The sequence below is a fragment of the Natator depressus genome, chromosome 27 (genome assembly GCF_965152275.1).
Source record: "Natator depressus isolate rNatDep1 chromosome 27, rNatDep2.hap1, whole genome shotgun sequence".
NCBI classification, from domain to species: domain Eukaryota; kingdom Metazoa; phylum Chordata; order Testudines; family Cheloniidae; genus Natator; species Natator depressus.
The window spans coordinates 6,272,696-6,344,291 of NC_134260.1; the positions used below are offsets into that span (position 1 = coordinate 6,272,696).

The 71,596-nt window shown below is 44.3% G+C and overlaps 1 protein-coding gene and 1 long non-coding RNA gene across 6 annotated transcripts in view; both read left to right on the plus strand.

The window, feature by feature from the left end:
- LOC141978530 (uncharacterized) overlaps positions 1-672 on the plus strand; it is a 3,280-nt gene extending 2,608 nt beyond the window's left edge. The window contains exon 3 of the long non-coding RNA XR_012636393.1: positions 55-672. This is a non-coding gene — a long non-coding RNA (uncharacterized LOC141978530). The remainder of the gene's footprint in view (positions 1-54) is intronic.
- Positions 673-6,342: 5,670 nt separating this feature from the next.
- Positions 6,343-59,349, plus strand: TLK2 (tousled like kinase 2). Of its 5 annotated transcripts, none has more exons than XM_074940692.1 (22): positions 6,343-6,466; positions 8,406-8,494; positions 18,691-18,762; positions 21,178-21,247; positions 22,416-22,459; positions 23,780-23,875; positions 27,539-27,706; positions 30,376-30,471; positions 31,986-32,078; positions 33,760-33,870; positions 34,860-34,996; positions 37,209-37,361; positions 43,622-43,688; positions 45,048-45,145; positions 45,542-45,623; positions 47,098-47,189; positions 48,702-48,791; positions 49,819-49,988; positions 51,558-51,696; positions 53,745-53,856; positions 54,887-54,994; positions 56,670-59,349. In XM_074940692.1, exons 2-22 carry the CDS (start codon positions 8,414-8,416, stop codon positions 56,841-56,843), a joined length of 2,253 nt encoding a protein of 750 aa, XP_074796793.1. In that variant the 5' UTR covers positions 6,343-6,466; positions 8,406-8,413; the 3' UTR covers positions 56,844-59,349. The 5 variants fall into 5 exon arrangements, with proteins under 5 accessions (XP_074796793.1, XP_074796789.1, XP_074796791.1 ...); XM_074940688.1 differs by having other exon boundaries at positions 6,448-6,466; positions 8,409-8,494; XM_074940690.1 differs by lacking the exons at positions 6,343-6,466; positions 27,539-27,706 and having other exon boundaries at positions 8,409-8,494.
- The last annotated feature ends 12,247 nt before the right edge of the window (positions 59,350-71,596 follow it).

The window sequence follows — 71,596 nt, forward strand, 5'->3', positions numbered from 1 at the left end:
TTCTCTAAAATGTATCTTTTAAAATACTACTCTCCCTTTTTTTCCCTCCTGCAGCTGCAAATGTTTCTACACTCCCCCTATCATCTCCGTCCCAGAGGCTAGCGCAGATTAGAAGGCGAAAAAAACGCACTCGTGATGAAATGTTCTCAGAGCTCATGCAGTCCTCCCACACTGAAAGAGCTCAGCAGAATGCATGGAAGCAAATAATGGCAGAGACCAGGAAAGCGTTAAATGAACGCGATGAGAGGAGGGAGGAGCGCGATGAAAGGAGAGAGGATGCAATGCTGAGTCTAATGGGGGAGCAAACTGACATGCTCAGTCGTCTGGTGGAGCTGCAGGAAAGGCAGCAGGAGCACAGACCGCCGCTGCAGCCCCTGTATAACTGCCTGCCCTCCTCCCCAAGTTCCATGTCCTCCTCACCCAGACGACCAAAAACGTGGGGCGGGGAGGCTAGGACCACCCAGCCACTCCACCCCAGAGGATTGCCCAAGCAGCAGAAGGGTGGCATTCAATAAGTTTTGAACTGTAGTGTGGCCTTGTCCTTCCCTCCTCCCCTCATCCACCACCCCACCCGGTGCTTCCCTCCTCTCCCATCTCTCCCAGGTTACCTTGTGAGTTTTCCCCCTATTTGTGTGATGAATTAATAAAGAATACACGATTTTGAAACAATAATGACATTATTGCCTCTGAAAGTGGTGATCAAAGGGGGAGGTCGGTTGGCTTACAGGGAAGTAGAGTCAACCAAGGGGGCGGGATTTCATCAAGGAGAAACAAAGAGAACTGTCATACCGTATCCTGGCCAGTCATGAAACTGGTTTTCAAAGGTTCTCTGATGCGCAGGGCACCCAGCTGTGCTCTTCTAATCGCCCTGGTGTCTGGCTGTGCGTAATCGGCCGCCAGGCAATATGCCTCAACCTCCCACCCCACCATAAACATCTCCCCCTTACTCTCACGGATATTGTGGAGTGCACAGCAAGCAGCAATAACAATGGGAATATTGGTTTCACTGAGGTCTAACCTAGTCAGTAAACTGCGCAAGCGAGCTTTTAAACATCCAAATGCACATTCTACCACCATTCTGCACTTGCTCAGCCTATAGTTGAACTGCTCCTTACTACTGTCCAGGGTACCTGTGTATAACTTCATGAGCCATGGCATGAAGGGTAGGCTGGGTCCCCAAGGATAACTATAGGCTTTTCAACATCCCCAATGGTAATTTTCTGGTCTGGGAAGTAAGTCCCTTCCTGCAGCTGTTCAAACAGACCAGAGTTTCTGAAGATGTTAGCGTCATGCACCTTTCCCGGCCATCCCACGTTGATGTCGGTGAAACGTGCCTTGTGATCCACCAGTGCTTGCAGCACCATTGAAAAGTACCCCTTGCACTTTACGTACTGGCTGCCAAGGTGGTCTGGTCCCAGGAGAGGGATATGCATTCCGTCTATTGCCCCACCACAGTTAGGGAACCCCATTGCAGCAAAGCCATCCACTATGACCTGCACATTTCCCAGAGACACTACCCTTGATAGCAGCAGCTCAGTGATTGCGTTGGCTACTTAGATCACAGCAGCCCCCACAGTAGATTTGCCCATTCCAAATTGATTCCCGACTGACTGGTAGCTGTCTGGCGTTGCAAGCTTCCAGAGGGCTATCACCACTCGCTTATCAACTGTGAGGGCTGCTGTCATCTTGGTATTCTTGTGCTTCAGGGCAGGGGAAAGCAAGTCACAAAGTTCCATGAAAGTGCCCTTACACATGTGAAAGTTTTGCAGCCACTGGGAATCATCCCAGACCTGCAACACTATGTGGTCCCACCAGTCTGTGCTTGTTTCCCAGGCCCAGAATCGGCGTTCCATGGCATGAACCTGCCCAATTACCACCATGATATCCAAATTGCCAGGGTCCATGCTTTGAGAGAAGTCTGTGTCCATGTCCTCATCACTATCGTGATCGCACTGTCGTCGCCTCCTTGCCTGCTTTTGCAGGTTCTGCACATACTGCAAGATAATGCGTGAGGTGTTTGCAGTGCTCGCAACAGCAGCAGTGAGCTGAGCGGGCTACATGCTTGCCGTGGTATGGCATTTGCAGGAGAGCAGAGTTGCAGCGGAAGCGGTAGATGACGATGAATGCCACGAGAATAGATATTTATACAGAACGACGAGAGGACCTGTGAGGTGGATTCGTGGCACCAGGAGAGCAGAGTTGCAGCGGAAGCGGTGGAGGACAACGGTTAGCACCGCGCACATTTCCCGAGGAAGAACACAAGTACCCGGGAGCACATGACAGAAAACATGGAGAAATTCGCTATTGAGACAAGAGCAGCAGAGCAGAGTTGCAGTGGAAGCGGTGAATGATGACGATGATGGTTAGCAGTCCTATTGCACTCTCTGCTGACAGCAGTATGGCATCTGCATAGAAAAAAGGTGCGAAACGATTGTTTGCCGTTGCTTTCATGGAGGGAGGGGCAACTGACAACATGTACCCAAAACCACCCGCGACAATGTTTTTGCCCCATCAGGCATTGGGATTTCTACCCAGAATTCAAATGGGCGGCGGAGACTGCGGTAACTGTGGGATAGCTACCCACAGTGCAACGCTCCAAAAGTCGACGGTAGCCACAGTACTATGGACACACTCTGCCAACTTAATGCGCTTAGTGTGGACATATGCAATTGACTGTATAAAATCGATTTCTAAAAATTGACTTCTGTAAGATTGACCTAATTTCGTAGTGTAGACATACTCTTAAACTGTGAGCCACAAGCCAGCATGTTATACAGGGAGATACCTAAGCTAGCCAACGGGAGATGCTGACCAGAAGGGGATGTGCTAAGCCATGCCCCCTCTCAGAGGTAGATACAAAACTAGGAGGGAGTCCTTGCCTTATAACCCTTAGCCTGTGGCTAGGGTACCCCCCTTTCTTCTGAGGGGGAGAAGGAATTTGAACAGGGCTTTGCCACTTCTCAGATGAGTGCCCTAACTGCCAGGCAATGGGATATTCTGATGTGAGGTTTCCTCAATCCCTCCTCCTATTGAAATTGTTCCCGTTTAATGAAAAATTGAATAATTAAATATTAATTGGGGCTGAGAAATAGTTAGAATGACTCTACAGTCTAGCAGTTGGAGCACTCACCTGAGAGGGGCTGCAGACTGTTCAAATTCCTTCTCCCTCTCAGGAGGAGCGAGGACTTGAACCAGGGGTCTCCCACCTACAAGGTGAGTACACTAGGCTAAAGGTTAGAAAGGAGCTCCTTCCTCTTGTTTTGTGTGAGCTCACCTGAGGTAGCTTCTGGGCACACCTACCACATTGGGTCCCTGCATATGACTTAGATGGCAAAATGCCTATCTTCCCTGCTTTGTGAATTGCACTGGGGCTTAAGCAGGAGATAGCCGTCTGGGTAACTAGCGTGAAGCAGGAGTGCACATGCCCAGAGCCAGAAACATGAGCGCCTAGGTTCCTTTTACTGCAAAAACTTAGGGGCTGAGTAAGTTTAGGCGCCTACAGGTTTAGGACAACAGCCAAGCAGGAGTTTTGTGGATCACAGTGGTGCCTAACGGAACTAAGTACCTTTGTGGATCACACCCACAGAGCTAAGTACTCTTAGTATAAAACGAAAGTGCAGCTTGTCGCATCCCTCACTCTTCCCCCAGGGGCTCCACATGTTGAACAAGTAATATGAAGACACTGAACCCTAAGAGGCTCCACAACTGAGGAAAAGCAGCACGTGGAAGAAGAGCAAAACCCTAAATCTCATCAAAGGAACAAGCAAAACCATACTGAAGTGACCACATCCATCCCACTACATGACTCAAGGCTGCTGGTATAACTAAATAGCTTTATAGAGAGGTTATTGGATCCTGCTGGAGTTGGCCTGCTTATTGATACAATTCTCTCTTGCTGATTTTAACTTTTCAAATGAAGTTTACTTATATAACTGAATGTTAACTCCAAATGTCACTAAACTGTGGTCATTAGTTCCAATAATGTGGATGGCTTGAGAAACATAAGTACTACAGAAGTCTCTTTTTAGAAAAGAACTTTCAAAATAGTTTTTAGAGATCCCTGTCACTGTTTATGTCCCCATGGTGCATCTCTTGGTGGGAGGTGAAATTTTGCTGCTACTTCCTCAGATTGGATCTCCTGCTGCAAAATAGGTTAAAGCACAGGAAATGCAGTTTACGAGAAAAGCCAGACATTTTCAAAGTGATTTGCAGAGCAAGTTTCCCCCCTCCCTTCCTCAACTTACCGATTTTAACCTCTGTTAAATTAACCATTTTAAAATAAAATATTAGAAATTTCTTTACAGTGCTGCAGGTCCCTGCCTTTTCTTGTGCGTTCAAATGGGATCTATCATGCCCTTAGTCCTACTCTATATCGTCAGATTTGCCAAACTGGCAGAGATTCCTGTTTGACTGTACATTTCTCTTTACTCTATTTGCAGTAAAACAAGTCTGACTTCAGTGACTGATTCTCCTTTGACATGCAGACATACTGACTAGAATACCTTTTCCATTACATTATGATTTTGGAAGGCAAATCTTTTATCCAAAGCCCCAGCAACTTCCTTTCCCGTCTTTAATCCACGCCTGCCTCCACTTGGACAGGCATGGCCACTTCCTTTCTGAAACCTCCCCCCCCCCCCCCCAATTTGTTTGCTTTTCAGAAAGCTGATTCAGCCTTAAAGCAGAGAGTTGCTATGCCTTTCAGTGGCACTTTACATTCTCTCTGACGATGCCCCCAGGATTTGGAAGAAAAGGGAATAAAAACAAACTACAAGGTAACCCACCACAGTAACCAGCCTAGTCCTTGTAATGTTGGCGTTTAGCAAGAGGCAATTGCAAGAGCAAGCCCCTGGCTTTAACAGCGCAAGGGAAGACGACAGTTAACATAAAGTAACTTTGTTTTCTTCGACTGCCCAGTGTGCTTTTTTATGTGCAATATCCCATATTTAATCAGAAGCTTGTCAAAAAGATTTAAGAATCTTTTTGGCTCCTTGGGGTGGGGGCATGCTTGTTTTCTGCTGTCTTTTTCTCAATTCCCCAGAGGCACAATGATTGGGAGGTTAGGGATGTTCTGTATATAAACCCTTCCCAACAGGCCCCTTTGCTCCTCACCGGGAGGGAGTCATTCCGTGGGGAAGAGAAGACTGTCTTTGCAAACAAGGTCCCTTGTTGCTCAGGAAGAGGGAGGAATTCCCTCTGGGTGGAGATGGAGAGGAATTTTCCCTTCACGCCACAGGGAGTCAAGAGGAAAGCAGGGAAAGTGGATTCGTGCTGATCATCCTTATGCATCAGCTCGTCTCCTCCCTCTGTGCCTGGTCTGTTGCTGCCAGTGCTCATTGAAAGCCCCCTCTTGGCTGGGGGAGCAAAGCACCCTACCCCTGAGTGTTAAGCATATCAGCCACCTGCTTTGCCCCCCAGCAGCAGTCTTGCAGTTCATTGGAAGGTGAAACACCCTGGGTGGGTGTAAATCTCCACCAATCCCCTCCCTTCTGCACTAATCCAATTCTGCTGACCCCCAGCCCCAACACTCCCCATGCAGGCGGGTCCCCTTCCTCACAGCATCCAGAGACCCCCATCCCAGACACTAGCTCCTTCACTTGGGGCAGGCACTAACCTCTCACTCTACCGAACCCCTCCTCCATGATGTAGCCCCTCCCCTCTACACTTGACCCCACTTCTCCTATCAGGTGCCCTGGCCCCCCATGCACACTCCTCTCCACCTGCACAAACTCCTACCCCCTCTCAGCCCCATGCACGGCCCCTCCCAGCCCCCATTAGCCCCTCCCCTTCCTGCATTCACCCCCCACCCCATGCACTCGCCCCTCCCAGCACTGACCTCCCCTCCCCCCCTCCCGGCACTGACCTCCCCTCCCCCCCCAGCCGTGCAAATCTCGCGAGAGAACACGCGCTTTCACTAGTGTGTCTTTGCACCAATCGATCCCTATCGGGCCGGGCCGAGTCGGACCAGGGGGCGGACCCGGCCGCACCGACACCCGCCCCACCCCCACTAATCGCCGACTAGTCGGGCTGACCGTGCAGGGAGGGGGGTGCCCCGGATTCTCGTGCCCCCACCTGCGGCTCATCGGAGCCGCCCCCCCCCCTTCCCCGGGGCCTTTGTCCTCTGAGACCGTCGCCGCCCCCCTCCCCGGTCTTCGCGCACCTTAGCCGGGAGGGGAGTCTACGCGAGGCCGGGGATCCGCGGCCTCCCCGGCGCGGGCGAGGGGTTCGCCCCGCTTCCCTCCGCTCGGAGCCGCCGAGCTCGCGTGGAGCCCGCTGCCCACAGCGGCGGGGCGCCTGGCTCAGGAGAGGCCGCGGAGCCGCTCCGGGCCTCCCCCTCCCGCCCGGGTGGCCGCAGCAGGTTCCCCCCGCCCTCCTCCTGCCCCCGGCGGCGGCGGGATCCGAGCGGGGCCCGGGGAGCTGCTGGGCCGGGCCGGAGGGGAGAGGAGCGGCGGGGGAGCAGCGCCAGGTGAGAGCCGTGGGGGGCTAAGCCCCGGGGAGGGGAGGGGGGGCGGGGAGACGCCGCTGGAGGGGCCCCGGGGCGCGGCCCCTGCCCCGGGGGACCGGGGTCAGCGTGGCCTGAGGGCGGCCGGGCGGAGGCCTGTGTCCCGGGCGGGCGGGCGGGGAGCGGCCTGGGCCCTGACGGTTGCTAGGGCGCTGCTGGGATGGGGGAGCGCAGGCCCGGCCCCGGGGGGGACGGGGGTAAGCGCCAGGCCAAGGGGCCGGCGAGGGCGGGCCGGGGCCGGGCCCGGCCTGTGGATCCCCGGCCTGGCAGTTGAGGTGGTAGCTGGCTCGGGTGAGAGGGAGGCCGGGAGGTGCAGGAGCCGCCGCCGCCGCAGCAGCTGGGATCTGGGGGTGGGGGGGAGGCTAAACTCATCCTTGTAAAAACATGGTCCCCAATGCCAGGCAGGGCCCCCCAGCTCCTGGGAAACACTGAGAGTCTGGGCTGCCAGCAGCTCTCACCCAGGGGCATCCCCGAGCCCTGGGAGGCCGATAAACCCATGGTGTCAAACCCCTATAATACTCAGTACCCCTCTGTCCCAGCCCATGGGCACTATGGGGCTGGGACCCCCTGTCCAGACGGTCCCCAGGCCACTCTGCACCCTTATTTCAGATGATTGAAGTATCTGCATCTTTGTGGGCTTGCTTCGCTGTCATCCCACTTCTCCCATCTCTAGCTTTTCTAATTTCCAAACGAAAAGAGACCACTGACAGCTTCGTTAAATGCAGACCAGAGGATTTGATTAACTAGACGTCTCAATTTGTTCGGGGGTTTTATGGCTTGTTCAGGGTCTGAGTGTGTGCGTGGAAAATGCCCCCCCCCCCCCCCCATGGATTCGCTCAGCGCCTTGGAACTTAGATCTGCAGCATTTAGAGGAAATGAGATTTATGGGGACAAAATGGACAGTAAATTGAAGGAACAATTGTATGGTGGCTTTTCTAGAGGGCACTTGCTGCCCTTCAAGAACTTTCCATGGAGCATATGATCTTTATACAGCAAATCTATATTCTCTCATTTTTTTCTGTCTTTAGCTTATGCGGAGAAATGAAACTGGAACAGATATTTCTGGAACTTACCAACTTGCTCAAAATGCACTTGGCAAGATGTGAATCACAGTTCTAATAAATTCTGCAGTTCCTCCCTTTTTTCCCCCCCAATTAACTCTCAAATTGTACATTTCAGGAATTAACCCAAACTACCCAAGGATGTGGTTTTTTTAAACCTTTCATATAATGGCACCAATTTTAATGGATCACCTGGAAGTACCCAGAAGCATCCAGCTATATGGGAGGAACTTGCGTGCTAGAAGTATCTGGTACATTGCCCAGTAAAGGGAGAGGTTTTAAAAAAAAGTGTCCTTCTCTCCCTCCCATCCCTTTCCTGGAAGAACCCAGGTTTTGTGTCTGAGGTTGTTATCCCCAAACGCCATACAGCTACCTTTTTGCTTTTTTGATGTCTAGTGCTTTAGGGAGTGGCAGAAATAGAGAATTGCAGAGGGTGAAGGGTGTCTTAGCCCTCCGGTAGTCAGAAAACTCTAAAGACTTCAGCCATGAACCCTCCCTCTTCTCTGTTTCCTCTGCAACAAATTTAACAATCTACCCAATAGGAGAGGGTGGAATCATTGTTAGCAATAGAACTGGGATTATTCAAATTAAGAAATTTCCAATAGCTGGTAATAGTGGCAAAAGATGGAGCTCTCCAGAATAGGCCCTTATTAAAATAATAACAACTTGATGGCAAGTCCCATTTTACTGCATGACCATTTTAAATCTATATTGCATGACAGAAATTATTTGTATACAGTCACTTGGTACTACAACTATTTTTGTGCATCATCAGTGCCACGGAAAATACGTTCTTTCCCTTTTCCTTACGTTGCGTAATATGGCATAATTTTCTCTCATAGCAGCAGAAATGATGGAAGAGTTGCATAGCCTGGACCCACGACGGCAGGAACTGTTGGAGGCCAGGTTCACTGGAGTAGGTGTTGCCAAAGTGAGTAAAAGTACCTGTGATAGCAGGCACAAATCTTGACCTATTTTGCACACCGCAATTTTTTTTTTTTTTACATAAGTAGTGCTGTTCCACTAAGGGAAAGTTGTTCATTATTAGTTTTGTTTTGTCCACTAACTTATTTTAAAGAGTGTGTAAAGAGGAATGTACAATACTAAAAATAGTATGAGGCATTTGCCTCTGTGTGCATAGACACTACAGTGTGTGTGTGTTTGATTTGTAATGAAGGGTTAGTTTTTAAGGTTAGCTCAATTTTTTTCAGTATAACAAAGGTCATGCACCACATCATCACTTCTTTTGGAGGAGGCAGTGTAGCTCACCTCTTTCCTATCTCAAGGGCTTGTTTGGGAACCGAATATGAGTAGCTTAGGTGGACACAGTTATGATGAACTTACGTGTAACCAGGGTTAAGGCCATTCAATTCTTCTTTGAGAACCACTGAACTTATGTGAGCTCAGTTATATTCAACTAAAATTTGCTTATTCAGCGGTAAGCTTGCATACTCTTGGGTTTGCAACCTACTAGCAAAATCCTACCCTTCTTTTAATGTATGACTTTGTACCTGATCAGTAGATGCATTTCTTGAGTCAGGCATTCAGTAATAAGTTGTGTAACTCTCATCCTTTTGTGTGTATAGTGTGTTAGCTCCTGTAGTATTGTCTCTCCATTTCTCCCACCATTCTAGTTCTTAAGATGACAGTGGAACAGTGATAACGTTCCAGTTTGCACACTTTACACACACTGAGTTTCAGACCGTATCAAGCTAGAAAGGAAATATAACTAGATAACCTGTTGCTATAAAAGGTTTAGCCACCTGTTAGAATCATATTGGGAAGAGGGAACTCAGTAGCTGATTTACCTTTCTCTTATGAAAAGTACAAAATAAATACATCAAAGCTTGGAATGGTGCTATCCAAGTATATATTTTGTTTCTGAACTAATTTATGCAGCAGTTGTATTATGAAGCCCTGGAAACAGATCAGTAAGTAAACAGTTTGCAACTTAAAAGACGCTTACTAAGGCCTGGTCCAAACTTAAGTTTTACTTTCAGTTAGGTATGTGATTATTTTTTTTTTTTTTTAAACTGAAATAGTAATATAAGTAAAAACCCTAATGGGATGCAGTTTTTCTGGTATGAAGATGACTTGTACTGGTATAGTTATTCCCCTTCTTGCATGGGGTGAGCTATGCTGATACATTGTGCCCATGCTTGAGCGGTGGTGGTGTTGGTGTTGGACCTCTTTAACTATACAAGTATACAAATATAGTTAAAGCAGTGCAAATTTCTAGTATAGACATACCCTTAGATTGTAGGCTTCTTGAGGGCAGGACCCCAGTCTTTTTATATTCTATAGTGCCTAAATACTTTGAGGAGAGTGTTAACTTAGGAAGCCGCTTCTTACAAAGAGATAATTTTAAGGAGATCTAGGAAACTATACATTAGGAGAAAAATGCCCTTCCACTGTTCAGGTTAATATTGAAAGCTACCTTGCTAATTCTCATGCCATTGAACCATAAGTTGATGATCTCTCTAAAGAGAACAGGTTTCAGAGTAGCAGCCGTGTTAGTCTGTATTTGCAAAAAGAAAAAGAGGACTTGTGGCACCTTAGAGACTAACACATTTATTTGAGCATAAGCTTTCGTGATGAAGTGAGCTGTAGCTGTAGTGTTTCAAAGTGAGCGTGTTTGGAAACCCATGATATGGTTTTTAATAGACTTAAGGAAGATTTTCGCTCTCTCCAGTTGGGTGTGGAAGGAAAGCCACTTCAAATGAGTTAGTGCCATCTAGTGGGATTGGCACTGGCCTCTTGGGATGGAAGGTATTCTATTGCTGTTTGTTGCATAAAAGGAAGAAAGTAAATGTAGTCTCAGATGCTTTCCTATTGGGTGAGTAGGCCAGGCAGCTGTAACATTGAATTTCCTGCCTTTTATTAATTTGGCTTATTGCTTGGTATTTATTCATAAATATAAAGCACAAATCAGGCCTGTGCAAAATAAACAAATGCTAGTTTGTATTCTGACTAATAATTACAGCATATATAGGTTTTTTTACTTTTGTTCACTTGCAAAAATTCAAAGGGGAAATAACACCGTTTGTAAGAGTGTTTCTACCTGAAAACCAGTGTGGACTTGCACTGAATTTCCTCAGCCTCGGAAATTAAAGAACATGCCTTTTTAGAAACTCTTGAAATAAGTGAAATCACAGGTGCAAGAAAGCAGTGTTTCTAGGCAGTTGATGGAACTCCATCTACATGAAACAACCATGTAGCTAGACATCTTCAAAGCAATGGTGACTTGTTGGACACCTAGCATTGCTATACAGTTTAAATGTATTCCTTTACCAAATTCATGCCTATGTTGATTCAGGAAGGTCTTGCTTTGTGAATTCCTGACATGAGCTGCTACTTGGTTACTTATTTAATAGCTCACATAGTTTAGGTTTCATTTAGCAAATGAACAGTAAAGTTCAATTGTGAGGCATACTTCTAACTAAACCTCTGTTTTCCACTTTGGGTCAGTCAGTGTTGAAGACAAGCCGTAGTTTGAATTCCTGTGGATAACATTTAGTTCTGTGTCTTCTCTTCTGCATTACCTTCCTTTATCTCACTGTTGGTAAGATGCAAAGTGGGATGGTTCCAAAGGATTTGCACCATTTCAAGGTATTTGTACGAGATATGAAGAGGGATAGCTAGTTGGGGGTGAGAAAGTGAACATACACTCCTGCCTTCATCATTCAGGCTAAATCAGGACGGATCATTACTGTAACATACCTGTCATCCACCAGCCTGCTATTGGGAACCAATGTCCACAAGTTAAACGTGTCCCGGTTCGCTTTGTTGCAGCTGTGCTGATTCACTCGCTGTTAGAAAAAAAAATAGTAAATTTAAAAACTGCAATACTTCAAGACAGCACTGACCCTCTTTATTTGGCTATAGTAATTATCTAGGTCCAAATGTGTACACTAGAATTCAAGAAGCATTGGTCTCTGTCTGTCACTACTGTCTTTGAATTTGCATGTAGGGTACAATAAAGAGGGACATGGAAACAAATACAGCCTGAATAGTGTTTGTGTTGCAGGATATCTAGATAAAAAAAAAAGTATATTTGTTTCCATAAAAACAAAAATATTTTTCAACCTGTTTTTGCTTTGTGAACCCTGTGTCTATCCAGAATTGCGTTTCCTTTATCACCAAAATAAACTAGACCGCTCAGTTTTAGTTGCAAAGTTACCAAGTAGAGGACTGAAAGTTGAATAGCTGCATTTTTTCCTCAGAGGGAAATAATGATATCCCAAAAAGTTATCTACCATGTAATTAATGCAAACATTCATAGAGTAGGAGTTCTGAGTTATATAAATGGATTCATCGGCTAGCAAAGGAAGTGCCTAGGGTACTTTGTCTCCTTTTTATCCTGAAAACTTGATAATTATTTGGATGGATTTGAAATAAATAATAAGTATATATAGCTACTAAAGCACAGAAATGGAAGTCAGATCTGGGTTCTACTTCAGCTCTGTCACTGACTCAGTGTGACCGTTAGGTAAGTCACTTGACCTGTTTCTGCCTCAGTTTTCCCATGCATAAAATGAGAATACAACCTTCATTGCTGGGAGGTAGTGACTGAATTAATCAGTGCTTGTAAAGCACTCTGAAATTTGTAGATGAAAGCTGCCATAAAAGTGTGCAAAGCATTAGCATATGTCTATGCTACGGACACTATACTGAGGTTTTCCTGTCGCAGGAACACCAACAGTGTAGGAACAACGTTAGCTCAGTTGATGGAAGTACTCTTCTGTTGACATAGCTGCGTCTACACCAGTGGTTCTCAACCCGCAGCCCTATCAGCACACAACTGCGGCCCATGTGACATCCTCAGAGCCATACAGGTAGTATACATATTGTGTGGATGTGGCCTGCATAACACAAAGAAAGCTGCATACACGACCCAGAGCGGTAAATAGGTTGAGAACCACTGCTCTACACTGAGGGTTATGTCAGCATAACTATATCAGTCAGGGGTATGGTTTTATCACACCCTCAGCAATGTAGCTATGACAACAGAACTTTCAAGTGTAGACCAAACCTGAGAGATTGAAAACCAGGCAACTAATGAAAAGTGAGTCAAAGTTGTAAACTTACCTACCTCTCAAACGCAGCGGAGGTGACCTATAGAAACTTTGTTGGTAGCATATTTATCTTTTTAACTGGATGTTTGGAAAGGTCCAGATTTAACCAGTATTACAGAAGTTTCAAATATCACTTGTGTGTGAAGGATGTCTTTCTTATATAGAGATAAATAAAGCATGAAATAAGGAAGAATATTTGTGAAACATGTTTCATCTTAGGGCTGGGCTACTTACTAACTAGCACAAAAGTAATTAGATCAGCTGTAATTCACACCTTTTATTAAGCATCAGGGGGTAGCCTTTAGTCTGTATCCACAAAAACAACAAGGAGTCCGGTGGCACCTTAAAGACTAACAGATTTATTTGGGCATAAACCCACTTCATCGGATGCATGGAGTGAAAATTACAGATGCAGGCATTATTATACTGACACATGAAGAGAAGGGAGTTACCTCACAAGTCGCACCTTTTGGTTATCTTGGTTCAAATGTGTGTAAGTGACCCTAACTTGCAATGGAATTGGAAAGGATCAATTGTTTGCATTTAAAACTGAGAGAACAATTTATATAGCCCCTTCGCTTCTCTGTGGACTTGCAGATGTGGAAATTGCACAGGTTTGGGTCACCCGAGAAGGATCATCCTGGTTCGGTCTAATCAAGTGTGCTTCTGCAGTTGAGTTGACAGGAGGTTTTAGCAGAGGTTGCTATTCAGAATTATTCTCTGTGACTCCCTGTAGACTTCATGTTACCTTTCACCATGAGGAATGCATCCACTACATTCAAGCAGATGGTAAATGTAGTACAAATAACTTTGGGCTAGTTCACTGTGGTTGAGATTGATGAGAACCATCTAAACCAAGTTGAGAGGATCACATATAGTGTGTTGCAAATTGTTGTTTGATGTCCACTTGGAGGTGGCTGAGGTAATACATTTATTTCACATTGGGGAATGGATAGACTTAAGCTGGAGCCAGACAAGGTGGATGCTGTTCATAGAATCATAGAATATCAGGGTTGGAAGGGACCCCAGAAGGTCATCTAGTCCAACCCCCTGCTCGAAGCAGGACCAATTCCCAGTTAAATCATCCCAGCCAGGGCTTTGTCAAGCCTGACCTTAAAAACCTCTAAGGAAGGAGATTCTACCACCTCCCTAGGTAACGCATTCCAGTGTTTCACCACCCTCCTAGTGAAAAAGTTTTTCCTAATATCCAATCTAAACCTCCCCCATTGCAACTTGAGACCATTACTCCTCGTTCTGTCATCTGCTACCATTGAGAACAGTCTAGAGCCATCCTCTTTGGAACCCCCTTTCAGGTAGTTGAAAGCAGCTATCAAATCCCCCCCTCATTCTTCTCTTCTGCAGACTAAACAATCCCAGCTCCCTCAGCCTCTCCTCATAAGTCATGTGCTCTAGACCCCTAATCATTTTTGTTGCCCTTCGCTGGACTCTCTCCAATTTATCCACATCCTTCTTGTAGTGTGGGGCCCAAAACTGGACACAGTACTCCAGATGAGGCCTCACCAGTGTCGAATAGAGGGGAACGATCACATCCCTCGATCTGCTCGCTATGCCCCTACTTATACATCCCAAAATGCCATTGGCCTTCTTGGCAACAAGGGCACACTGTTGACTCATATCCAGCTTCTCGTCCACTGTCACCCCTAGGTCCTTTTCCGCAGAACTGCTGCCTAGCCATTCGGTCCCTAGTCTGTAGCGGTGCATTGGATTCTTCCATCCTAAGTGCAGGACCCTGCACTTATCCTTATTGAACCTCATCAGATTTCTTTTGGCCCAATCCTCCAATTTGTCTAGGTCCTTCTGTATCCTATCCCTCCCCTCCAGCGTATCTACCACTCCTCCCAGTTTAGTATCATCTGCAAATTTGCTGAGAGTGCAATCCACACCATCCTCCAGATCATTTATGAAGATATTGAACAAAACCGGCCCCAGGACCGACCCCTGGGGCACTCCACTTGACACTGTTAAGCTAGTCCACTTCACTAAACAATGTCAGATGAGGGCTTTCCTAAGGGGAGTGGGTTACTTCCATCGTAATGTAAGCAAATACAGCTTGACTGCGACCCTTCCCATGGTTCTTACAAAAAAGAAAATGCCTGACAAGCTTGTGTGAGTTGCCAAATGTGAGCAGGCTTTCAAAACCCTTAAGGAAGATTCTTGCAGGTCAGTAGTGCTTTTGCAGCTAAATTACAATATGAAGATTGTGATGTGGGCCTTGGAGCAGCACTGTCGGGTGAATCACAAGTAGGAAAGAACACCCTGCTTTTATATCATCAGGAAATTGCTTCCTCGGGAAGCAATGAATACCATTATGGAGAATTGCCTTGCCATTGGGTAGGCCCTCCAAAAACTCTTTTTATTTAAATGGCGTATACTTCAAGATGGCGACTGACCCCCTATTTCCTTGCACTGGTTACACTAAATGAGTAGACTTAAGGCAAAACTTCTCCAGTGGAGTATTCTCTTGAAACAATACTCTTAAATTAGTCATCTGTAACACAGCCAAAAATGCAGTTCCGTTGGACTTCCTAGTAGCAAGGAAGATCCTGGGCAAACTTCTCCTGATCCAAAAGTGACAGCAAGGAATTGGCAAGTTCCTTCTTGAGGGTTAATTGACTCTACAATACATTGTCACCAGACTTTTATTTTGTTTTATATACTCTGTGCCAAGTGTTGTTTCCCTGCTTTCTTTGATAAGGTCTTCTGTCTTCTTTGGATTAATTCTGTACCTAACTTTAGTATATTTTTTAATTTTAAACAGTCACAGGATGAGTGGAAATTAAGTGCTGTACATTTGCTCTTATGTCAGACACATAGAGCTAAATAGGAAAAAACAGGAATGAATATAGGAGTTGGAACTACATATAGTTAGGATGGGGGGAAAAATCTAATATGTACAGACTCTTACTGTTTATCTAAACCTGTTGCTATAAGTAGTTTTGGTAAGCACTTGATTTCTTGTGTCACCAGGAAGATTAGTGGGTGTCTGATTAGATGACTTGGGGAAACTCAAGTAGCATTGTGAGAAGAGATTTAGCTGAGAACTTCACGATGTTCTTAGGCTTTCTGGGTCATCAGAAATCTTCACCACTCCTGTTTAGCATGTATTCTAGTGGTCAGAAAAGGCAATGTGCTGTAACAGAAGACTGGGAGTCAGGAAACCTGTGTTCTATTCCAGAGTCCTTTGCTGACTTGCCTTGTGATACATAAACCAGTTGTTTAACTTCAGTTCCTTGTCTATAAACTATGGTTAAAGCTTTGCAAAGTATTTTGAGGACCTAAGATAAAAGGTACTATATAAACCACTAGAGGAGGGTTTCACTGAGGAACACTTTTGTAGAGACAGGCTTCGATACATAATCTTGTTCCCTGTTAATCATTGTTCATCTTCTAGGGCTGCATTTTAAATACAGTGTATCTTGCTATTCATGTAGAACTGGAGGCTGAGTGTTCTTTGATTTTGGCCGTGGTATGGGATAGAAGAATGGACTACTTGTTCATTCTCTTTCCCTGGATGATATTGGTGTTGGAGGCATGAGGATATTTGTCTCTTGTGATTTCCAAGAGGAGTGCTGCTTTGAGAGAAGCCTCATAAAGAAATTAAGGTAAAACTAAATTCGGTACCGCATTCTGAATTCTGTCCTTCAAGAAACTGATTAGAATTGAATAACTATTTTGTTGATTTGTGAAGCAGACTCAATTCCAGCTTGCTCTTCCATAGCTGTACCTAGACCTTAATTAGACCTGCCATGTTCAGATGCAGAATACTTATTTCTGGTGATGGTGTCAAAGGTCAGAACAACACTGCATGACTTTCAGATTCCATGTTGAGTTTTCAGGGTGAGCAGTTAGGAAAACAACTTTGTTAACTGAAACTGAATAGGGTTGGTCTATGTACATCATTGAGGATAATTACACATCTGACATTTCTAGAGACCCTTTTTCTGACTGCCCACAGCCTACATCATATTATCCCTCTGGGCTTTCCTAGTATACAAGTCAGTGGGATGAAATGTAGAACCTCCTTAAACAAATGAAATATCCTCCTGCAACGTGCCTTGAAAAGCTCAAATGTGGCATTTTAGGAGCAGCTGTTTTCTGTTGCTTAATCTCCATGAGTGAAATGGAGGCAGTGAGATTGTGGAAAGAGTGGGAAGAACGTTCACTTTCATCTTCATAATATTAGAAACCCTTAATGTGTCTGAGGCAGGGCACAAATCTGAGACACTTCTGTACCTAATAAGCTTTATTAAGGTGTAGAAGCAAAGCTTTAACATTGTACCAAATGCTGATGTCTTGATCGTACTGTTGAGGTTCAGGTTCATAAAAGGAAATGATGGATTTTAGAGAACATCATTTGTGAAGTTTATAAACAAGCTTTTTTACATGGGCAAAGAGATTAACCTTTGGTCACTACTTGCCATAAGTGCCATATTAAGTTTTACAGCCACATGAAGGCTGTGTCTGTATCTAAGGTTAGCATTGGCACTTCTGTTAAATCCTGTTGTCAGGGGTTTATCACTTGGTCGTTTTAAAAAATGCACCCAGGTGGTAATTGGAGTACAAGTCTGTCAAGAACAACTTACTGTGAATAAATGTTTAAAACCAGTTAAATTTTAAATTGTCATGTGTTTTGGGGGGGAAGGGAGGAATCCATTTTTTTTTATTTTTTTTTAAAAGCTTGAAACCATTTTTTATGCTGATAAATGGTTTTGGGGAGGCAGTAAAGGGCCTTATTTTGAACTTTTGGGTTCTGACTGGGATGTATCACAGCCTTAACTTTATTTAAACATAGTGCTGCTAGTACTCCTGGAATATTCTGTATGTAAAGCTAAGGTGGGGGGAAGGGTTTCCTCACAAATCTGGCTTGGTCATGCTGTTATTTCAGCACAGTCTCCATTTCACTCATATGGAGAATTAACTTGGTATAATAATGAACTACTATGATGGTGCCTCTTCTGTGATGGCGTATCAAAGCTCTTGTTTTTGGGTGCCTCACAAGTAGAGCAGATATAGCTCTTACACCAAGGGAGGAGGTTTCTCTTGGCCAGACAGTGAGGCTTATTCTTTCAGTGAGCAATGAGGTGGTGGTAACGTTGAAATCTACAATGCTGCCTTTACACTGTTCCGGTTGGAAAATATGCTTAGTGTTGATTACCCTTTCTACTTGCTAATTAAAATCATCTTGTATCTTAAGCCTTTATATGCTGTTGCAACCCAACCCACCATCCTCCAGATTTAAGGGGTGAAAAGGAGTAAAAACAAAACCAAAAACCCCACTGGAGGAGTGGTTTTGTCCTGTCACTTCTCAGTAAAGATTTTGGATCGTTAACTATGAATCTTGATTTTTATGTCTTTGGAAAGATAGCCTAACTAATTTTCAACTAATTATTTGTGTGAGGGTATTACACCAAACTGCAACAGTAAACTTGCACTCCAGTTTCCTTTTAGATTGGATTTACTGCAGCCTTTGGACCAGATTTACAAAGGTATTTAGATGCCTGATGTTGCAGATAGACCACTAATTGGCTTAGGCACTTTTGCAAATCCCACTAGGTGACTATCAGCATCTTTTGGTGCCTAAATACCTTTGTAAGTCTGGCCCAAAGACTGCTTTCGGACGCTAATTTTTGGTGTGATGGGAGCAAACGTCTCTAGTTTGGGGTCAGTCAAGGATGACTGAAATAGTCTGGCAAGAGAAGTTCCCTGAAATCTCAACCAGTACCACTAACACATGACAGCAGTAATAGCCAGCTTGCCAAATGGAAAATACCTTTAAATTCTTAGTGCTGGGTCAAGCAGATGCTTGCTGGAAGAGCTGCTTTGCTTTACTGTTCAGCAATTCAAAATGTTTTCTTTCACAAGCTAATTGTTTTAGACCTTTACTAATGTTACCAGGGTTGTTAGAATGTGATGTTACAAATGGGCATGAGAATGTCATTGCAAAGTGTTTTAAAGGCTGAGCTGAAACTAAGACATGTCCACAGCTTTCTTGCCTTATATGAAAACTTTGTTTGTGTTTTTCCACCTGTAGGGTCCATTAAATAGCGAGTCTTCCAATCAGAGCTTGTGCAGCGTGGGCTCTCTGAGCGATAAAGAATTGGAGGTAAGCAGCCACTGTTCCTAATAGTCATCAGTTATAGGTTAAACGTGAACAGGCTAACAAAGCCCAGAATGAATTACATGAGCTGGAGATGAAGATTTCCTAGTTCAGGGCTTTTGTGTGGAACAGGTTACTAGAAGAATCTAGACTGAGTCCAAGTCGTATGGACGTTAGAGCATCCTGCAAGGCCCAGCTAGTTAAGGTTTTCTCATCATAACAGGTGCTTTTCTTTATTAAAGATAAAGGAGAGTGGTTTTACTGCAGTTAGAATGGTGGTTTGTGAAACTAAGCCCTCAATTGCTGTTATCAGTACTTGGTGGCTGTTTTCAGTTGCAGTTTTGGGCAGACCAAAATAAAAGGGAATCTGCTTGGAAAAGTCCAAGTCTTTACCCACCCTCCTTCGCACTTTATGTACGTGTGAAGTTTTAGAAATATGTACAAGAAGATAAGGGTTTAGATAAACTGACATGTAGAATGAAAAGGAAATAAGGCATGGTAGTATTGCATGCTTCCTCGTGGTTACTTTCAGTATATTTGGATTAAGAACTTCAAAAAACCAGCTGAAACAACGAAGTTGAACTGCAGTTACTTTTTAATTTAAATTAAGGTTGCCAGTTAGTAGTGCAGGATCTAAATTTAAATAGTTTGTTTAAACCCACAATAAGATAACTTCCTACTTCACTTACCAGCCAAGTGCTGAGTTTTGGATCATATTTCCCCTTTAATACATTACAGTACAGGTATCAAGTATCTGATGCAGTCAGTACTGTAGGAATACACAGTATCTCGAACTCTGGACTTGACAGGTAAGTAAATTAGGAAATGGTCTTCAATTATTTGAAGATCATGAGTATTAAATATCTACATATTTTTGTTTTGCTCTGGCTTTACAGTCTACTTCTAGTGAGTTTCACTTAGATTAACTAAGGCGATCCAGTTGTCTGCCACTCTTCACTTTTCAGTCTGTGGTGTTTTAGCAGTGGATAGGTGATCTTATATATCCTTGTGCAATTGGGTGAATGCGAATGACTACTTAAAATTGAATTTGGTAATTTAAGGATAATATGAAGCTAAAATACACTTGCATTCTCCTGTTATCTTATTGACACTGTTATAGAGCCTTTGGAATCACTATTGCACTAGGGTATTTGTGAGATGCTCCTGTCAGCAGTGGAGTGCAGAGTCCTTTGACTTTGTATTGAGTCAGCAGTTTCTTGTACCAATATTGTATCTACATAGTGGCCAGTATCAAAATGTTGTCAGTGAGGATCTGTTCATTGTACTGATGTTATCATTCTATAAAGTAGCACACAGGTACAGTAGCTACTCTTCGTGTTTTTTTTTTTTTTTTTTTTTAAAGCACCAAACCACCGTTTCTGCCCTCCCACCCCAAACAAAACCAAACATCTCCATTAGGGACTGCTGGGCTGGCATGTTATGGCCTCCTCCATTCCCGTAGATCTTAGGTTTAACTTCTGGCTGTGTTAGCTTCATTCCTTTATCTCTTCAAAGTGGGTAGGTTGGTTTCTGTGTTTATTGTGTGGACATCAGTTGCTAAGAACCATGAATCTTAAGTTTGCCACAAAAGTTTTGGCCAAGATTTCCCTACCCTTTATTGTGCAATGGGCACTGTGGCTTTCCTCCTCTGTAGTTCAGTGGTGGCTGACATGATGTGTAAACATATAGCCTGGAAAAATTTTGGGCCCCTTTGGGATAAAATGTATGTGATAGAAATGACCAGTTTTTTCTCTGTAGCAACTTTGATAGGCTTTTTCTAATACATAGAACTTCAAGTTTTGTTTCCTTGTGTCTCACTTTGTTGTGAAGTCCTGCTGAAGGAACACTTCACATAATGTGTAAATGATTTTTCATGTAACTTATTCAAGACAGCACCTAGGTACTAAGAGCACTAGAAATCAGTTATTGAATGGGCTGCAGTCAGTTGGGTGGGATTTTCAAAAAGTGCTAAAGTGACTTAGGAGCATACGTCCTATTGAAAGGCAAAGTAAACAGACTGGGCCCAATTCCCAACTGTCCTGCATTTTATGTAGCCATTTAGAATAGTGAAAAGTGGGTGTTAAACACCGTTGTTCTGATTTGATTGAATTTTATGCTCCATCGGCAGCAGACTAAAAGACTACATGATGTACAGGGCAATGGAGAATCAGTCCTACTATGTCTAAGATAGAAAATAATCTTTCCCTGTTCCCACCCCCTTCTGATTTCTGACATGTTCTCTTATCTTTGCTGTGCATAGGTCTGAAGGTAGTCTCTCTCTAAGTACTGAGTGCAAAAACTAATGCACTTGGGAACTGGAACGACCATTGGGGACCTGCAGCCTATTTATTTAGTATTTTGGTCATTTTTTAAATTCTGGAATAACAGCAGAAATGTTAATTTTGAAGTATTTTTTAACAGACTCCTGAGAAGAAACAGAATGACCAGCGGAACAGGAAAAGAAAAGCAGAAGCATATGAGACCAGTCAAGGTAACCCATTCTTCTGACCCTTCACAGGATTTCCGACCAGCTGATAATTGGCCTCACTTTTTAAAGAGTCGTGGTGTCTAAGGAGAGTAATGGTTCATCTCAGGGGTGTGTCAGGCAGCTTATTAGGAATTTATTTGAAGTACTTGCAGTGATCGTGTAGTACTCCTTTGGGAGTCGTTGTTTCCATTGTAAGAAAAACATTCAGTCCTACAACAACTTACTGCAATATTTGTGTTTACTTCTAAACTCTAGAATTCTTATTGGAGATTTATGATGGGGCCACCTTGCACAAGGAGAGACTGGATGTGGGTCCTCATATGGGTTATGTGAATATCCTGTGCTTAGTCACATGGGAACGGTCTGCAGCTGAAACCTTTCTCATTTTTGCTGTGCTTCGAAAAGCTTTCGTTCATTTTCTACATCTTGTTCCATGTAACATTGGAAACCTACTTTAACAACCAGCTAGAGAACAAGTTGTACTCAAAAGTATAAAACAGCAAATGTCGTCTTAAAGAAAAGAGAGTGAGTCTGATTTCAGTCCGAGCTCTCATGCTCCTCTTAGTGGGTGAACATTAGGAGGATGGAAGGAATAGTTATTCTGGAAATAGGAATCTGCTCCTACAACAAAATAACAGATTCTATGGATAGTAGACTGTACCTATAGTGTTTGGAAAGAGAGGTGGAACAACAGTTAAACTTTAATGAATCCATATTAAATCACCATTATCTCTCTAGCTCTCATAGAATGATTGTGGGAGGCTTAATGTACTCGCAGTGAGTACAGTAAATTATGTAAAGGCAAAAGTAGATTGTGTATAGTAAACTTTATTATGCTGTTACCTTCAAGGAAGCTTTGAGAGATCCACATTGCACACTGTGAGAGCAAATATTTCCCTTGTTGTTTGCAGAGAAACAAATGTCATCTAATTGGGTCTATGTCAATTTTGGAATTAGTCAAACTGTCAACTCTCCTAATTTAAAAAAAAAATGTGTAGGGATTCTAATCCTGGAACTAACTATTGCTGGGTAGAAGCTCCTCTTCTGTACTAGGTGCTGTAAGAAGCACCTAAGGGTACATCTTTATTTACGGGAATAGGTTTCTCGAAATGGCATCAGATGTTTACATTTACAAATCAAGTTTTGCCTTCCTTCTCTGTTTCCCTTTCAGGAAAAGGCACGCCTAGGGGACATAAAATTAGTGATTATTTTGAGGTAAGCCTACTTAAAATTGAATTTTCAGAGAAATCTGTTCTTAAATCCTTGTTTGAGGTATCTTTTTTTTTTTTTTTTAATGGAAAACTACACTGTAACTTAAGTTACTCTCACCACTGCATTAAATCATAGCTTCTGGTGTAAGTCATTCACTGTATCAATCTGATAGGCTTATGAGTTTGATTAGGGCAAAATATTTGAATCTTGTTTCTAAATTAAGCTAATTTCTATTTCTTTAATTTAAACAATTGACTGACCAAATGTTATAAATAGCAATCACTTAAAACCGTTTTGAAGCTGACTTCTATTGGGATCTGAACCTTGCCTCATGAGACTGAGCCCCCTTTTGGCAAGCGCACTGCAGTTGTATTAAAAGCCCCAGTCCTGCAAAGGGGTCTGCCAATAGAGTCCCATTAACTTAAGTAGGACAGATCCTGTTCAGAGTTAAGCAGGATCTTAAGTCTTTTCAGGATCAAGACTAAGAAGTTAGCCCCACTGAGAGACCAGCTCCAAGCACAGAATGGAGATATCAAAACAGTGATGGGTACCTCTAAAAACTTTAAGAAAACTCATTTAATATATATTCTTGGCACTTTTTTCTTTCCAAGCATGTACAAACTAGAACTTGTTACTTTTTTCATCCCTAACAACTTGTTCTTCACTTTATTCTGAGTAGTTAGTTGGCTTGGAGTTAGCAGTGCTTTTGCTAGCACCTCTTCCTTACTGTCTTCAGACATTGCTGAGTTAAAGCATGGCACAGTCCATAGTACAGGAACATAGGAACTTCCATACCAGATCAGACCAGTGTTCCAGCGAATCTGATACCCTGTTCCTGACTGCAACAGATGATTCAGAGCAAGGTGTATATCTTCTTCTCCCCACCCCCTCACATACATGCGTGTGTACAGAGTGCACAATTAGATATACCTGCCATGGGGAAGATCTTCCTAAACCTGGATTGTTAGAAGTTGACTTATCCTGAACCATATCCCTTGATTTAAAATAAGAAATTATATCTAATGTAGCTGTGGATATTTAACCATTGAAAGCATTCACAATCCCCTCTTGGTATTATGGGCATAATAGATAGAGTTTGTGCTCATTTTCTTTTGTAAATGGCCAAACCTCAGTCAGTGAATTTTTTATTTTTTGTTGTCTTCAGTGTCCACTAAAACAGGTTGCTAGGGCTTATAGGGAAGGTCTTTATACTTTAAGATAAATATGCAGCTTCTATCTCCTCCCCCCTCCCCCTCCACCCCAAATCTTGCTTAAGCGTAGTATCTTTATGAAGTGATTGATCATATGTATCTTTTTGGTCAGTTTGCTGGGGGAAGTGGTCCAGGAACCAGTCCTGGCAGAAGCGTGCCACCTGTCGCCCGATCCTCGCCACAGCATTCCTTATCCAATCCCTTACCAGTAAGTATTCCCTCTGAGGAAGGTGCTAAATGATGCAGTGGATATGCCCCAGACAGGAGATTTTTTCTGAACAAATAGGGCAGAATGTTACCACAGTTATTGAAAGGGACTTGGATTTTGTTTAGTCTCTGAATTAGATTCAGTGATCCTTCAGTCTATACAGAGCTAATAAACTGGATCATAGCTGTAAAACCAGCTGTCCAGGGCCTGATTGTGGGCATGTTTGTTTCCAAGGAGCTAGTCCAATCTTAAACAGTTTATCTTACATACTTCAAACCCCAGATGCCATTTCTTGATACAGTATAGATGAGTTCTGTCTTAAAAGGTTGTGGATTGGCCTATGTTCCTAGTAGTAGAAAAAGTAAAAACTAACATTTTCCATTCTGTCATTCTGATTACTCTGCTTGTCTGTTGCATCCCTCTTCCTGCACAGTTTTGTCTTGTCTATTTCGATTGTGAGATTTTTCCAGAGAGGGGCCCGGCTTTCAGTGTCTGCATGGTGCCTAGCTTAGTGTTATCTTGCTCTTCGCTGGGGTTCATAGAGCTGCTGAAATATAAATACATCCTTGTTAGTGCTGAAAAATATTTTATTCCACACTGATTTTTCAGATGCTTGTAGCTTTTGGGGGTAATCAGTAAAAGCTTTCCAGTGTATGTGCATGCCCATTCCCCAACTTCTTTCACTGAGAAAGTTTCATTGTGCCATTTGGTCCCTTTTGTAAGGTTCAAATGTGAAGAGAACCAATATTTTAAAAAACTTTAAAGATACTTCAGAAGCTGCTTTTCTGTTATGATCATGTAAGTACCGTTAAAAACCACCCTTTGAATATGGCCTGGACCTAATGCTCAATTTTTCTTGAGCATTAGGAGAACAGTGTGGCAGTTTGGAGTCTTTTCTGGAGCATAGTATACTGTCAGTAAACCACGTACAATGAAGCAAATGAGCTTTTCTGGCTAGTCTATTTTGAAGTCATTTGCATACCTCCTAAACTCATATTTGTCTACATTCCAATGCTGAGTGCTCTGGGACCGTGCATTGTACCCTGCAGAGTGCCACAGAAGAGAGAGATTGGCCCTCAGAGTCCATCATTCATCACTGAATGAAACCCTTCCAGTGCGGCCTTAACGTTAATGGGGAATTAAAACATAACAGCACCTCCCTTCTTTAAAAAGAAAAGTTAAATGCAAAAACCGCTTAATGACACCTCATGGAAGACAGTTTACATGCACAACATTCAAGACAATTCTTCTCCCCAGAATCTGGGATCCTGTGGTAAGTGCATAAGGGGCAGTCATTCCTTGAGTGCATTTTTTTCGCATTTTAATATATTGAGTATATAGAAACCTGGAAAGAACCCGTCCCATGCAGTCAAAACTGATGTCACAGGCAGCATCAGCTAAGTCCATTGTCTTTTTTTTTACAAAGGTGCTTGTCATGAGTCTGTTGGCAGAGCGCCCTCTTCAGGAGCTATGTGGGGAGCACAAGCATGCATGTCTAATTGTCCCACACCCATGCGCACTGCAAGGTGTGTCAGTTTAGCAGGGCTGGCTGGTGCTCAGCCCTCTGACTGAGGCTGCTTGGCTGTTTCTTCCCCTCATGGTCCCAGGTGAAAGAAACAGAACAGTCCACAATCACCAGACAAGGTAAAATAAAAGCATAAAGGAAAAGGAGAGCCTGTAGGTGGCTTCAGTGAGGATATTGGCCTCTTAGTTCAGAGGGGCTGGGGCGGTATCTCAGTTCCCCCCCCCCGAGTGCACTGGTCTCCAGTGGAAGTCTCTCATTTCCCATCTTAATGCAGGGAATCAGTGTTCTGCTGTCTGCAAGGGCTGGGGCTCAGTTGGCTCTCATCCTCTCTGGGAAGCTCAGCAGCCTGCTCCCTTCTCAGAGTTGCCCCCTTCTGAGTGGAGTTTCCCCCTTCTAACTCCTCCTCCAATGCTGGCATGATTTGCAGGTGTGGAAGGACAGGACCACCCTAGCCTGAAGCAGCTCCTTAACCGCTTCCATGCTGGTGCGGGGTTTATATACCCCGCCACAGTGCTCTTCAGATTCCATGTCTTCAGTTCTGGTTCTCCTTTCTCCTGCAACCATACTTTAACTTTATGCCTGTGTTGTGGTAGGAGCATGCATCTGTAAGACCATTGCTTTGGCTACAAAAGGAAAAACCAACAACAGTAGGAACAGGGAAAAAGAGGAGAAAACTGAATATCGCTCCCAGTTTAGGGAATTAGTGTGTGGGTAAGGAAGGTGTTAAGCACCTTTTATTAAAAGACTCTAGTGGTTATTCACACTGCAGGGTAAGCTTGTCTGTGCCCTGGGCTAAGGGAGGAAAGGTAATATCTTTTAATAAGGTTGCTCAGCTTTCCTAGACTATCCCTTGCCTACTTCAGATCCCTTTATCCCTCAGTTGCAGATTTCACAGCCCTCTGCTCAGATTTCAGCTCTTGCAATGTCCCCATCCCATAAAGCTCTCTATCCGAAAGGAAAGTAGTGTTTGTAATGCTGGGCAGAAAAAATGTTTTGGATGAGCAGTTTAAAAAAAAATTTTTTCTTTAGTTCATCTTTTAACATCTGTATCCTGCCTTTGCTGCAATTGCCTAGAAGGAGAAGAGGCTGCTGGGTGGGAAAATGTGTAGCGATGAGGAGGGAGACGTTTCCATGTACAGTATTTTAATGAGGCAATGTGCAGTGCCCTGCTTCGGAGAACATCTGATCAAAACTAAGTTTAGGGCCACCACAATTTTCTGTGTCTGATTCAGCCGCGTTCTGTGCTGGTGCCACTCTCCTGACCCTGAGTACTATATCAAACAAAGTTAGATGAGCAGTTCTCAGACTTTAAGACCTATCCCATCACACCTAAAACAGTCTAGTACTTGGCATTCTGCTGTCGTAATTAATCAGTGTAACTAATATTTTTTTCTTGTTCTGATGGTACCAAGCCATGCACAACGGTTAGAAACCCACTGTACAAGATGTGAAAGTGGTTTCTCCTTAGCTGCTGCATATGGGTACTTCCTGAAAAGCTTTGAAATAGGGCTAGTGTTTACCTATCTTAGGCAGTTTATTTTTGCCATTAAAACGGGGGCCAGGTTACTATGACTCCTGGATCCTGATCATGGTTCAGTTGCTTATCTAGAGCAGCTCTGCCTCGATTCACTTATCTGTAACATGGGTATACCTGCACCCCTTGTGAAGTTGGGTGGTTGTAAATGACTTTGAAAAGTACGAAGCATTTGTAGAATGAGGATGATGATACTGACCTAAAGTCCATTGAGATCTATAAGAGCTAAGGATCATTGTTTGAGCCTTTAAAGAGTGCAAAGGCCTAAATTAAGATAGTCTGGTTAAGGCTTTGAGTTTCCAGCTCTTTGCTTGAACGGCCCCAAAATGTGCAGACGTGGAGAAGGGCAGTATTTCCGTTAACTAGGGGAATCCTGTTCTGCACGTTCACATGCATTGCAGCACATTTCAAACATGTTATTCCAGTCACTCCTATTGACCTCTGCTATCAGAGCGATCTTTCCAGGAGCCCTGCTTTTGTTAACAGATCCTCTCTTTGCTGGCTCTCCGTTCCTGAGCTGCTGCTTTGCTGACAACAGTTTTGGCAGAACCAGAGAATCCTTTTTTTTTAAAAGGTTTATTGTATTTTTTTAAATGTATTACAGCGGCGAGTGGAGCAGCCACTATATGGGGTAGATGGCAGTTCTGCAAAGGAGCCGCAGGAAGAACACTCTCCTCTGCCAACGCTGATGTCTATGATGCTGGCAAAACAGCGGCTTGAGAGTGAGCAGCTGGTACAGAGGGGAGCTGGCCTCTGTTTTGCTTTTGTTTCGGTGAGCAGTTTTTAAAAAAACCCAATCCCAGGGCAGAGGCTGTGTTAAGGGATTGGGAATGGGATGTGGAGTCTTTCAGCTCTAGGGCTCTGGTTTACATCCAGCCTGGGTTACTAGTGATTGTCTTTACCATCTAACAGCTGGTTCATGACCTATGTGAAAAGTTGCTGGATCTCCAGGCTTGCCTTCTGGAGAAATCTGTCTGGTGTAGATGCTTTTATTTCAATGTAAGAAGCTAAATTGATAAAGCCGAAGTAGATTCCTGACTGATTTTAGGCTAAACCAACTACTCTCAAAGTTGGAGTACCTGCCAGTACAGCTGAGAGACCAGGTGGGTGAGGGAATATCTTTTATTGGACCAACTGCTTTTGGTGAGAGAGACAAGCTTTTGAGCTTACACAGAGCTGCTCTTCAGGTCTGGGAAATGCGCTCAATGTTGCAGCTAAATACAAAGTAAACAGATTGTTTAGCATAAGTAGTTAAACATATTTCAAGGGACAATTCAAAGGTGAAGCGGCCTGTTAACACCTCTCCAGTCATGGGGAAGTAAAGTGTGGGGGGGGGGGAAGCTGGCAGAGGGGGTAAGTGGGTTATATGGCTGTAATAAGCCATAAATCCAATGTCTCTATTCAGTCCATAATTTTTCAGTATCTAGCAAAGTTGTGCATTTAAGCTCCCAGGCCAAACAAGGACACTTTGCCAGAGAAGTAGATCACATCATGGAATGGGCCACCCAAATACCCCAAGTGAACCTGCTTCAGTACAGAAATGAAACCCCCTCCAGCCGCACACCTCTAGTTGTCATTTAATTGCAGCAAGTGAGGCTTAGGTTGGGCATTAGGAAAAACTTCCTAAGGCTATGTCTCCACTGTGCCCCTTACATTGGTGCTGCTGCAGCCAGGCCATTGTAAGATGCACAGTGGAGACAAAATAAAATCACCCTGAACGAGGGGTGGTAGCTTCGATGGGAGTGGGAGCCGCTCCCCTGTGGATGAAGTGCTGTCCCCACAGGTGCTTTTTGTCATTAAAACTTTTGTCGTTCAGGGTTTTTTGTTTTTCACAGCCCTGAGCGACAAAAGTTTTAACAATGAAAGTGCAGTGTAGACAAAGCCTAAGTGTGAGGGTGGTTAAGCACTGGAACAAATTTCCTAGGGGGGTTGTGGAATCTTTGTAATTGGAGGCTTTTAAGAACAGGTTAGTCCATCACCTATCAGGAATGGTCTAATTATTACTTAGCCCTGCCTTGACTGCAGGGGACTGGACTAGAAGATGACCTATTGAGGTCCCTTCCAGTCCTACACTTCTATGTTCATCACCCTACACTGGAACCCATACAGTTCATCATCAAACAATTACAACCCATACTCGATGGGGACACCATCCTGAAAGAAATCTTTTCTGAATCCCCCTCTTCTGGCCTTCAAACAACCACCCCCCACCCAGCCTCACTAAGCTCATCATCAGAAGCAAGCTCCCCACAGACCAGAGCAGAACAACTCAAAGCAGCATCAGACCCTGCCAGCACAACAGATGCAAAACCTGTGGACGTATCTCCACTGCTGCAATTATCAACATCCCCCACAGCACGCCATGGGTTCAAGATCCAGGGGTTCTACACATACCTATCACGTGTGGTGTACTAGTGAACTAAATACCCAATAATAACAGTGGGTGAAACGAGACAACCACTGCACTCTCAAATAACCTTTCACAGAAAGATAAAAGACCTGTGGGTGAACACAGCACAAAGCGATAACTCTATATCTGGCCTCTTCTAATCCTCAAAGGAAAACTGCAGGACACCTTCAAAAGATGAGCCCCTCCTAGCTTTTTTTTCTTTTCCCCACTGTGATGGAGAGGTGTTAACTACTTATGCTAAACAATTTATTCCACCTTATACTTACTGTGATACTCTTGAGTACATTTCCCAGACCTGAAGAAGAGCTCTGTGTAAACTCAGAAGCTTGTCTCTCTCTCTCTTACCAAAAGCGGTAGGTCCAATAAAAGATATTCCCTCACCCGCCTTGTGTCTCTAATTTACTGGGACCAACATGGCTACAACAACACTGCATAAAGACAGCTGAGAACGTTGATGAAATGTTACTGAAGTTATATTAAAGTTCATAGAAATGTATCTTTTGCAGGAGTGCCAACCCCAGATGTTCAAAAATCATGTCCGGCTCCCCAAAAATCATGAGATTGGCTTTAAAATCATGAGATTATGTCAAAATAACAGATTTGGTGTTTATTTGCCTGCTGCTTTTTGAGGCTGGAGGGGGGGAGGGGTGTGTGTCACATTTTGAAGCTTTCTCCACAGCCACGAGGTCTAAAAACTCACTTTTTCTTAAAGAATGAAGGCCAAAATTGTTGCACATCCACTTGACTCCAGGAGTTGGGGCTTTAAGGAAAACAATAATTATCATGAGGCTTACGATAAAACCATGAGAGTTGGCAACACTGCAAGTTTTAACCGATTGAGCTGGGCTTTCTGGGAAGGATCGGTTTCTCTTCTCATAGCCCAAACCTCGGAAGCACTTTTTAAATGGTTTTAGTTGAACAACATTGAGACCAGAAAGCATCTTCCATATAAAATGAGTGTGTGTTTGCATGAAGAATTGCAGTCACGTTAATACCTGGTAGTAGATAATTATGCTGGCTTTCTGTTGCAGGCCCAGCAAGGCAGCCCCTCTTCTACCGGATCAGGGAACACAGAGCATTCCTGCACCTCCCAAAAACAGATTTCCGTCCAGCACAAACAGACACAGGTATAGGCCAACAAACTGTAAAGCACATTGCCCCCTTCCATCTAAGCTTTACATTTGGTGCAGTTTCGGCACTGGAGAAGAGAAGAGGGACATGAGTCTTGGTAGGTGGCAACCTACTGACTTCATCAAAGGACTGCGTTTGGACTGTTGGATCTATTTGTGGCACTGCCACTCTATTGTCACCTTGAACGAGTCCCATGACCTCTTTGTGCCTGTTTCTCACTGTAAAATGGATACTTCCCTACCTAACTGATGATGGCGATTACTTGCTCTTTAGAACACTTTGGGACCTGATAAAAGACATACTCGGGGTCTAACTGATTTTCATATTTGGGGTCAGGAAGGAATTTTTCCCTGGGTCAGATTGGTAGAAATCTTGTGGGATTTTTTTTACTTCCTCTGCAGTGTGGGTCACTTGCTGAGTTAAAGTAGATTAAATGGTGGGTTCTCTGTAACTTGATGTCTTTTTAAGTCAAGATCTGAAGTCTTCAGAAGCTCAGCCAGAGGTCATGGGCCTGTTGCTGGCATGGGTGGGTGAAGTTCTGTGGCCTGTGATGTGCAAGAGGCGAGACTAGATCACTGGTTCTCAACCTGTGGGCCACTTGCAGCCTAATCAGCACAGAGGTGCAGCCTGTGTGACATCCTCAGGACCATACGGGTAGTATATTGGATGCAGCCCACAATGGCAAATAGGTTGAGCACCACTGGACTAGATGATGATGGTTCCTTCTGGCCCTAAAGTCTGAGTCTAAGAAACAATTGCCAACTGGTATGGGCTGTTCATCCCCACTGTACCCATAATTCCTGTTTATGTTACAGGGAATCAAATACGTAAGTTTTCAGAAACAGACTTGTATCTGTTTCTGCTGTTAAAAGGGAACAGTTCAATTAGAGGAGGTTATTTAAAACGAGAGCATACACAAACATCAGATGTAATACTTCCCCACAAGGCCATCGTAGGGCTGTGTGAAGACTAACGTCCTGTCTAAGCCAATCTGAGATCTTCAATGTGCACAGTCTTACTCTGTCTACCTACTGAAATTTTAGCTTGGAACTGAAATACATTTGAAATCATGGCTGAGAGGCTGTGCATTTTACACCTCCCCTCATGCTAGCTATGTTATTGCCTGGGAGAACATTGAAAACCGGAGGCTTTAAGGGCACTAAACAAAATTCAGGAATGCAATACAAGAATCTATATTTACAACAGAAGGTGGGGCCTTTGGAGCTCTTCAGATGCCACTGCGATTTCAGTGTTCCCCATAGCCAAATTTTCTAACACTTGTCTGCTCGTATTGTCTGACCTTTATGCTAGGGGTGTGCACCCTGTAGAATGAGAAGAGTGAAAATAAATCCTGGCTTCACCAGAGTTCTAGAATGCACAAAGCCCCACTTTCTAGAATAAACTATTGAGAACCATGACAAATGACCAAGACGAATATATAGCAAGCTTTCTGTAGCTGAAATATTACCTGTTTTCATCTGACTTTGTTTTGTGATGTTTGTCTCTGCAGTCTGACCTCACAATGGAAAAAATATCTGCACTAGAAAACAATAAAAACTCTGACCTGGAGAAGAAGGAGGGGAGGATAGATGACTTATTAAGAGTAAGTGTGAACATGAAAAGGCTCTTGTAAAAACCTGCTTTTTGTAGCATCCTGGTATTGCAAAAGTGGAACACGTGCACAAATCAGGATTTTCTGTACTACGTTTGGGGAAACAGACACTCGTAGAGAAGGAGATAATGTGAATATCTTTTCAAAGGATAATTGGCAAATTGGTTAGGCTGAGAATAGGAGTTCTTGAGGTAGAAGCTATGGGCAGGCTTGCCAGTATATGTAGAGATACCAAGTGTAGCAGTTAGGCTGATCTGATGGGTACAGCTATTCTATCTCATTATTTGTAAGTAAAAGAACTTCTTCTGAAGAAACTGTTTCATTCTAAATGATGAGATCTAGTAGACTTGTCACTTGACTCTCAAAGGAAGCGATGGAAGCTGTCCTCTAAATTAGAAAGCATATAAAGCACTGGAGAAAATACGCAGTGGGGCAGGGAACCCTACCTGGAAGACTCCATCAGACATGTAGGCATGTTGTCTACCAGAAGAAAGCAAGAGTCAAGGAGTAGAAAGCAAAACTGAACTTTTCCTTTTATTCCAGACTCTTCTGTATTGAAAACATTCCATAAAAAATGCTTGTTTCTGACCACACTAAGGCCCTTATTCTGCAAAGACTATACTTGGGTGTCTGGCCTCCATATCTAGGAGAATATGTATGTGAAAGAGAGATGCTTTTTATGGCATGATCAAAAACTTGAAAGATTTTTGTGGAACACTTTCAAATAAACCAGGATGACAAATAATTCTGTTTTCTAGTGACCTCAGGAGTAACTCCTAATTTTTTTTAAGAGGCCTACACCACTTGAGGCTTAATTGGATGCCAAATGACAGATTTTTCTGTTTTTTAGGTATGTCCTTTTCTAGCCTACAAGGGTAACACCCATGCAACCTTGATGTTCTTGAAACACATCCCAGTTTCCAGAAAGAGAGTCTATAGCAGGGCTGACCAGCTGTGCCAGAGAGCAATCCTACAGCTGAAAGTGCAAAGGATGTCATCTTGCTGCTTCCCGTCAGTGTTCAGTAGAGAGGAAGGAGGGTCCGGTGATTATTGTGAGAGCCTGGGACTTGAGACGCTAGTTCAGTTCACTGCTATGCTATAGACTTCCCATGTGACCTGGGGCAAGTTACTTATGCTGACATAATTTAGGCTATGTCTACACTACAGCTTATGTCGCTTGGGTGGGAGGGTGAATAAATCACCCCCCTGAGCGACATAAGTTACACAGACCTAAGTGCCAGTGTGGACATAATTACACCAGCCCCCACAAGTGGCCATAGCTAAGCTGACAGGAGAGCTCTCTCCCGTCTACTTAGAGCGGCTACAGTGGTGCAGCTGCACCACTGTAAACTCTAGTGTAGCCATGCCCTATGTCTCTCTGCCTCAATTCCCGACCTGTGAAATAGAATATCCATTCCCTACCTCCCATGGTGTTGAGAGGTGCTCAGATACTCTGGTAATGGGACCAGATACATACTATAGAGAGTGGATTCACGTGATCTTTTATCTTGGCAACAAGTTGGCTGCTAATTTGCTTTTCTCTGACCTGTTCCCTGGAGCCAGCTGAGTAGAGTACCTTTCAAGGTGATACATGGCTTGGCTTTTTCAGGGCAGCCTTGAACATGGAAAGTTTGTATTTTGTCTTCACTGACCTCGTGTACTTTCTTTTTAGGCCAACTGTGATTTGAGACGGCAGATTGATGAACAGCAAAAGATGCTGGAGAAATACAAGGAACGGTTGAACAGATGTGTGACAATGAGCAAGAAGCTCCTTATAGAAAAGGTGAGCTGCTAGCTTTCCAAGTCTCTGTATCCAGAGCCACCCGGCTCTGGAAAACACACTCACTCTGTCATGCCTGTCCTGAACCCTGGAAACTTGCTCTTCAGAATGGAGTGAAACTTGTAGTCATTTGAAATACAGAATTAAAGCTATGCGTTTTGAATTATTTCTCTGAAATGGTAATGGGCAATGGCTTTCAGAGTGCAGAGCCTTTTGGCTTAATTTCTTTTGTCAACCTCAAAAGGAAACCAGCATCCATTCGTCTGAGCAGAATAGCCTGAGTTGTTGCATCTTATAATTCACTTGGCATTACTTGCTGTGGATGGTCACGTAGGTATAAAGTAGCATCTGTGATCCTAGCAGTGCAAGAGAGTATTGGAGGAGACTATGCAAGAAGGCACCATGGCCCAGTAAATGGGAGCTAGGACTCAGAGCTAGGTGTCAGATGTGTTTTGTGACTTAGGGGAAATTGTTTAACTTTTGCCTGTTTCTAGCTGTAAAATGGAGAATGTCCTTGTAAGGTGCTTTGAGTCCTAGTGATGAAAAGCACACTATAAAAATACTAGGTTATTGCTTACCAGCTTTCAGCCTGCTTCAATGTTAAAAGACTTCATTACAGTTAATGTTTTTAATTTAGTCCTTTTTTATATATTGTTAAACCATTTACATCTGATGCGTGAAGGTATCAGGAAATATTGTGTCAGTGTTGAAAACTTGTTTGAATTGCTTTAGTTGCGGCACTGATTGATCTTAATTGGGCATGACCTCCTGTCTGTGAAAGTGAGGGATTTGTAACTAGATGGAGCTGAATGTTTGTAGAACAGGTGCTGTGGAAGCTTCACTAACTGAGCTTTGCCAGTTCATCTTGATCCTTGTCGATGGCAATATTAAGAGTTGGCTAAGAACAGAGTATTTAAAATACTGCATAACTTTCAGCTCAAAATTGATCATTAGTGCTGCTGATTCAACACTACTGTCTTGTCTTCCTTCAGTCAAAACAGGAAAAGATGGCATGCAGAGATAAGAGCATGCAGGATCGACTGAGACTGGGTCACTTCACTACAGTCCGGCATGGGGCCTCTTTCACCGAGCAGTGGACAGATGGCTACGCTTTCCAGAACCTCATCAAGTAAGAGTAGAAGCTCTCTTGTCTTTTTCTCAGGAGGCAGAAAAGAAAATCCATCTCTCGTGCCTCTTACCCCAAGGCACTTTTGACTAATATGTGAGCTATATGAGGTGATCTCTACTGCCCTTTAGATTGAAACTGAGCTACTATTTGACAATGCACAAACAATACTAGACAATATTTTTAGGCCAGACAGCAAAGAATATTCTTCCAGTAAAAACTCTATTGCAGTTTAGGGAGTCAGAATCTAATTACCAGAATTGGTGTAGCCAGAACAGTGGGCTAATGCTGCCTCTCACAAAAAAGGCCACAGTGACTATAAATAGTCATGGCCTCTATCTTACACCCATTTGAAATACAGAAAAGATAAAGATTGAATGAGTTAAAGGGACACAAATTATATAGTGCTAATTATCTTACCTATGCCTTCAGTTAGAAGTGAAACTCGATTAAAACAAATTTACTTTTAACTCTTTTTGCAACTCTCTCATCTTGGAACATGCGTGAAGTTAGTCTCACTTCTGGTTCTTAATTCAGCAGTGTTTTGGCTGCAAGCCAAAGGAGAAGTATGTATGCGTTCTTTAACAAATAATGGAGACATTTCTCTTGGACTCAGGTTTTGTTTAAACAAGCCCCCCCCCCCCTTTTTTTTTTTTAATACAAATATCTACGTTTTTTTGGCTAAAGCCAAGTTGCTCCTTTTATGCCTAGCTTAACTGATGGTTTCTCTTTGACAGCAGTGCTTGTCTATGGTGAAAACAGATTTGCTTTATTAAGCAAATTCTTTGAGAGCAGCTAAAGATATAGAAGATGTTCTAATAGCAGTAAAATTCACACCTGTTTCCTCTTGGGGAGAGAGACCCTCCCATGTTCTCAATGCACCTGGCCAACTGTGCAATGCTGGGGCAGGGGGAATAGGACTGAGGAGGAGGGCAGGAATCCAATCCTGATTCTGTCTTCAATCTGCTTACACCTTGGATCTTTAGATGGATTTTCACAACTGTGTGTATTATGGTTGGGCGCACCAGGCTGTGTGTATTATTTTTAAAGAAGTTTTAAAAGAGAAAATCCACAATACTTAACTTTTTTTCTGGCAACAATGTTCGGAGAGAGAGGGAGCTGCATAACCCAGGAAATGGAAATGACAAAAACCTTTTACACAAGTCATCAATAGAAGTACCCTGTAAATTCCTGCCTGGCCCAGGCCATTAAGTGGGACTTCCATGCAAATATATCTCTCATGAAGTAATGTTTTATTTACAAGCATGCAAAGACAAGAGCATGCACAATCCTCTAAGATTGAGTCACTTCTTTGTAGTCTGACTTGGGAACCCATTTCATCAAGCAATGCACAGATGGTCCGGGGCTTTAGAATCTCCTTTAAGGGAAGAAGTCCTTTGTTTTCTTCTGCAAGAGACAAGAAAATAGACGTGCTTTTGAAAGTTTTACCTGCAATCTCTAACTCCCATTTTGTGACTTAACTGCCAGAGTGTAATTGAAAGCTGATGGAACTTAGTCTCCTAAGTAATTTTGGTGCTTTTCAAAATTTTACCCTGTGTTTTAAATTAAAATGACAGGCAGTTTTAATGATAGCTTTCTTCTGCAAGAAGAAGGTCCATCATTGGTGGAACTGAAAAAGGTTTGAATTGCTTTAAGAAGTTGCCTTTAAAAGGTGGGGATCATTTGACCATAACCATGCAGTAGAGGGCTCACTTTGCAGGGAAGGCAGTGATCTAGAATAGATCCTTTTAGGGACCTATGAAAAGTGAGTGGGGTAGCTGACAAAGCCAACCTCCTGTCATGGCTAACTATAAATCATGGTTCATTCCTGGGTTTTCTTTAAGATGATCTCAACTCCTCACTAGTAGAGAGATCATCACTTGCATGCTTATTATGATTTGGGCACAGGATTTAATCCGTTGGAGGGTTTCTCATATTTCAGCAAATGAAGACTCCCTCGCTCTATAAATTGACTAACCTTTATCAAGTTGAAGGATTTGACACCTCCCTCCCACAGTTGGCATGTCTTTCCATACCTTGTGTTAAAACACTTGATTTACTCATCCTAGGAGAAGTGATTTTGAAAATCATTTTGCTAATCTGGGGGGGATACTAACAACAGCTATGTACATGTAATTAGTCATCTGTTTCCATTACTTGTATTTTTATAGTCTCTCTGCCCCTTTCTCACCCCACCCCACTCCCTCTCCCCAAGGCAACAGGAGAGGATAAATTCCCAGCGGGAGGAGATAGAAAGACAACGAAAGATGTTAGCAAAACGGAAGCCACCTGCCATGGGACAGACCCCTCCCGCAAGCAACGAGCAGAAACAGCGCAAGAACAAGACCAATGGAGCAGAAAATGAAACGTATGTTACATGGCTTTGTATTGGGGCATTCCAGAGCAGCAGTGTTTTTATAGGATATAGCTATCTTCTGGGACATGGAATACTGCATTCACTTCTAAGCTTTAATGTTTATCTCATAGACATTCCTTGTTAAAAAAAATATATATATATATTGTAGAATAAATCTAGCATTCCAGAACTTGTGGCTGCAGCCCTAAATATTTTCCATTGGAGTGAAATAGGGATCAATGTTGCTCATAGTAAGTTGGGAGAGTAGAATTTTTTTTTTTCATGTGCAAGCAGTATTTTTTTAAGCCTTGCAGCTGCATCTGTATCTAGCCTCAGACTTGAGAGAATAAATGATGCAAATTTTTTGTTCTCTGCTGAAATTTTCCAATCAGATTTATCAAATAATCTCTCCAGATTCCACCACAACCTTTTCACACCTCCCAATAAAGAAATGGTATATGGGTTAGCAGTATTTATCCCGTTGGGCTTTCTTTGGAGGATTTCAAAATAAATCAGATATATTGGGGAAAGATTCTCCACATAATATAATACTTAAAGCAGTCCTTTCTATCTCCAAAGCACTTGCCAACATCCGCTAATTCCACTGGCGGGGAGGCGAAAGATCATGCTCTCTCCTCTTTTCTCTTGTGCACAATAAGTTATTTTCAGTGAATTTATTGCTGTCAAACATGCCATCTTGACCCTGCTGGGGACTAAAGCCATTTTTCTCCAGAACAATTTAGCACAGATAGTGGTGTGTCCAAGCTTTGCTGCCTCCCCGGTAGGTGTTGGTCCTTTTTCCAAGCCAGGATTATCTCTGAGGATGCGAGGGGTGGAGTTCAGTCTCCAAGCCCATTTCCTCCTTGTCTCTTCTACTGACACTACCAAGGTGCTCAGTTACCAAGTGTGTTGGTTCTCTTGTGATAAGGAAACCTACCTACTAGGAAGTAGACTAATGGCTTATCTACGCCAACCTATAGTATGCGGCATGCTGGGGTGTGAAGCCACCATTCACTAGCCCTCCACAAGCTAACTGTCCGTGTGCACCCTGCTGACGTGCATTAACAGTTACTTCGTGTGCTGTGATCTAGTCCTTCTTGAAACAGAACTAGTTAAAGTGTATTAACTGTTAATGCATGTCAGCAGGGTCCACATGGACAGTTTGGAGTAGGTTAGTGTGGGGTAGATTCACACCCCAGATTGCCACAGTCTGAACATTTGGTTAGACAAGCACTCAGTTCAGTTGATTATCTGGGGCTTCCATGAAGCACTTGGCTACCAATAACCAAGGCAGCAAACAAACTTCTGACCTAATGGTGAAAGGCTCCATCCCCTATAACCCAAGCTTCCGAGCCATCTGTTCCCTCTCCCTGCCACTACTCCCAGACATCTCTTCATTCCTGCCATGTTTCTATCTCCCCTCTTCCCTTCAGAGTTCCTTTCATTTTGTGCTCCTTTCATTCCTTTCCTCTCCTTACTCATTCAGTCCTTATCCTTGGTTCCTAGAAAGGTCCATTCCACACTCGAGTCCCATGTAATCTTCCATAAATACAGTAAACCAGGATCATAATTTTGAATGGCTTTCTATATTTCGTTTTGCTAAAATTGCTTTGTGGGGATTGCATGACTTAGTGGAGCTGATGAGAGCCCAGGGCCCTTTTCAGTCTCTATTTCAGAGTGTGCCCGTCTAAAAAAAGCTGCCACTGCCTTTTGGCACTCATGATAAAGATGTCAAAGAACTAAACGAGCCATGGAGAGAAGTCTCCTCATTAACGGGAATGGTGCTTCCTCTTTCGTGGTTGATGTGTGGAGTCTGGTTGAACTGTAGTGGAACGTGTTACCTGTGCTTTAGGCAAATAGAGGGCTTCATAGCAAAGATGAATCGAAAACCATTAACTGTGGCTTATGTCACACATGTCAGTTGCTATATACTCCTTTATGGTAACACCAGTATGTATCAGCACACTCACTGAGGTCTGGAGGTGCAGACTGAATGTCTGTGATTTTTTAAAAAAAAAAAAACCTTAGGAAGAATAAAGACTTTTCACAGCTTGCAACTATAAACTTGAGGGCACAAGAGAATGTTTATGGCTCTTTCCCACTTCCTCTAGAAGATTTGCCACTTAGAATGCATGGCTAGTAAGACCAGGCCTGATGTTTGGGAGGGGCAAGACTTTTAATCAAGTGGTTTTTGTGCCAGATGCAGAATCTTAGGCTAGGTCTACACTACTGCGGTAAGTCAACCTACGCTACGCAAGTCCAGCTACATACCTTAGGTTGAGTTACCATGAGGTCTACACCGCGGGGGGTTGACGGGAGAAAAATCTCCCGTCGACTTACCTTACTCTTCTTGTTGGAGGTAGAGTACAGGGGTCAACTGGAGAGTGCTCTGCAGTCAATTTGGTGGGTCTTTACTAGACCCACTAAACCGACGGCTGGTGGATCGATCTCAGTGTCTATCCCTGCTGTAGTGTAGACCTGCCTTTAATGTAGTTAAGTTATGTATGTCCAGATGGGTCTGCTGTTTGTCATGCCTCATGAATAGCACCGATATTCTTTGAGTTTAGGGTGGCTTTTTAGCAGTTAGCACAGTTGCTGGAGACATCTTGTAAAGTTGGCTGGCACCAGGCACATGTGGTCAGGGTGGAGTTTGTTAGCCTATGAAAACTTTGCTTTCTAAACGAGCTGGAGCAATTGGTATAATCAGGGTAAGCTCAGTTTTTACTAATTCGTTATGTTGTAGCCTTTGGTTCTAATGGAAACAATCCCTGATATTAACCAACATTGAAGCTCTCACTGCAGTGTATGGAGTCCAAGGCAGTTCAGGGCTGAAGTTGATATTCCACTAACCTTTCCCCTTAGGTCTCGGCATTGCAGTATGTAAGAGATACGCAGGCTTCCCCCACTGTTCTGATAAACTTTGCTAGAGTGGGGCAGTCAGAATTTTGAATGTCCTTGTTTCGTCAGTGTACGTCAACATGGTATGAATCTGTGTTTGATTTTTAAAAGCAGTTGCCTGCTAACTAAGTATATTATGGGTATATGTCAGCAGTGGCCAAACTTCCTGACCCTCCGAGCTACATGCGATAATCTTCAGAAGTTTGAGAGCTGGGTGCACCTGCCAGGGCTCGGGGCCTCTGCCCTGTGGCAGGGTGGTGGAGCTAGGGGCTTCAGTCCCACAGGAGGCGCCTGCCAGGGCTTGGGGCTTCAGCAAGAGTGGGGCTGAAGCCCTGAGCCCCATCAGGTGCCTTGTGCTGGGCTGCAACTCCTAGACACCCTGTCTCACCCCGTCCCCCCCACCCCCCCCGCTGGGCAGAAGCCCCTAGCCCCACCATCCTGCTGGAGGGCAAAGCCCCAAGCTCCCCCGCACCCCCCAGTCTGATAGGTGGAGGATGTGGGAGGCTACACAAGCCGCATTTTAGGCACCCCTGGTTATATTTAGGCTGGGGGGGGCACTTTTGCCCTACACAATAAGTGTGTCATATTTTGATACTTTCAAACTCAAACTGTTTCCTTGTAGGTGATTCTTTTAATTTGTATTTAAATTTCTCCACCCTTGAAATAGTATTGTTTTGAAAGAGGGTTGTGCACATCATCTCCTCTTAAAGTAACTTTGTCAATCTTGTAAAATTCCCTTTGCATGCTTTTCAACTTCAAAATACCTTACAAAAATAACTTACTGCAAAAACTAGGATTTATTAACCTCATTGTATTGCCTTGGGCTGCCCCAGAAATGCAATTTCTGGCTGACAGTGTAGACAGTTCTGCAGGCTGAAAGTCTGGGGTTTTACCTACAAACCATTTCAAGGGTCATGGTGGATTCTCTATCACTGGCAACTTTTAAATTGTGATGGGATGTTTTTCTAAAAGATCTGCTCAAAGAATTACTTTGGGAAGGTTCTCTGGCTTGTGTGATACAGGAGGTCAGACCAAATGGTCTCAATGATTCCTTCTGGCTTTGGAACCTCTGGGGGAAAAAATGGGGTTTTCCTTCAATCGCCAGTAATAATCTTTGAGTGTTTCCCAAATTCCTCTTCTTAAAAAATAGCCATTTGCAGTGTTTTAAAAATTGCCAGCCTAGTGAATTGTAAATGCCATTCAAATTCAGTGGGAGTTGGGTGCTAAGTCTTTTGGGGTCCTTTTAAAAATCCTACCCTCTTTAGAACTCAGTCTGGGGGTTTTGAGCACAGATGTGTCATCTTGTTTAGGGTGCCTTAAAAGGGAGGAAGGGTGTTCCTGTGATAGGAGCATTGAGCCATGATTTACCCAAGAGTAGTTATGAAATTCAGTCACCTCCTAAAAATAAGCATCTATAATGTAAACATGGACAAGACTGTAATTTAAGGCAGGAAGCTGAATTTGTAGGGGGTTTTGTGGTCCAGTGTGTTCAGTAGCGTAGCTCAGGCTGTCACAGAGCCCTCAGCTATAATGGAAGTAGTGTATTTCAAGTGTGTTTATATTAAATGACAGTGTTTATTTTCCAGCCACCTTGGCTTTTTTAAAATACTAGAAGCTAGCATGTAGCTATTTCTGGAAATACTAGGCCAGCGATAGTCATTCTATCGCTTGTCTGAAATGGGTAGATTGTCACTGTTTAACCCTGTCTATCTGTCTCTTACACACAGCCCACATTTGGTTTATTCAATTGTTCAGGTACCCCAAATCCTGCAATAGCAACCAGTTGTCAAAGCTTGCTGAAAACAGTGTTCAGTCTGTGAAGGCTTCTTTAAAGCAAAGTAAATTTGAGATTACAGAACAATCTGGATTAACTGGATCTGATTTAAATGTAGGTCATTTTGTTTCTTGAGAGCTTGTGTTGTAATCTGTTCTCCAAGGAAGAACTACCAATATGCCACACAACTTTTTGTTCTGAGTCCCTCTGTAAACATTGATGGTATTGGTTGTATTTTTTTAGTACAGTATGTTAATTTGGAATGTAGTGATCTTTCGCAGTAAAGTGGATTTACAAGGAGAACCTGCATCCTGAATATTGGACTAAACGCTTTCTTGTACAATGGTAAAGCAGGCAAATTCCAATTATACTCACTGTTCAACTGTAGCTGAATTATAGCTACCACTAAGGGGCACCCATTCAAGGAGCAGGTATATTAATTGGGAAATTGAGTAATCCTGGCTCTTATGTTTCAAGGGCTAGCCATTGTTTTAGGAAATGTTTGTGGAGGAGGGCAGGTTGAGATTTATAAGGTCCTTCTAGGCTGCTATACACCCTCCTGCAATTGCCTGGCCTGCCCCACTGCTATGTCAGGCTGTCTCCTGCATGCCAGGAGGTGTACAGGAACAGAAGAAGCTAGAGATGGGCAGGGTATGTCACAGATCCCAGAGTTGCTCTGCACAGAGATGTCTGTGTAGCAGCATGAAGCTCAGAGAGTGGAGCTGCCTTATAACACTCGGTGTGGTACTGAGTTGCTAAGGAAGTGAGAAGCATAACATTGTGGAGCTGAGGAGGTGGCTAGAAGTTGGGAGGGAGTTGAGGCCTCTGTCAGGGGGAACAAGAGGAGTAGACAATTAAAGCTGTGAATTCCTGTCCACCTCGCTCCCCATATAAATCTTGTGGGTATAACATTGACAGCTGCAAGTAGTAGTGTGCTTTCTACACAACAGTCAGTTAGATCCTGAACAAATTCTGAAGAGATTGAAATTCATGTAATATAGCATCCCAGGGGTAGTTCTCTGTAGATTTGTAATGAGATCTGATTGAATAGGTTTTCTTTTGCATTTTTATTTATTTTAAACATGGTGAAATTTCAGAAATAAAACAAATCGGAACATTCAAAAAGTGAAGGTTTCTGACGCAATGTTCAATATTTACAATATCTCCTCTTGGTTTTCTTTGTTAGGAGTAAACCTTAGTAAATTAAATATGTACCATGAAATAGACTTCAGACATGTGCAGCGCTCTATTACAGCGTGTCAAGACTTGAGCACTATCTTCAGTATGAGAGAGACTGAAGAATGTGATATACAAATTTCAAACAGTCTGTCAGTTGCTGAAGGATACAGCATGCAATGCTCCTTCCTATAAGTGAGCAGATTATTAAATAAGTGTGTATTTGGCATGGTACACTGAAAATAGTCCATCCGCTGGACAGGAATTGCACTAGAATGGAACTTTACTTACCAGTGCCATGGTAAATTGGCTGCATTGAAGCTTATGTCCTGTTTAGACCAGCCTGGCTACTTGATACTGTAATAGATACTGTGCTTACAAATGTGTTGGATATGTCTGTGACACTGTTCTCTTATGTATGCAGGTTAACATTAGCTGAATATCATGAACAGGAGGAAATCTTCAAACTCCGACTAGGTCATCTTAAAAAGGTAAAGAACTCTTTACAGCAAAGCTCTAAGAAGCACTGGGCCAGCTACATATAAACAGTAGTGGTAGCTATCTTTGTGTAAGAGCTATTGGCCTGAATGCAGAAAAGGAGACAGGCACCTAAGTCCCAGTTCTGCCTCCACTGCGAAGCGCACAACTCTTGCTGAACCCTGTAAGCTTCTAAACTGACTCAGCACCTACGTTTTCAGGGTAAAAGTTCCCAGGTGCCTGTGTTCCTGCCTCTGGGCACATATATTGCTGCCTCCCTCTAGGCCTGAGGTCCCCAAAGTGTGGGGCGTGCCCCCCTATGGGGGTGTGGAGGAAACTCCAGGAGGTAAAAATGCTCAAGCCATATTTATCCTGTAGCTTCCTCCATTTTTACTACCAGTGGAGGAATCACAGGTCCACTTATTGTCAGTGTAACATGTAGCCCAGAACAGAAGAATCCATTTAGAACTTGACCTTTACAGAAAATGAAGTAATGCTCTAGGATTGTCTCATTGTCTGAGGCTGTGCGTACCCTCCTCCACTTTTGGGAACTGGCTCATTTTTAATCAGTGAAAATAGAATACAAGTTGAAAAGGAGTGGAGTCTAATGTGATAATCCATGTATAATTTGAAACCTGGTGGATGCTGTCAGTAAAAGCTTATATATCCTGATTCAACCTTCTGTGTAAAAGGGCAGAATCAACTACTTAGAATCTTCCTTCCTTTCGGGGGTGAAGTTAAAACTACGTGCAGCACAGAAAGCCAAATCTCTGGGTAGCCCACATCCTCCCACTTCCTGGAGACATTTTTGTTTTCTGTGGCTTTTCTGGAAACCACTGGGCTTTTTATAAATTTGAAAAGATATCAAGATGCTGCTTAAGATATAAAGCTACAGCTCTGTTCCAGAATCTGTGTAACTTTTAGGAGGGTCTTGGCTGTTTTTATCATCAGTGATACTTGTTAGACTCCACATGACACACTTCAACATTTCAGAATTACCTGCTGTTCAATCTTCCTATACAATTCTAGGATACCCTTTTTGTTTGCACTGAAAGTGTATCATTTAATCAGTGTGTTCCTAACTGCTGGAACTGAGGAAAACATAATTCACATATTGGCTGGGGGAAAGGTGAAGAACTTTTATCAACTCCCACCTGTAGTTCCGAAGCATAGTCACAAGCAAAACATCCCAGTAGTTCTCCTCCCTCCCTCCCACCCCCCCCCCCCACTTGCTATCTTGAAGTTGACTGTAATCATTGTTTTCATTTTACCAAACCAGTTACGTACTATTAAATTCCAGTTATTGTGTCCATAAATCAGGTGAAACTAGCTACCCAATAATGTCTTGAACTTTGTCATCTTTTTTCATACAGGAAGAAGCAGAGATCCAGGCAGAGTTGGAACGACTAGAGAGGGTTAGAAATCTACATATCAGGGAATTGAAAAGGATACACAATGAAGATAATTCACAGTAAGCACTGGGAGGCATGTGGGGGAGAGAATAGGCATCAAATGGTAACTTCTCAAGGAAAGCTAAATTCTCTTAGGATACATTTGTCTGGTAATGGGAATGCACCATGCTTAATTCTGCTTTTAATATCCTGCCACCCACTGAGATATACAGTGCTGTGCTGACTTAAAAGCATTTGTGTGTCAAATATGTAGGATTTAGTACTTTACAAATGACTTGGGAAGCTTTTGCAGTGTCAGTGGTAAATGACTATCCAATCATTTGAAAATTGGACATATATAACTTAACCACCTTTTTGAGTCTTAATTTGAAGTGTCCTCTCTGAGCTGTGTAATAGCTGTGACTTCTTATTAGTAGGTGGCATTACCATTGTCAATGTTAAATTGTCCTCTCCAGATTTAAAGACCATCCAACGCTAAATGACAGATACCTTTTGCTACATCTTTTGGGTAGAGGAGGCTTCAGTGAGGTATATAAGGTAAGTTGGAAGAATTAGTCTGTTATATTGTATTTTGAGTCTGCACAGAAATAGTAAGCAAAATCTGACATTTGTTCTCTCAAATGGAGAGTGTATGTGGTTGTGGGGGAAGGAATGTAGAAATACATGTTGCATCTGGCTTTGATTTAGACAGCAGACCTGATATTTAGTTTCTGTTCTCCGCAAGATTTTATTGAAACATGCATTTGTTGGAGAATGTCACACTGGTATGACCAGGAGAATGACATGAAATAACTCTTGAGACTTAAACAGGTTTTAGAAATCTGCTTTAAAAAGGTAGATTTGAAATGGCTACATTGCTTTAAATCTGACACGTTATTGTAAATGAAAGGAAAATAATGTCCTAGACTTAACAAATGAAGGCTGTGCCATATATCCCTGGAAGTGTTTTGTATCCTGCCATTGACATGCTGAACAAACAATCCTTAGCCACATGGATAAGGATTATTTACATGATGGTGTTTTGCAAGATCAAGACCTATGATGTTTAGACTAGGCCATGCTGCTAATTGGAGAGATTAAGAGATTAATTTTAAATAAATTGAAAGCATCTGTTTCCCCAAGCAACCCATATGTGCTCTGTAGTTCATAGACTAATATAAGAATCAAATTGATTAAAATATAACTGTATACATTCAAGTATTGGACACTTATATGGATAACTAGACTATCTAGAGTCATCATATTAAGTTTGAAAAGGGATATTGAACCTCATGTTTCAGGATTTAGGATAATCTCTAACATTAGGGGTTAGAACAAGATTGGGTTGGGACACAATTATCCCACACCTGCATACAATGGGATGTCTTACACTGTGTTCCAAAGCGTCTGGTGCCAACCACTGTCAAAGACAGGATCCTGGATTAGACGGAACACTGCATGGATCCAGCAGCACAATTCCGACATTTGTGTGTGCTGGGTTGCATTTTAAGATCCAAAGGGGTGAAAAATTTCAGCATGAGCTATGTAGCTGAACTATTTGGCTCTCCAACCACAAATAGGTTGAAACTTCTTCTACCTGGAGATGTAACATCTAGCAATGTGTATTAAACTAATATATGTCCTATGTATTTTTTAAAATTAAGTACAAATGACTTTGGTGGCTCAAGGCGTCATGGCAGAGAGTCTTCCTTGCCAGTTCAAATCAAATATAGGTTGTTACTATCTCATGGCTGTTTGGCTTGTGTGAAATGATTAGTGCACTCAGTCTAGATCCTAGTGGACGGACTAGTGTTCCAAAATCACCAATTGTCTTACACTAATTGACTCCCTTATTGGCAGGTAAATTAAAGGACAGACTCTTAAGTTGTATTCAGAGTAGTTGATAGCATTAGTGACACGATCTACAGCATATTGCCATCTATTCTTTCCTTTGGGACACTAGTATGGAATCTCTTGTTCACATTTGCAGTATTAATTTGAAATTTCAACTCTACTGATACTTTCTTTGTAGGCATTTGATTTAACAGAACAGAGATACGTAGCTGTGAAAATTCACCAGTTAAATAAAAACTGGAGAGATGAGAAGAAAGAGAATTATCACAAGTAAGTGGTGCTGTAAAGCCGAAATACCAGATAGCAGAACAATGCATTGCTGTTTTTTCCCCCTTTTTTGGCCTGAGAATTGGTTCCTATCTATTGATACTGACTAGAATATGTTTCAGAGTAGCAGCCATGTTAGTCTGTATCCGCAAAGAAAAGGAGGACTTGTGGCACCTTAGAGACTAACGAATTTATTTGAGCATAAGCTTTTGTGAGCTGCAGCTCAAGTAAATTTGTTAGTCTCTAAGGTGCCACCAGTCCTTCTTGACTAGAATATGTATTTTAATGCAGCTAAATGTAAAGGTGTACATCTAGGAACAAAGAACGTAGGCCATACTTTCAGGATGGGGGACTCTATCCTGGGAAGCAGTGATTCTGAAAAAGATTTGGGGATGCTGGTGGATAATCAACTGACCATGAGCTCCCAATGTGATGCTGGGGCCAAAAGCACTAATACGATTGTGGGATGCACAAACGGGAATCTTAAGTAGGAATAGAGAGGTGGTTATACTTCTATATTTGGCACTGGGCAACCACTGCAGAAAACTCTGTCCAGGTCTGGTGTCCATAATTCCAGAAGGATGTTGATAAATTGGAGAGGGTTCAGAGAAGAGCCACGAGAATGATTTAAAGATTAGAAAACATCCCTTATAGTGATAGACACAAGGAGCCCAATATTGTTTAGCTTAACAAAGAGAAGGTTAAGGAGTGACTTGATTAGTCTGTAAGTATCTACCTAAGGAACAAATATTTAATAATGGACTCTTCAGTCTAGCAGAGGAAAGTATAACATGATCCAATTGCTGGAAGTTGAAGCTAGACAAATTCAGGCTGGAAATAAGGTGTAAATTTTTAAAAGTGAGAATAATTAAGCATTGGAAAAATTTACCAAGGGAGGTGGTGGTTTCTTACTCACTGACCATTTTTAAACCAATATTGGATATTTTTCTCAAAGATTTGCTCTAGGAATTATGTTGGGGAAGTTTTTTGATCTGTTATACAGGAGGTCAGACTAGATGATCACAGTGATCCCTTCTGGCCTTAGGATCTGTGAAACTATGAATTCTCCTCTCCTTCCTCACTGTTTGCTGCAAAGGTGAAGCCACTTTCTCCCACCTTGTTAGCATCACCTCAAATGTCTGAAATGAGCAAGAAAATTGAGTGGATGCTTGCAAAATAAGTGCATTGTTAGGGTCTGGACCAACAGTGGTGCTGTAAGTTTTCTTTCCCCTTAATAAGGGGATATCTCTCTATAATGACTTGGCCTCACTCATGCTGAGAACAAAAGTCCTAAGCTCATTCCCAGCTCCCCAGAGACACACATGGGGATTGTGCTTTCAAGAAACTAGAAAACCCTGGTTTCCTAGAATGTTTAATACTTTCTGAATTGTATGAATAAGCGTCCATTTGAATGTGGAACACTGAGAGCTGTGCCAAGATCATTATATCTAAAGCGCTTAATGTAGAACCCAAAGTAAAATCTCTGTTGCTAATGCCCAGAGTCTTGCCTTTCAGACATGCATGTAGAGAGTACAGAATTCACAAAGAACTGGATCATCCTCGAATAGTTAAACTCTATGACTACTTCTCGCTGGATACTGACTCGTAAGTGATGTGTTGATGTGTCTTTGCACTGTATTTGCCACGTTCCCCACAAAGCGTTTAGTCAAAAGCCTTCCAGCAAAGCTTCGTGATCCTGCAGTCAGGGTGGATCAGTACTTTACACAGTGGCTCTTGTCACCACTGAGTATCATTTGGACATTAGCTTAGAAGTCAGAAAAGGATTATCCATTTATATGGATAATGAACACCCACAATTGCATAATAGGGGATAAAAATGTATTAGGGACCTCATGCTTCACGGAATAAGGCAGCCATGAAGGGTGTGTCTGTATGGCTACACAGTGCATGGCAAGCTTGGGTGCAAAGCTGCAGCACTCCAGCCTGCTGTGCTCGAATTGTCCATGTGGACCCTGGTGCTGCACATAAGTTTTTTGGTGCACTTTGCCTACTGCTCTCTGAAACAGTAGTATGCAAAAGAACATACATTAACGAACTTTTAGTGCGCTGCAGCAGGGAATGCAGTAGATGTACGCCCCAGTTTGTCACGTGCTAACTGACCATGTTAAGGCCTATCAGTTAGGGCTTGTGTGGCCCTATGGGCAGACAGTTATGTAGTTGTCAATTATGGGGTTTATTACACCTTCTCTGAAGGTTTAGTGCTGTATCCTGTAGCCTAGACACACCATTAGTCTGATCTGTTATGGCATTTGTTCCTGTGTTCTTACACCCATTATTCAGCAGATCTTAGTTCTAGCACAATCCTATGCCCAAGTGAGGAGCTACAGGGGACGTCCATAATGAAAACACATGTACAAGAAGACTAGCTATTTTTAATGCATTCATGTTGCTTTGCCTAGAAAATCAGTTTTGCTCTGATAAAAGTAGATTTCAGATTTGGCTGTACGTAGATCCAAACCTGTTTCCTGTATGTCTGTGTTGGAGGCATCTAAATATGTACAAGTTTGATGGGGAATGACCTAGTTGAGGAGATTTACACGGAAGAGTAAATACAAAATATTACCGTTTCTCTCAGGGAACTTAATTTTGGTGTTTGTTCTCTTGCCTTCAGATTTTGTACAGTGTTAGAATACTGTGAGGGAAATGATCTGGACTTCTACCTGAAACAGCACAAGTTAATGTCCGAAAAAGAGGCACGATCCATTATCATGCAGATTGTGAATGCTTTAAAATACTTAAATGAAATCAAACCGCCCATCATACACTATGACCTTAAACCAGGTATGTTATGAAGCAGAATGGCATGTGTTTACCCTCTTACCTCTTGTTAGCAACCTCTCCAGACCACTAAGGAACAGTTCCAATTGGCCAAAGCCAGGGACTGGACCAGGTCTGTTGGTACCCATTCCAAAACCTGGGTGCTTAGCTTGCAGCATTGAAGGGACTGAAATGCTTGGTTTTGCTCTGTAAATGGGTATTGGCTCCTGGAGTTGCAGCATTAAGAGAGAGTAAAATTCCAGAAAGGAGCCTTCCTGTTCTGGACAAGCCCTTGTGCCATCATGTGTCAGGACTTGGTTTCTGTGACCTGGTTGTCCTTTGCTTTCCTGTGCCTCATCTTCCTTCATATAGCTGCCCAGTAATGGCCGGCACATTCCTCATTCTTGTTCTTTCCTTTGTGATGCTCAGTAAATGGCACCAAAAACTAACTTGGAAAAACTTGCTCAAAACTTGTTACTTTTATGGGTCCTCATAGCAATACATAGAGGTTAGATAGTGCTCTTGGAAGTCTGACCTTCCAGACTCACCGATGCCCAGCAAATCAGAAGTGTCCTCCCCAAATGTCGTCGGACAGTTCCCATCTGATAGACCATGCAGCTGAGAGAGCAGAGCTTCCTTGCTTGCCTTATCTGTTTGGGGTTGGATATGCTGGGTAACACCTATTTTTTACCCCAATAAAAGTTTTCTGTACTGGCGACAGTTCACTGGCATTGTATATCCTAGATTGGTGTGGTTTCTTGTACTGATTCAGTAGATGGTGCAATTGCACCAATTTATATTTTGTTGCCCTGTTTCTGTTCTTACGCTTCCCAAACCACTGTTTACTGGTGTCTGGTTGAACGTGCTGCAGGGCTCTCCCAGCTGATCTACAGACACTGTGTAATTCTGCTTCTTCAAAAGTTAGTAGCTTTGAAGCAGATTATACAGCTTAATCTGCTGGAAAGTTATGTGCTGCTGTTTCATTTAATCCGTAGAAATAGCTGATTCTTAAATGGATCTGGCCTAAGAATTGGCTATTTTTCCATGGTTCTGCAAATCGCTAGGGGGCACTATGTCATAGAGAAGAGAATTTCTGGCTGCTAAGAAGCCAGGGCAAATTAGGACTTCTGGATGGAATGAGTCACAGCTGTGTATATGTGCATGTCTGTCATCCACTCTCCTTTCCCTGACCTGCCCTCCCAACTCAACCAGTCTCCCTTATTGTTTTGACCTCTCCCTCAAGCCAGGAACCACCAAGGAGAAACGAATTGCATTGGAAAGCCAGGGTCTAAAGCCGAAAATGGGGAGGCAGGTGGGAGGTCAGAGACCCATTTGAGGATGGGGAGCATAGGTGCAGGCACTTGGTTTCTAGGTGCCAGGGCTCCTCTCAGGAGGACTCCACTGAGTCCTCAAACATTTTCTCCAGCCTAAAGGCTGCTTTAGCTGGCTGCATTTTGCAGGTCATGGTGCCTTTGTACAATGTGTGTCCATAATTTAATACCCCGTGTGCTCCACTGCAGTTCTGGTGCTGCTTTTCCCTCTCCTCTTTCCATAATAGATATGTCTCTAAAAAGCTATTTTCCCTTCTTTTAGGTAACATTCTTCTAGTCAACGGTACAGCATGTGGAGAGATAAAGATCACAGATTTTGGGCTTTCCAAGATCATGGATGACGACAGCTACAACTCCGTTGATGGCATGGAGCTGACATCGCAGGGGGCCGGTACTTATTGGTCAGTATTCTATGTGGCTGATACCAACTGAGGGTTCTAGAAAACTTGCAAATAACCATTAAAATCCTGATGCTCCAGACTTGGAGTTTACTTTGAATTCACTTTCCTTGTTGTCAGTCTGTGTGTGGTGTCCATTGTACTACAGTGTAGCTCTGTAAAGCACTTTGAGATCCTTAAGGATGCTCTCAAACTAGTTGCACACAGTGTTTCTAGGCTGCCAGCCTTTTCATCATCAATGGGTTAGTATTTATATCTTTAGATAGCACCTCTTATTCAAAGGGCCTGACAGGACAACTATAAACTGCATGTACAACTACTGCTGAAATGCAACCAACTCTGGGGTGGAACTTGGCAGCTGTTTAATAGCATGTATTACCATGTAATTTAGGGTAGGAAGTGAAGAAGAATCCCATACCCGCTTGAAAATGCAGGTAGACTTAGGAAGGCAGGAAGAATTTTCCAGTTGGAATTTAATCACCATCCTAGTGGTAACAGACTTACCTTTATAAAAAGTGCAATAGTGCTTTCAGTGCTATGCATGCCCAGGACTCCAGTTTCAAATTTCACATGAAAGACAATACCTCCAGCAGTACAATGGCCCTAGCACCACATTGTGGTATTGCATCAGTCCTGACTCAGAGGTTTGGACCTACAGTAAAAGCCGCTGAATGCAAAGACAGAAGTTGCATTTACAATGTCACTGTTCACAGTGGTTAGCATAAACATTGTTCATGTCACCATAATTTTTTGCAGGCATCTGTTATAATCTCATGTGTTCTATGGGTTTGTTCTCCTCAAATTCACTCCAAGCTGAGTCTCTAACAAGGACACAGCATCTAAGATTGCACTTTCAGAAATGTGTATTTTGGCTGGATGTTTCCATTGTGAAATTATTGTTAAAAGGACAATAAATACTAGATTCTAAATGAATGGGGGAAAGAAACCTTTGTTTTCTCAGCATGTGTGACTGGAGTTAAACTCTGCTCTGGTGAGGGGGAAGCATTCACTGCAACAGAGACTTTGCACAAAGGATGGACAATATGATGATGATTTGGGGTATTTATGGATTTTCTCCATCCTTATGCTGGGAATTTGTGGACTTAATGTGCACAAACGCATAGCTGAGGGGTAAAATCCCACCACATGACAAAGGGCCGGCCTTCCTCTTGAAACCAAAATGGCTGTGGGGTAAAGAAGCAGGTCACAAGCGAAAAGTGATTAGCTTGGTCTGTCTGTGATTAGCCTGGTCCCCAGTGGGCGTGCTTTGTGCATCACACCGTAGGGCATGATTGGCAGCCAGTTCTGTAGAGGTAATCGAGTGGAGAGGTGCACTGGCAAACCTGTGCGCGGGAAGCTGCCAGTCTCTCTGCCTGTGGCCAGCCAGTTCTGTTCACGTGTTTCTAACTGTTTCAAATCACTGAACTCTCAGGCAGTTGCAGTGGTTCAGATGGGAGCACGCTATGCAGCAGGTTCAGGTGCAGCCTCAGGGTTCACTTGTCAGTGAATCAGGAATTCATTCTTAGGACCCTTCTATACTGGGGTGTATGTTAGCTGCACTGGTGCAGACCCCGCTGTGGGTGCACCCTGCTGGTATACAGCAGAGTTCACACTGTGTGCCTATATTAGGGGTTGTGCTGGCATGGCTACATCAGTGTGTTCCACTGGTGCAAACTTCCCTTCTCTGGACAAGCTATCCAGGCTGTCACGAAACTCTTCCTTGCCAGCTACGCCGGGAGTTTGTGAGACCAGGATGTTGTCTGTAGTGGTGGAGAAAAGCCTGAGATAAAAGGGAAGGTGTTGAAATTCAAGGAGTCCACTTACAAGGCCTTTGTCAATAGGGACCCTATTGCAGGGAAGTGAAAGCCTTTAAGTGACCTTCCCAAAGTCACACAGGAATTCTGTGGCAGAGTGGGGAACTAAACTCCGATCTCCTGAGTTCCAGGCTAGTGCCCTAACCACTGGGCTATCCTGCCTCTCCCATTGAAACAAAGTGACTGAACAAATCTGGATGTGCTATTGATGACCCTTTGTCCCTTCCTTCCAATCAGGTATTTGCCACCTGAGTGTTTTGTGGTTGGAAAAGAACCTCCAAAGATTTCAAATAAAGTTGACGTCTGGTCAGTGGGTGTCATCTTCTACCAGTGTCTTTATGGCAGAAAGGTAAGGAAGGAAGCTAAACTGCCTCATGCAGAGGTTTATGATGTCTTTGGAGGGGAAGAGTTGGAAGACTGGGGATAGAAAATAATTGTGCTAATGATAAAGAGCCTGAATGTTTTAAGGTAGTCCAGAAAAACCTAACCAACGGGAACACTTCCTGTTATTCCACTGGCTTTGATAAGCTTTTGGTAACTGAACATTCCACATGCAAAGTTTGATGGACGTGCCGCTTTTGTACAGTGTCTTAAGTCAGTGGTTCTCAACCAGGGGAACGCCTACCCCGCGGGTACGCAGAAGTCTTCCAGGAGGTGCATCAACTCCTCTAGATATTTGCCTGGTTTTACAACAGGCTACATAAAAGCACTAGCGAAATCAGTACAAACTAAAATTTCATACAATGACTTGTTTATACTGCTCTATATATTACACACTGAAATGTAAGGACAATATTTATATTCCAATTTATTTTATAATTATATGGTAAAAATGAGAATGTAAGCAGTTTTTCAGTAATAGTGTGCTGTGATACTCTTTTTTATGTCTTTTTTTTGTCAGCAAGTGGATTTTAAGTGAAGTGAAACTTGGGGGTACATGAGACAAACCAGACTCCTGAAAGGGGTATAGTAGTCTGGAAAGTTTGAGAGCCGCTACCTTAAGTCACACAGACACAACAGGCCACAACAGTGCAGCACTGGCAAAGCTGGAGGAACTCTTGACAATTTTGTTGGGAGATGGCCCTCTTGCATCAAGGCTGAAACTGCAGATCTATGAGCACATGGAGTTTCCTCCGTTTTCTGAACTGGGGACACACTCTGGAGACAGTCACAACTCAGCCCCTTTGAATTTAAAACAACTGTGACAGAGCAGTCTGCTAAGCCAAACAGACGGGGGACCTGCAGTACCTTCATGGCACTCCTCAGCGGCTTCCCTAGAAAGATACTGAATTAGATAACTTCCCACCACAAACAGCAGCATCGTCATAGGCTTCAGAAGACACACTGTCAACTTAACGATTGTCCCTCTTGTTTCGTAGCCGTTTGGCCACAACCAGTCACAACAAGACATTCTGCAGGAGAACACAATCCTTAAAGCTACTGAGGTGCAGTTCCCTCCAAAGCCAGTAGTCACACCAGAAGCAAAGGTAAAATCTCTCTGCAGCAGGTGTGTCACTACCCGACACACTGAATGGCCTGGGGTTTTTAAAAAAACTCATTTTGGTTACCTAACACAGTAGTTAATCCATGAATCTCACAATGGTCTGAGCCTCTACTCTGAAATAAGTGCCTTCCCTGGATCCACAAGAGCCAGTCAGCTCTCCATAATGAATTGAGTTTGCAGCTTGCTGTCGTTTTATAATCTCAGGTCTCACCCATAGACACTGAACACCCTCAGGCATTTTTTTGGAGTGATTTGCTCAGTGTCGTTGGCATAAATTCCCCTTATTCTCTGCACTGTGCAGCTGTCTGCCTGGTAGCAGCCCTCTTACCCCAGGGATGCCTGAATTTCATTGCTGCATAACTTGTTCAGTGGTTCAGGATCTTTTGGAATAATGGCAGACTTGTCTGTCCCTGTCAGAGCGGACTCCTGGCTTGCGAGAGATTTGCACATGTGCAGGATACAGTGTGCCTAAATTGTCCATGGTGTACTGGTCAGCAGGTTGCAATTTAACAACAGCCGTCAGTGATCACACTGATGTCACTGTCAACACATGGAATGATCTCTGGTTTGGAATGTGGTAGCAGGGAGAGGTACCCAGCAGAGAGTCTTATGCTTCCCTCATCACCACTGAGCAATTATCCTGTTTGTTTAATTCTTTAATGTGCATTCACCAAGGAGTGACTGAAACTTGGCTAATATCGAGAGAAAAGAACAAGCTTGTTACACAAATAGGTCACCCCTAGCATGTTGTACTGGGAGATGGGAGATCTCAGTTCAAAGTGGGACTCTGCGTGGGTGTGTATTCTGAACTGTTCGGGTTTCATAGAATCATAGAATATCAGGGTTGGAAGGGACCTCAGGAGGTCATCTAGTCCAACCCCATGCTCAAAGCAGGACCAATCCCCAACTAAATCATCCCAGCCAGGACTTTGTCAAGCCTGACCTTAAAAACCTCAAAGGAAGGAGATTCCACCACCTCCCTAGGGTAACGCATTCCAGTGCTTCACCACACTCCTAGTGAAAAAGTTTTTCCTAATATCCAACCTAAACCTCCCCCACTGCAACTTGAGACCATTACTCCTAGTTTCGGTGGGAGGCAGGCTTGCTTCCTCCCACTCAAGGAACCATCCTGGTGCTGTGTGCTCTGAAGTCACCCACCCGGGAGATGGACTTCTCACTGTAAAGCATCATTTGAGTTTAATTTAAAGTGGCCATCTACAGCTTTGTATTATGAACACACACTACAGCAAAACCCCCACAGCACTCAAGTAATTATTCAAAAAGGAACCCTGCACCCACAAAAGCTCTGCACCCTTCATCTTTCTGGGAAACCTCAGACCTTCTCCAGAATCCAACCAAACTGATGATGAAATTGTGTTTAATTCTGACTCTAGGGCTTGCATAGTAAAGCAAGCGGTCAATTGGCATCATCCACACTGAATTCCTGTCACCCCCACAAATGGTTCCTCCCTCCCCAAAGCTAGGCATGAAGCACAATTTTGGGGGCGGGAGTTGTCGCTGTCCATGTGGTCACTTAATAAAGAATGTCAGTTCCCAGAGTTACTAGTCTGGCACAATTCACCAAGAACTATTATAAATAAAACTCCCCCTAACTCCTTTAGTCTCCTAACATTTGTTTGCCTTTTGGGTGTTCACAGGCATTTATCAGACGGTGCCTGGCCTACCGAAAGGAGGACCGGATAGATGTTCAGCAGCTAGCCTGTGACCCATACTTGCTGCCTCACATCCGCAAATCTGTATCCACAAGCAGCCCAGCTGGGGCTGCAATTGCATCAACCTCTGGATCATCCAATAACAGCTCTTCAAACTGAGAGAGACTAATAGGCCAAAAACTGCTTGAGAAACCGACAGACTTTCAGAAACAGCTTTGGAATAGAGGAATCTGCAAGGGTCTCAAGAAACCTGTACCAGGTGCTTTTTTTCTCTTGCTTTTTTTTCCATCCATAGAGCATGACAACATCAATTCTCATCAAGGAAACCTTCAGCATCTTAGGCAAAGCCACGCGGATAGGAGAAACTTGAGGTTTATTCAGTAAATGACCACAGAGGATGGCTGCTCTGAGCGAGGGGGAAAAAATATGGTTCCATGTACTGTGAACTTCTGAACACGCAGGCTTGGGGAATCCATGATGCACTGTGTGCTTCAGAGGAAGAATGTGGACTTTGGGGAAAAAGACTGGGCTAGTCCAGTGTTGATATTTAAACATTGTTCTTTTCTTTTCATAAAGTTTAGGTAACATCTCCTGAAAAAGCTAGAAGCACCAAGGTTCAGCTGGGGATGGTATGACTCTTTGCCCTTTGGAGGGGAAAAAAGTTGATCCTGCCTGTTCATGGCACTAGAGTTAGTGTTTTACCCCTGATTAATTTCAGTTTTTTAAAGAAAAAGTAACAATTTTTTTTTTCTGAAGAAAAGTTTTCTGGTCATAAAGTGAAACCCGTATTAGCAGGTACGTGGCAATGTTAACTCCACTGATGGTGCAGCTTTCCACTTCCTTGACACGGCTTCTTCCTTGTGATTCCCCTTCTTACGAGGGGGGGCAAGAGATAATACACAAGTGGGGGAGAAGAGGCCTCTGTCAATCTCTTGCTATCAGATTAGCATGCCGTTTGGAGCCTTGTTGGGTTTTCCTGCGGCTGCTTCACCACTCTCACACTTGACGGTTGTCCCTTTTTAATTTATTTGAAGTGCTGGGCTTTTAAAATAAAGATTGTTCTGTCCATGTGATGCTCCCCAGTCCTATGAGTACAGTATCTGTTGACTAGTCAAGACAGATGGGAGGGGAGTTCAGAAGGAAAGCTCTGTCCCTCTGACGTGACTTTTCTGGGCTCACACAGTATTGTACATTTTGTTGTTAAACTTATTAAAACCTAAAGTTGAAGACTCATAAGCTCTCCTCAGTTAGGTGATTTACTATGGAAACCACTTTCTCCCTTGCTTACCATTTTTCTTTTAAACTCACTGATTTTTAACTCTGTCGATGACTCAAACAGATGAAAAACCCAGGGGAGGCATGTTCTAAAAATGAACTGGCTTCCTGATTATTTTTGTAATCTGTTTGAGGTGACCTCCAAATTGGGGCAGAGGTGTCCAGCTGTGGAATGGGAGCCTGTTGTCCCCATCCTGCCCCTTTTTCCCCAAAGGAAGACCTGAAAATCAAAAAAGTACAGCGCTTGGACATGTGGCAGCCAGGTTGAAATGTTCCTAACATGTGTGGCAAGAGTTTTTAGCCAGAAATATTTAAAAATGCAGCATCCAATAAAACAATCTGTATTGGGAGGGGGGAAACTGAGCAGTGTGTTACCACAACTTTAGGGTGTTGTAAAAATTGTGTGTGGTGTAACCTTACTCATGCACAAAACTTCCCTTGTTTGTTGTGGATTGTTCTCTCCCTCTCTCTCTCTGCACAGCGCTTTCTGGATTCCTTCTCACACTATCATAGTGCGTTTGTTCTCTTTGGTGTTCAGTGCCTGAATGGAGTTCTCGTAGCTATCTGTGTTCTCCAGAGTGTGGCTTTTGCGAGAACTGCCACTTGTTTGCCTTGCTGTAAGCCATCCTGCGCAAATGGCCGGGTTAGCCCATTCAGCAGCCAAGGAGTAGTTGGTTGAAATGCGAAGTAATCTGTTGAAATTACACTGGCAGTCTGGGGAAGTACAGAATTCTGCTACAGCTTTGATTTTCTTTTCTTTTTTTAATGACTCTTGGGCTTCAGTCTGATGCATTCATCTGCAGCTGCATTAGGGTGGTGTTGAAACTCTTGTTTTTAAATAAAACTACATCTTTGAATCCTCAGCCACAGTCTTAGCCCTTTCCATTCCTGCTGTTCTCTTAGAAACAAGCTATTTAGTAAGCAGCACTTTGACATCATGTTCAGCCTCCATCAGGGAAGTCAGATCTGACATCTCATCCTGTCTGCTGAAGTTGGTTATTTGGCCTCCATCCGTAGAGGGGAGAATTCTAAAAGGGTTCTTTGTATCCCAGTCTGGTTGTTTCTTGGACATAGAGTGTGTTCTATCTCTGTGGGTGTGATTAGTTTTGTGTCGGATGCATTTATTCCTGCTGTGTGACACCTGAACAGGGCTGCGTTAGCCTTTTCTGGTGCTACTTGCTGTATCCAGTAAAGAACCCTGGTAGAATTCTAGCTGCCACACTTTTTGTTGTTAATATGGGTTTCACTTCAAGTAACAAGACCTTATTGCCACATGTGTTCATTTACTTAAAAAGAAAAAAAAAAAAGTGTCTGAAGAATTTGTAACTTAAACCAGGCCGGACTGTTTTGGCTCTACCCAGCAGACGAGACATGGATATTAAAATAAGTTTTAAGAAACCGAATTGCTTGACTCTTTTGATCTTGCTGTTGGTCAGTGCTAGCTTGGACTTCTTTCTGCCCTCATCATACAGGGGTTGTATTAATATATTATGGGGGGGTGGGGGAAGGGATTATATTCTCAGTGCCAGTTGGGTTCCATTCACACCAGCGGGAAGTAACCAGCCATAGTTGCCAATACCAAACTGAGGCACTTGTGAGATTTGCCTATTTATTGGCATTCCTAGCTTACACAGCAACTGATCCTCGGGATCTGGAACACCAGGATAAAATGTCAGAGCCTGTCTTCTCCCAAACCATTTTATACTTCTAACTGCAACTGCTACATTGCTAAGCCAGTATGACAGACTGAACCCACACACACACGTTATGTCCACTGATGAAGTCTCACCAAAAATGGGGTCAGAATTACTTTGTAGCTTGGAGGGACAAGGGTTGTGGTGGCTTGACATGGAACAAGTGACGACCAGAGAGCGCGTAAGAGCCCATTCGTAAGGATCCTGAAGAACTCTGCCTTTTGGATTAGTTAGTGCTGGGCTTGTCCACCTTAAAGTACAATGGAAAACCAACAAATAAAATACCTAGGCAACTACAGACGTCGTCTAAGCACATATCTGGACGAGCTGCCACGGTATCAACTCACCTTCCCAGCTCTGCTTCATGAGGACTTGGTGCCACTCGTCCACCAGAAAGAAGCTGATTTCTTCAGATGAGAACGTGATACAGCTGAGAACTCATTCATTCTGCAGTGAACCCAGCCTATATTCTTTCTCCCCTTCACTGGAAGTTGAAGTAGATTTCCAGTTGAGCATTGCACATGGAACAGCAACTCCTGTTACGTAAGGTCAGTCGATTTTACGCAGTCCCCACGTCTTCAGTTTGCTGACCCATACCTGCATTTTCAAAGCTGATTGGGCCAGCAATGCAGTTCTGGCAGTGGGGCAGTATCCATATCGGATCCATTCACGTAGGACTTGTGTAGTCCATATATCTGTACAGCAGGCTCGTGCATTCTGCTTAAAACCAAAGAGGGTGTTCACTAACTTAGGGGTCTGGACTCTTAATTGGTTTGTCTCATAAGTTGAATAGGACCCACATGCCATGTAATAAGAGTCACTGCTACAGAAGGTTAAGTCCTAACCCTGCCCCTGTTTAGATGACACTCCTGCAGGATCTGGGTGCAGGGTGTGGTGCACAAGAGCATATTCACATGCACTCTAGGAGACCTCATGTTTGCTGTTGCTCATTATTTCTATTACGGCAGCACCTACAGCTGACCCATGAATCATAGAATCATAGAATATCAGGGTTGGAAGGGACCTCAGGAGGCCATCTAATCCAACCCCCTGCTCAGAGCAGGACCAATCCCCAACTAAATCATCCCAGCCAGGGCTTTGTCAAGCCGGGCCTTAAAAATATCTAAGGAAGGAGATTCCGCCACCTCCCTAGGTAATGCATTCCAGTGTTTCACCACCCTCCTAGTGAAAAAGTTTTTCCTAATATCCAACCTAAACCTCCCCCACTGCAACTTCAGACCATTACTCCTTGTTCTGTCATCAGCTACCACTGAGAACAGTCTAGAGCCATCCTCTTTGGAACCCTCTTTGTTGAAAGCAGCTATCAAATCCCCCCTCAATTCTTCTCTTCCGCAGACTAAACAATCCCAGTTCCCTCAGCCTCTCCTCATAAGTCATGTGTTCCAGTCCCCTAATCATTTGTTGCCCTTCGCTGGACTCTCTCCAATTTCTCCACATCCTTCTTGTAGTGTGGGGCCCAAAACTGGACACACTACTCCAGATGAGGCCTCACCAATGTCGAATAGAGGGGAACGATCACGTCCCTCGATCTACTGGCAATGCCCTACTTATACATCCCAAAATGCCATTGGCCTTCTTGGCAACAAGGACACACTGTTGACTCTTATCCAGCTTCTCGTCCACTGTAACCCCTAGGTCCTTTTCTGCAGAACTGCTGCCTAGCCACTCGGTCCCTAGTCTGTAGCGGTGCATGGGATTCTTCCGTCCTAAGTGCAGGACTCTGCACTTGTCCTTGTTGAACCTCATCAGATTTCTTTTGGCCCAGTCCTCTAATTTGTCTAGGTCCCTCTGTATCCTATCCCTAACCTCCAGCATATCTACCTCTCCTCCCAGTTCAGTGTCATCTGCAAACTTGCTGAGGGTGCAATCCACACCATCCTCCAGATCATTTATGAAGATATTGAACAAAACCGGCCCAAGGACCGACCCTTGGGGCACTCCACTTGATACTGGCTGCCAACTAGACATGGAGCCATTGATCGCTACCAGTTGAGCCCAACAATCTAGCCAACTTTCTATCCACCTTATAGTCCATTCATCCAGCCCATACGTCTTTAACTTGCTGGCAAGAATACTGTGGGAGACCATGTCAAAAACTTTGCTAAAGTCAAGGAACTTTCCACTGCTTTCCCCTCATCCACAGAGCCAGTTATCTTGTCATAGAAGGCAATTAGATTAGTCAGGCATGACTTGCCCTTGGTGAATCCATGCTGACTGTTCCTGATCACTTTTCTCTCCTCTAAGTGCTTCAGAATTGATTCCTTCAGGACCTGCTCCATGATTTTTCCAGGGACTGAGGTGAGGTGACTGGCCTGTAGTTCCCAGGATCCTCCTCCTTCCCTTTTTTAAAGATGGGCACTACATTAGCCTTTTTCCAGTTGTCCGGGACTTCCCCCGATCGCCATGAGTTTTCAAAGATAATGGCCAGTGGCTCTGCAAACACATCCGCCAACTCCTTTAGCACTCTCAGATGCAGCGCATCCGGCCCCATGGACTTGTGCTCGTCTAGCTTTTCTAAATAGTCCCGAACCACTTCTTTCTCCACAGAGGGCTGGTCACCTCCTCCCCATGCTGTGCTGCCCAGTGCAGTAGTCTGGGAGCTGGCCTTGTTCGTGAAGACAGAGGCAAAAAAAGCATTGAGTACCTTAGCTTTTTCCACATCCTCTGTCACTAGGTTGCCTCCCTCATTCAGGAAGGGGCCCAAACTTGAGTTTTTTCTTGTTGCCAACAAACCTGAAGAAACCCTTCTTGTTACTCTTAACATCTCTTGCTAGCTGCACCTCCAGGTGTGATTTGGCCTTCCTGATTTCACTCCTGCATCCCCGAGCAATATTTTTATACTCTTCCCTGGTCATTTGTCCAATCTTCCACTTCTTGTAAGCTTCTTTTTTGTGTTCAAGATCAGCAAGGATTTCACTGTTAAGCCAAGCTGGTCGCCTGCCATATTTACTATTCTTTCTACACATCGGGATGGTTTGTCCCTGTAACCTCAATAAAGATTCTTTAAAATACAGCCAGCTCTCCTGGACTCCTTTCCCCCTCATGTTCTTCTCCCAGGGGATCCTGCCCATCAGTTCCCTGAGGGAGTCAAAGACTGCTTTTCTGAAGTCCAGGGTCCATATTCTGCTACTCTCCTTTCTTCCCTATGTCAGGATCCTGAACTCAACCATCTTATGGTCACTGCCCATAGGTTCCCATCCACTTTAGCTTCCCCTACTAATTCTTCCCGGTTTGTGAGCAGCAGGTCAAGAAGAGCTCTGCCCCTAGTTGGTTCCTCCAGCACTTGCACCAGGAAATTGTCCCCTTCACTTTCCAAAAACTTCCTGGATTGTCTGTGCACCGCTGTATTGCTCTCCCAGCAGATATCAGGGTGATTGAAGTCTCCCATGAGAACCAGGGCCTGCGATCTAGTAACTTCCGTGAGTTGCCGGAAGAAAGCCTCGTCCACCTCATCCCCCTGCTCCGGTGGTCTATAGCAGACTCACACCACGACATCACCCTGGTTGCTCACACTTCTAAACTTAATCCAGACACACTCAGGTTTTTCTGCAGTTTCATACTTGAGCTCTGAGCAGTCATACTGCTCCCTTACATACAGTGCAACTCCCCCACCTTTTCTGCCCTGCCTGTCCTTCCTGAACAGTTTATATCCATCCATGACAGTACTCCAGTCATGTGAGTTATCCCACCAAGTCTCTGTTATTCCAATCACATCATAATTCCTTGACTGTGCCAGGACTTCCAGTTCTCCGTGCTTGTTTCCCAGGCTTCTTGCATTTGTGTATAGGCACTTGAGATAACTCGCTGATCGTCCCTCTTTCTCAGTATGAGGCAGGAGCCCTGCCCTCTCGCACACTCCTGCTTCCTCCCGGTATTCCACTTCCCCACTTACCTGACATGGTCAGGATCCCATTGTAGTAAACGCTGGACAAGCATAGGAAGAGGGTCCGTGTCCCAAAGAGCTTACAGTAGAAAGAAACAAAACCAAGGGAAGGCGAAAGGACGCGTAATCCCCATTTTAAAGGTGGAAAATGGAGGCACAGAATGAGCCTAGACTCTGATACCGTGCTTTTCAGCTGTAGATCTCAAATCACTGTATGAAGATCGGTATCATCCCCATTCATGAACTCCATTAGGCTCCTTGGAAAAAATCCCAGCTGAAGTGATCTGCCCAAGGGTCTTGGTCTTAGTGGAAGAGGTAGGAGAATGAACCCCGCTCTCCTGCATCCAAGCCAGTGCCTGACCCCCATCCTTTCTCTCCTATGTGTGCGCACCCGGGCCAGCAGTGTCACTACAATGCAGTGATGCCATTTTATACAAAAGATGAACGTTTGATTTGTTCCTTGAAACCAATTTTCTGTCAAATCTGCTTCCATGCCTGCCTCCGCAGTGCTGAGAGTTCTGGTCCAGATCAGCACTGAGTGACTAACAAGCTGTTCATAGAATCACGGGGCAGAGTACAGGAAGGTCAGGCTATTGCCGCAATTACGCTATACAGGGGTGAGCAGCTAAGCAAACACCGTGAGCTATTTAGCCTTTCCTTAAAAGGAGAACGCCCAGAAAAGGGGTATCTTGGAAAGGAAGTGGCTAATGTTTCCGCCTGGCCTGGACGGGACCAGTGTTTGGGATGGACCTTTCTCTCAACCATGTACCAAATGTGTGTTTGTAGTGGGGAGAAGAAACCCATCCATTTCAGTTAATGGCCTTGGTAAGTAACACGCAGCTCAGCGGCACGTCGAATCAGTGGAAGTGAACCTATGCTGCTCCAGCTACTCTCGCACTCACCCCTTCGATTGTTTTTTCAGACAGCCTTGCTCCTTCGCCACTACACTGTCAGTAATCTGGAAGTCTTCTCTAGTTTGCTTCCTGACAAACTTGCCTTCTGACCTTCAAACCTTTCTTTTCTCCTACTCCCGGCTGTACCTGTGAGGAGGAGTTCTTCGAGTGCTTGTCCATGTCCATTCCAACCAGGTGAGTGCGTGCACATGTGCACGGCAGCTGGAAGATTTTTCCCTTGGCAGCATCCGTTGCGTGGGTGCACCCTGGAATCATGCCTTCATGGCGCTCAACCTGCCAACCGGCCACCCCCTCAGTTCCTTCTTACCGCCAGTGACAGTTAGCTGGAACTTCCCATAGCTCTTGCTTAGCAAGCGCCTCTGTCCGTTTCGTCTATCATTCTTCTGTAGTTAGTGGTAGCACTAGTTCTATAGTGTGCTGGGGGTTCCCCCCCCTTCCGACTCCCTGGAGCCGGGGTTCATAAAGTGAGGTCTGCGCTAAGCACATGCCAAAAAGTGACCCATACGCCGCATGTTTAAACCGCCTAGGTAAAGGTCACCAAAAGGACTGTTGCAGAATCTGCCACACGTTTCACCCCAGAACTTTGAGCTGCTGCTTCTGCTCTTCCAAAGTTCTGCTCATGGAGGCAGCTCTCCACACCCACTCAGACCCGGGATCGGGGGATCCTGTGCCTAGCACCACCTCCTCGGTACGGAACACCCCAACACTGTCCTGTCATCCTGGGACCTGGTGCCGAGAAAGGACTCTTTGCAAGACTCTCGGCACCCTCATGGCCCCACCGGCGTCTACTCAGCAGTAGGCACCAGTCTAAATCGCTGGTACCTCAGAAGAAAAAGAAACCGGAGAGGGATCATTCTCCCCTAGCCAAGTCTAAAGAGCCGACGACTGAGAGACTCCAGTTGGGCCTCAGCACCTCGTCGCCTGTAAGGGTCGTGTTGACTCCTGCCCCAATGGGGCAGTTGAGTCCGGGCCCACCCCGCTCGCTGGAACCTAGGAGTCGGCAGCTGCAACTCCCATTGACTCCGGAGGCATTTGAGGCAACTCAGGACTTTTATTATGCCTCACGGTGCTGTTCTCCCCTCCAATACCTCCTGCAGCACCGACAGCAACTCCGACAGTCCCGGCATGGGTGTCTTCTGTCCCGGCACCGAGGGGCACGGCACCATCTGGGTCATCAACAGCCCAGGATCCCCAGGATTCATGTGACCCCTTAGGCGCTGACAGAAGGGAACAGACACCCTTTATGGGGGCTTCTTCCTCTTCCTCACCAGGTAAGGCATTGGCTGGCACCACTATAGCCCCAGCCCTGGAGGACAACAGGGTGTTGCAGCAGTTGCTGCGGCGAGTTGCCCAGGGTCCGGGTATTCAGGCAGGGGAAGTAGCGCAGGACGCAGATTACGTGGTGGATATCCTCACACCCTCCAGACCTGCATGCATTACCCTGACTCTTATCAAGACCACATCGGACACGACCAAAACTTTATGGCAGACCCCGCCCTCGTTGCCCCCCACAGTTAAGCGCGACGAAAGGCGCTATTTTGTGCCATCGAGGGGCTATAAGTGTCTATATTTGCACCCACTGCCTGATTCCCTTGTCGTGGACACTGCCAATCAGCGCAAGCAGCAAGGTTACCAGGGATTCTCCCCTAAGAACAGGGAGGTGGAAGGTCTATTCTACGGGCGGTTGCAGTTCCGCATTTCAAATCAGCCGTCCGTTGTCAGTAGGTACCGCTATAATACAAGCGGGGCAAAGGCAAAATTTGCAGAGTTGCTGCTGCAAGCCTCCCGTGCTCTGTGTTGGTCGAGGAGGGTAAGCTCATCTTCTCTGCAGGCGGTGCTGGACGGAGCTGATGCGGCCATGAAGGTGATGGCTACAGGGGTGGCCATGAGGAGGGGCGCCTGGCTCTAGGTCTCTGGTCTCCCTTATGAGGTCCACAGACAATACAGGAGCTTCCCTTTGAGGGTGGAACTCTGTTTTCTGAGAAGATGGATAAAAATCTTCACAGCCTGAAGGCCTCCAGAGCCACCCTCAAATCCTTGGGCCTTCACACCCCCACCACGCAGCAGAAACATTTCAGGCTGCAACCTCCGCCGTGGTTCTTCCAACAACAGAACCATTGGGTGCTCCATACAGTAGAGAGGAGATACTCTATCCAATCCTATGCCCTCCCACTCTTCCCCCCCCCCTTCCCTGTCCATCTTCAGGGACCCCTCTCACAAGCAACTCCTTGTACAAGAGGTGCACTCACTCCTCTCTGTAGGGGCAATGGAAGAGATTCCTCCAGAGCAGAAAGGCAAGGTCTATTCCCAGTATTTTCTAACACCGAAAGCCAAAGGCAGCCTCAGGCCCATCCTAGACCTGCAGGAGCTCAACAGGTTCATGAAGAAACGCAAATTCCGCATGGTCTCCTTGGCTTCCATCATCCCTTCCTTGGATCCAGGGGACTGGTATGCCCCCTCAATTTGAAGGACGCGTATTTTCATATTGCAATCATTCCATCCCACAGAAGGTACCTCAGGTTTGTGGTGAACAGCCACTATCAGTTCACAGCCCTCCCGTTCGGTCTGTCAAGTGTTCACCAAGTGCATGGCAGTCGTGGCCGAGTTCCTGCGCAGGCGGCAGGTACAGGTGTTCCCATACCTTGACGACTGGCTCATCAAGGGCCACTCCAGGGCTCAAGTGGAGGCGCAAGTCAACTTCATAAGAACGGCGTTCGATGAACTGGGCCTTCTCCTCAACGTGAGGAAATTGGATAGAGTTCATAAAGGCAGTACTGGACTCGTCACAGGCCAGGGCATACCTCCCGGAAACCTGTTGTGTTGCATTGCGAAACCTCAAAGCGCCAGCAATTTTATTCCTTCCTGAATCACAGCCCGGGCTCCATCGCGGATGTGTTCCTCCTCCCATGGGGAGGCCATCTCCACTACGCATTCCCGCCCATCCCTCTCGTTCACAAGGTGTTCCTCAAGATATGGAAGGAAGAGGCGTCAGTGATATTAATAAAAAGAAAAGGAGTTCTTGTGGCACCTTAGAGACAAATTTATTTGAGCGTGAGCTTTCGTGAGCTACAGTTCACTTCATCAGATGCATTCAGTGGAAAATACAGTGGGGAGATTTATATACACAGAGAACATGAAACAATGGGTGTTACCATACACACTGTAACCAGAGTGATCAGGTAAGGTGAGCTATTACCAACAGGAGAGCGGGGGGAAAAAAACCTTTTGTAGTGATGATGAAGGTGGGCCATTTCCAGCAGTTGACAAGAACGTCTGAGGAACAGTGGGAGGTGGAGGGGGGGGAATAAACATGGGGAAATAGTTCTACTTTGTGTAATGACCCATCCACTCCCAGTCTCTATTCAAGCCTAAGTTAATTGTATCCAGTTTGCAAATTAATTCCAATTCAGCAGTCACTTGTTGGAGTCTGTTTTTGAAGTTTTTTTGTTGAAGAATTGCAACTTTTAGGTTTGTAATCGAGTGACCAAAGAGATCATAGAATATCAGGGTTGGAAGGGACCTCAGGAGGTCATCGAGTCCAACCCCCTCCTCAAAGCAGGACCAATCCCCAATTAAATCATCCCAGCCAGGGCTTTGTCAAGCCTGACCTTAAAAACTTCTAAGGAAGGAGATTCTACCACCTCCCTAGGTAACGCATTCCAGGGTTTCACCACCCTCCTAGTGAAAAAGTTTTTCCTAATATCCAACCTAAACCTCCCCCACTGCAACTTGAGACCATTACTCCTTGTCCTGTCCTCTTCTACCACTGAGAATAGTCTAGAACCATCCTCTCTGGAACCACCTCTCAGGTAGTTGAAAGCAGCTATCAAATCCCCCCTCATTCTTCTCTTCTGCAGACTAAACAATCCTAGTTCCCTCAGCCTCTCCTCATAAGTCATGTGTTCCAGACCCCTAATCATTTTTATTGCCCTTCGCTGGACTCTCTCCAATTTCTCCACATCCTTCTTGTAGTGTGGGGCCCAAAACTGGACACAGTACTCCAGATGAGGCCTCACCAATGTCGAATAGAGGGGAACGATCACGTCCCTCAATCTGCTCGCTATGCCCCTACTTATACATCCCAAAATGCCATTGGCCTTCTTGGCAACAAGGGCACACTGCTGAGTCATATCCAGCTTCTCGTCCACTGTCACCCCTAGGTCCTTTTCCGCAGAACTGATGCCTAGCCATTCGGTCCCTAGTCTGTAGCGGTGCATTGGGTTCTTCCATCCTAAGTGCAGGACCCTGCACTTATCCTTATTGAACCTCATCAGATTTCTTTTGGCCCAATCCTCCAATTTGTCTAGGTCCCTCTGTATCCTATCCCTGCTCTCCAGCGTATCTACCACTCCTCCTAGTTTAGTATCATCCGCAAATTTGCTGAGTGCAATCCACACCATCCTCCAGATCATTTATGAAGATATTGAACAAAACCGGCCCCAGGACCGACCCTTGGGGCACTCCACTTGATACCGGCTGCCAACTAGACATGGAGCCATTGATCACTACCCGTTGAGCCCGACAATCTAGCCAACTTTCTATCCACCTTATAGTGCATTCATCCAGCCCATACTTCTTTAACTTGCTGACAAGAATACTGTGGGAGACAGTGTCAAAAGCTTTGCTAAAGTCAAGAAACAATACATCCACTGCTTTCCCTTCATCCACAGAGCCGGTTATCTCATCATAGAAGGCGATTAGATTAGTCAGGCATGACCTTCCCTTGGTGAATCCATGCTGACTGTTCCTGATCACTTTCCTCTCATGTAAGTGCTTCAGGATTGATTCTTTGAGGACCTGCTCCATGATTTTTCCGGGGACTGAGGTGAGGCTGACTGGCCTGTAGTTCCCAGGATCCTCCTTCTTCCCTTTTTTAAAGATGGGCACTACATTAGCCTTTTTCCAGTCATCCGGGACTTCTCCCGTTCGCCATGAGTTTTCAAAGATAACGGCCAATGGCTCTGCAATCACAGCCGCCAATTCCTTTAGCACTCTCGGATACAACTCATCCGGCTCCATGGACTTGTGCACGTCCAGCTTTTCTAAATAGTCCCTAACCACCCCTTTCTCCACAGAGGGCTGGCCACCTACTCCCCATGCTGTGATGCCCAGCGCAGCAGTTTGGGAGCTGTCCTTGTTAGTGAAGACAGAGATAAAAAAGCATTGAGTACATGCAGTACAGCAGTGCTCCAATCAGTGGATAACTCCAACCCTGCCTCCATAACTTCGGCTTGGGAGCCACCTGATTGGAATAGACGTGAACAAGCACTCGAAGAAAAAACAGTTACTCACCTTCTCATAACTGTTCTTCGACATGTGGTGTTCATGTCCATTCCAATACCCATCCTCCTGCCTCTGTCGGAGTAGCCGGCAAGAAGGAACTGAGAGAGTGGTGGGTCAGCGGGGCCCTATATTGGGCGGCACGAAGGCGTGACTCCAGGAGGCGCCCATGCTGGCCCGATGGATGCTGCAAGGGGAAAAATCTTCCGCCTGCCATGCACGTCCGCAAGCACACACCTGATTGGAATGGACGTTAACACATTTAGAAGAACAACAGTTATGAGAAGGTGAGTAACCGTTTTTTCCTCTGGACTGTTATTACTCAACACTGTGGGCCCCATTTTCAAACATGGGCATCTGAACACCATGTACAAACCTCTGCATGCTCAGATGGGTACTGTGGTCTATGTATGTCCACCTTTCATGCTCAAGTACAGATATAAGCCTTTAGCTGCAGGGTTTGGATACTCCGATTGGCTCCTAGGTTTGGAGACAGTTTCCCAAAGCAGAGGGCTAGTTGGGATCAAATCTAGACCTGTCTGTGCATGGTCGCTAGCCACCTGCGGGTAACTCTTCATTCAGCCTTCAAAGCATCTAACAATTTTGCCTGGCAGGTGACAGGTAAGACTATCCTTGCAGGCCCCTGCTATATTCCTTGAGGTCCAAAAAGCAGGGCAGGTGGATGGAGGTTCTAATTCCTAAAGCAGAATAAGCACTGAAGATCAGGGGGGTAGAAAGTTAAAGGGTGGTCTTCTCCCCAGCTCCACTCTCGCTCTTCCAGTGGGAGGCAACTTGCAATATTGTGCAGCTCTTCCAAAGGTGGTTCTCTCTCCCCTCCCTCCTGTTCTTTGATCCGTGGTGATGTGGTTAACCCTAGAGTGACATTTAAATGGAAGTCACCCAGCACTGTAAGCTGCCCCTATTCCTCTCAGTGGATTGACAACTCTAGAGCGTAATGACCATTTCAGGCAGTCATCAGGCAGAAAGATCCTTGGCTGTCACAGAGGATGTAAAACGTAAAGATGGCTGTCCAATCTGGGACTAAAAAGGCAAATGCAGAAACTCACTACTGTGCGATTCCGGGGGGAGACAGGGAACCTTGATGGCCTTCTGCTCCGTCCTCCACAATCTGGAGTGAGGCTCCTATCTCAGTACCCACCCCTGATGTTCATGTAAAATCCTGGTTCAAACAGTAATGGTGAATCCAGGCCAAGGTAGCAGTGGCCAAAAGTTATTACCAGTTTGCAAGCTCTTTGGCCGAGCATATCCCTACAGCCACTCCTGAGTGAGGAACAAAATCACAGCACCCTGCTTAGCCTTATTCTTTAGTCACAGTACAGAAGTGCCTATACCCCAACTGAGATCAAGGGCCCCATTGTGCTGGATGCACTTACACAGTAACTGAGATGGGGGATGTTGTGGTAGGTGCTGTATACATGGAGGGTGGGATGCAATCAGCACTGGCCTGACTGCTCCCCCTGAAGTCAATGGTGAAAATCCCTTTTGCTTCACTGGGAGCAGAATTAGGCCAATGCTTAGCACTTTCGAAAACTCTACCTGTAGTGGGAGCCCATCCTTGCCCCCAAAGAGTTTCCTGGGAGGTGAAACCGAGGCACAGAGAGGGGACGTGACTTGCCCAAGGTCACCAAGTAGGCCAGTGGCAGAGCTGGGAATAAAACCCAGGTCGCCTGCCTTCTAGTCCAGAGCCTCTATGCACTGGACCCCGCCACCTCTCCAAGCACTGATTATTTAGCATTGTTGTTAGACTGGTTTGAATGGGCTCTGGTGCCTGAACAGCATCCTCAGCTAGGTCAAAGCCTCCTCTCTGCCCCTCCACGTCCGAGG

Bases quoted from the DNA above. Each gene is read 5' to 3' on its own strand.
- TLK2 (XM_074940692.1), top strand. From the start codon at position 8,414: ATGATGGAAGAGTTGCATAGCCTGGACCCACGACGGCAGGAACTGTTG. The intron at 18,763-21,177 runs GTAAGCAGCCAC...ATTTTTTAACAG, and splicing joins TGAGCGATAAAGAATTGGAG to ACTCCTGAGAAGAAACAGAA. The intron at 22,460-23,779 runs GTAAGCCTACTT...CTTTTTGGTCAG, and splicing joins AAATTAGTGATTATTTTGAG to TTTGCTGGGGGAAGTGGTCC.